General features: G+C 42.3%; 1 long non-coding RNA gene and 1 pseudogene across 1 annotated transcript; both read right to left on the bottom strand.

The window, feature by feature from the left end:
• Positions 1-33,217: 33,217 nt before the first annotated feature.
• On the bottom strand, positions 33,218-69,813 carry LOC132405880 (uncharacterized). The gene is made up of 4 exons (XR_009515990.1): positions 69,017-69,813; positions 42,227-42,295; positions 41,120-41,356; positions 33,218-33,839 (listed from the first exon to the last, which is right to left on the bottom strand). It is a non-coding gene; the product is annotated as an uncharacterized LOC132405880 (long non-coding RNA).
• On the bottom strand, positions 47,880-48,818 carry LOC132405879 (sin3 histone deacetylase corepressor complex component SDS3-like; annotated as a pseudogene).
• Positions 69,814-72,089: the final 2,276 nt, after the last annotated feature.

Below are 72,089 nucleotides of genomic sequence, written 5' to 3'. Positions count from 1 at the left end.
TTAACTCAAATATTCCTTTTGAACTCCATAATGAAATATCTGATATAAATGGCCGTTTTATTATTGTTTCTGGCAAACTATATAACACTATGGTTGCACTAGCAAACCTGTATGCCCCCAACTTTGATGATGTTAATTTTTTTGGACTGTTTTTTTCCTCACTACCAGACTTAAACTCATACTCTCTTATACTGGGCGGTGACTTTAATTGTTGGTTTGATCCTAATTTGGATCGATCGTCCTCTGTTACTAGACCACCTACTAAATCTGCCTTAGCTATCCAATCGTTTCTCTCTAATTATGGTATCTCTGATATATGGCATTTCCTCCGTCCTACGGAGAGAGATTATTCCTTTTTCTCACATGTTCACCATACCTTCACTAGAATTGATTATTTCTTACTCAATAACCAACTTATTCCATTTGCCCACTCTTGTGACTATCAGAGTATACTGATCTCTGACCATGCCCCAATTACTCTCTCTCTGAATTTGCCTGGTCTCCCTCAGAGGAATAAATACTGGCGGTTTGATTCAACTTTACTATCGGATGATGATTTTTTAAAATTTATTAAGGATCAGATAACCTTTTATTTTAACACTAATACATCACCTGAAGTGCCATCCCAGATTGTCTGGGATGCCATGAAAGCATATCTGAGGGGGTAAATAATCTCTTACACAGCAAATCTCAACAGAAGATCCCATGCAGATCGATTAGACCTCATTAACCAGATTAAAGAATTGGATCAAATATATGCCCAAACTAAGAACCCTGAATTATACAAGAAGCGCGTTGAACTCCAAACTAAATTTAACCTTCTGTCCACTCAACCTGTCGAACGCCAACTTCTCGAAAGCAAGAGTCGCTTTTACATTCATGGGGATAAGTCTGGTAAATTCCTAGCCAATCAGCTGAGGCGTTCCAAAGCCAAACAACATGTTACAAAGATCCGGAAGGAGAACGGAGACTTAATATCGGATCATTTAGAAATTAATGACGCATTTAAAAATTTTTATTCTTGACTTTATTCCTCTGAATCTCTGAATGACAATATCTCTGTTGATCAATTTTTACAGAATCTGAATATCCCCTCACTTTCATCTGATTTCAAAGCCAAACTCAATGCGCCTATGCCATTAGAAGAAATATCCACTGCAATTTCTGCACTGTCCTCAGGGAAATCTCCTGGACCTGATGGGTTCCCTGTAGAATTTTATAAATCATTCTCTTCTCTTCTTTCTCCTCAGTTACTTTCAGTATTATCTGACTCGTTTAATTACGGCAAATTGCCACCCTCTTTCAGTGAGGCATCTATTATTCTTCTTTTAAAAAAGGGCAAAGACCCAACAGAGTGTTCCTCGTATAGGCCGATCTCTCTGCTCAATGTTGATGTAAAGATCTTAGCTAAAGTTTTGGCTCATAGATTAGAAACTGTCATTCCCTCCATTATCTCTGATGACCAAACAGGCTTTATTAAAAACTGTCTCCCTTTTTTTAACATTCGGCGTTTATTTAATATCTTATACTCACCTCCAACTGGGATTCCTGAATGTGTTATTTCCCTCGATGCGGAGAAAGCATTTGATCGTATAGAGTGGAACTACCTTTTTGAAGTTTTAGAAAAATTTGACCTTGGCCAAAGTTTCATCTCTTGGATCCAATTGCTGTACCTGTGTCCTACTGCTTCTGTTTTAACTAATTTTCAGAAATCCCAAGTATTTAATCTCAAACGTGGCACCAGCCAGGGATGCCCCTTAAGTCCCTTTCTCTTTGATTTGGCTATGGAACCTCTGGCGATAGCATTTCGAAACTGCCCTGAATTGACTGGGATTTGGAGAAGGGGTGTTGAGCATAAAGTTTCTCTCTATGCTGATGACTTATTACTCTTTCTCTCAAATCCGTCTACATCCTTACCTCTAATGTTTTCACTTTTTGACCAGTTTAGCCAGATCTCTGGCTATAAACTTAATTTACATAAGAGTGAACTTCTCCCAATTAATAAAGAAGCCCAAGAACTAACATTTCGTGATCTCCCTTTTAAGGTAGTCCATAATCAATTTACTTATCTTGGAATTACAGTCACAAGGAAGTTTAAAGATCTCTTTCGTGAAAACTTTGCCAATCTTTCATATGCTATAAAACAGAGTCTGGTACAATGGTCACCTCTATCTATGTCTTTGGTAGGTCGTATTAATGTTATTAAAATGTATGTTCTCCCCAAATTTTTATACCTGTTTCAATCTATCCCAATTTTTATTCCTAAATCTTTTTTTGATTCCTTAGACTCTATTATTTTGTCATATCTGTGGCAGAATAAGCGCTCTAGAATTAATAAAATCCATCTCCAAAAATCTAAGAAAGAGGGTGGCATGGCTTTACCTAACTTTCGTTTATATTATTGGGCAGCTAATATACATTGTGCTACCTTTTGGTCTTTCTTCCATGGCCAACCCGAGTGCCCTAACTGGGTGGCGATAGAGCTGAGCTCCACTAAAGAATTATCTATCTCTGCACTTCTTGGCTCTGCACTCCCTAGTAGTCTGCCCAGATCAATAGCTAATCCTCTTGTTAGACACACCTTGCATATATAGGCTCAGATCAGGAAATGCTATGGTTTCCAGGGGTTTTCCGTTTCCAGCCCTGTTGCTCATAATCACCTTTTTTTACCTACTACATACAATTCAGCATTCCAGGTTTGGTATAGGAAGGGCATTAGACATTTTGAAGATCTTTTCATTGATAATCGCCGCTTCTTTTCAGCAGCTTTCTGTTAAGTTCAATCTGCCCAATGCTCATTTTTTCAGATATCTCCAAATCCGACACTTTATTGCTCCTTTAATTCCTTACTTTCCTGAAATGCCTGCGAAAAATGCTATGGACCTATTTCATTTCCATGAATCCACTAGGTAAAGGCTTAATATCAATCATCCGAGATAAAATAGCAGCCTTACGACAGGCCCCCATGGATAAAATCAAAATGGCCTGGGAGCAGGATTTAAATATCTCCTTATCTGAGGAGAGCTGGGATTCAGTTCTCAAATTGGTTAACTCAACCTCTCTTTGTGCTCGCCACTGCCTTTTACAGTTTAAGATTGTTCATAGAGCCCATATGTCTAAATCTAAACTATCTCGGTTCTACCCTAGCGTTAGTCTGCTCTGTGATAAATGCAAGAGGGGCGTGGCCTCTCTCATCCATATGTACTGGTTCTGTCCTAGCTTGGAGAAATTCTGGAAAGATGTCTTCACTACATTATCGTGTATTCTGAATCAACACCTAGAACCAAACCCCTTAATTGCTCTGTTTGGTTTTTGGGGCGAGACAGATTTATGTCTGGGTCCGACCAAGTGCTGAATATTATCCTTTGCCTCTCTCCTGGCTAGACGCTTGATCCTCCTCAGATGGAGAGATGTTGCCCCGCCCACTCATGCTCAATGGCTTAACAACGTCATGGCCTGCTTGGACCTCGAAAAAATTCATTATTCAGTTCTCAACTCGGATCTAGAGTTCCATAAGGTCTGGGGACCTCTTATCGAGTACTTTCATAATCTTCCTCTTGACTAGGGTTTTTTTCTTTTCGGTCCCTTGCTTTCAGCTCCTTTTTTTTCTGGTAGAAGGCATTATAATCCTCTGTTGCTGAGTGTATTCACAGTCTGGAAGTTTGGCTGACCTGACTTATACTCTCTATATTGTGTTGTGGTTGGTCTGGAGTTGCTGTTGTTTTTTCTTGTGTTGTGGGGCTTGGGGAGGACACTAAGCTTACTTGTCTTTAATTTAGGTGCTTTTTTTTGTTAAATTCTCTTCCTTTGTAGCATATTGTTATTGTATGCTTAATTTTGCACTGTTTTAACGTTCCTCATTGGGATTTGGGGTTTTTAATTTGTAAAATGTTTTGAAAAACTAATTTAAAAAAAGTTACTTTGAACTTTAGATTAATAAAGTCTCAGTTTATTCAGTGAATTGTATCATTAGTCATTGTTCTTAGCTATAAAATCTAGGAAAACAAGATAAGCTCGTCATTAAATACAGAATATTCACTAAGGTCCAATAAAGGAGGATGTTCTCTCATCACATCCTGTTGACCCAAGTCACCGCTGAGGAGATTTTCCAGTTCCTTCATAAGGTAACATGTTCAGTGCTGAGTGCTCCAGACACTTTGGAGCTAAGACAGCACACACCAGGCACAGTGGATCTGATAATGTGTCAGATCAGAGCAGTATCAGTAAACAGATTGTGCCAGAACTACAACTTACCTACTCACTGACCGTTATGCCACTGGCATTAAGGGCAGCAATGAAGGTCCTCCATCACTGTCTGTACAGAAGGATTCGTCATTTCTGTTTCCATAACAACTGTTTTTTGACCAGTCAGGGCTGTTAGCTGGTTGCCTCTCTGACTGGAGGCCTGGGCCCAGTGCTGTGCCCCTGGGATCAATGCTTCTGTTAGTTATCTGTATTAATACTGGGGTGGCCCGTAGCATAGTGGTTAGCACAAAGCTTTACATGTACAGGTGACCCAGGTTCAATTCCCGCCACTGTCTGTAAGGAGTTTGTATGTTCTCCCCATGTGTTTCGTTCGGGTGCTCCGGTTTCCTCCCACAGTCCAAAGACATACTGCTTGGTAGGTTAGTTGGTCATTGTAAATTGTCTTGTGATAAGGTGAGGATTGAATTGGGCGATTGCTGGGCGGTGTGGCTTGAAGGGCCAAGAGGGTCTATTCTGCACTGTGTCTCAATAAATAAGTTACTTAATGATGTGGATGATAATGTGATAAACTAAATCAGCAAATTTGTAGATGTCACCAAGATGGGGGTGTAGTGGATAGCGAGGAAAACTATTAAAGCTTGCAGCGGGATCTGAACCAGCTAGAAAGATGGGCTGAAAAACAACAGATGGAATTTAATGCAGACAAGTGTGAAGAGTTGTACTTTGGGAGGACCAGGGTAGGACTTATCCAGTGAATGGTAGAACAAAGGGATCTGGGAATATAGATCCATAACAGCTTCAAAGTGGTTTCACAAGCTGACAGGAGGATGGCAGTAACCACACGTTACAACAGTGATGTGCAGAAGAGCATCTTGAAGGTACAACACATCAAACCTTGAAGTGGGTGGGCTGCAGCAGCAGAAAACTACAGATATACACTCAGCAGCTACTTTAGGAGGTTCAGGAGGTGTTTCTGCTTTGTAGTTAAGTGGCTCACTGAGTGTAGGTTGAGATTGGAGAGTGTGGATTGCAAGTGGTAAAAATCTGGCAGGTGGAATGTAAGCATGAACACATGAAATTGTCCATTTTAACTGGAACAATTTAAAAAATCTAAACAACAGAGATTGCAGAACTCTGAGGTATAGAGACACCTGAATATCTAGAGCATGATCCACAAAAGGCTAGTTTGTAGGTAAAGCGAATAGCTAATAGACTGTTACAATCTACAATATTACAATTGCAGTAATTGCTAAGTACAATTATACAATAGCAAGGAAAGTGAATGCAATGCTCCTGTTTATTAGTGCGGAGAATTTAATGCATAAGTGGGAGGTAGCTCTTTAGTTACAATGGTGAGATCACATCTAGAGTCCTTTGTAAAGTACTGGTCTCCTTATCTGAGGACGTAACTATCCAAAGTACGAAGTACATTTGTTATCAGAGTATGTAAGCTACATACAACCTTGAGATCCACCTCTTTACAGGCAGCCACAAAACAAAAATTTAAAGTACATTTATTAACAAAGTATGTATAAATTATACAATGTTGGGATTTGTCTGCTTACGAGCAGCCACAAAGCAACACACACACACACACATGCACACATATATACACACATTATATACGCTTGTGTATACACTTGCTGTAATTCACTATTTCTTTCTCTCTATTATCATGTATTTACTGCTGCAGCAAAGTCAACAAATTTCACCACATTTGCCAGTGATATTAAACCTGATTCTCATTCTGAGGTTTCTTCTTCAAGATTCAAGATTTAAGGTTGCTCATTGTCTTTCTTTGGTAGGCAAGTGTAAAGGAGTGTGAAATGTTAGTTATGCTAGATCTGATGCAGCATAAAAGAACACAATAAGTATAAAGAATGCAATAAAAAACATATCATATAAATACATAAGATTGGCTTAAATACAGACTGATTGTATGTATATTAGGTGACACTAGTTAAATCAAGTCACTTTTTATTGTCATTTCGAACATAACTGCTGGTGCAGTACACTGTAAAAACAAGACAACTTTTTCCAGGACTGTGGTGCTACATGAAACAATACAATAAGTACACTGAACTATGTAAAAAACAACACAGAGAAAACTACACTAGACGACCGACCTACCCATAAAGTGCACAAAACAGTGAAGGCATTACAATAACTAATAAACAAAACAATAGGCACAGTAGGTTGGTGTCAGTCCAGACTCTGGGTATTGAGGAGTCTGATGGCTTGGGGGAAGAAACTGTTACATAGTCTGGTCGTGAGAGCCCGAATGCTTCGGAGCCTTTTCCCAGACAGCAGGAGGGAGAAGAGTTTGTATGAGGGGTGCGTGGGGTCCTTCATAATGCTGTTCGCTTTGCGGATGCAGCGTGTAGTGTAAATGTCTGTAATGGCGGGAAGAGAGACCCTGATGATCTTCTCAGCTGACCTCACTATCCGCTGCAGGGTCTTGCGATCTGAGACGGAGCAATTTCCGAACCAGGCAGTGATGCAGCTGCTCAGGATGCTCTCAATACAACCCCTGTAGAATGTGATGAGGATGGGGGGTGGAGGAGGAGATGGACTTTCCTCAGCCTTCGCAGAAAGTAGAGATGCTTTGCTATAGAGCTGGTGTTGCAGGACCAGGTGAGATTCTCCGCCAGGTGAACACCAAGAAATTTGGTGCTCTTAACGATCTGTACTGAGGAGCCGTCGATGTTCAGCAGGGAGTGGTCGCTCCGTACCCCCCTGAAGTCAACAACCATCTCTTTTGTTTTGTTCACATTCAGAGGACAGGTTGTTGGCTCTCCACCAGTCTAGCCACAGTCCTGAACTAGGGCCATTATTTCCCAATAACATATAACAATCACAGCACGGAAACAGGCCATCTCGGCCCTCCTAGTCCGTGCCAAACTCTTAATCTCACCTAGTCCCACTTACCCGCACTCAGTCCATAACCCTCCACTCCTTTCCTGTCCATATACCTATCCAATTTTACCTTAAATGACACAACTGAACTGGCCTCTACTACTTCTACAGGAAGCTCATTTCACACAGCTATCACTCTCTGAGTAAAGAAATACCCCCTCGTGTTTCCCTTAAACTTCTGCCCCCTAACTCTCAAATCATGTCCTCTCGTTTGAATCTCCCCTACTCTCAATGGAAACAGCCTATTCACGTCAACTCTATCTATCCCTCTCAAAATTTTAAATACCTCGATCAAATCCCCCCTCAACCTTCTACGCTCCAATGAATAGAGACCTAACTTGTTCAACCTTTCTCTGTAATTTAAGTGCTGAAACCCAGGTAACATACTAGTAAATTGTCTCTGCACTCTCTCTAATTTATTGATATCTTTCCTATAATTCGGTGACCAGAACTGCACACAATATTCCAAATTTGGCCTTACCAATGCCTTTTAACATTACATAATTTTAACATTACATCCCAACTTCTGTACTCAGTGCTTTGATTTATAAAGGCCAGCGTTCCAAAAGCCTTCTTCACCACCCTATCTACATGAGACTCCACCTTCAGGGAACTATGCACTGTTATTCCTAGATCTCTCTGTTCCTCTGCATTCCTCAATGCCCTACCATTTACCCTGTATGTTCTATTTGGATTATTCCTGCCAAAATGTAGAACCTCACACTTCTCAGCATTAACACAGAAGTGAGGCAGAATATTTTTTTCCAAAGGAATCCAGGTGTGTTTGAAGTGCCCTCCGGAGAAATTGGCAGAAGCAGACACTTTCGATATTTTTAAGGCGGAAATGAACAGGCTCTTGATAAGCAAGTGAGTGAAAGGTCACTGTGGCTAGACTGGAATACAGAGTTAAGATCACAATCAGATCAGTCATAGCCTTACTCAATGTCAGAGTATCAAAAGATGATGATTGCCTGGAACCTAACTCTAATTTGTATCTGAATTTCTTGGAATTTTTCATCATCAGTCTGAATGTCACCTAGTAGTTACTAATGGGAGGATGAAATGTCCACCAAGTCACGATAGGGAGACAAGGAACATGTTAGAGGATCGGTTCTAGGACCAACATACAGTGCCTCTAAAAAGTATTCACCACTCTCCCCCCTTGGAAGTTTTGTTGTTTTACAACTTTGAATCACAGTGAATTTAATTTGGCTTTTTTGATGCTGATCAACAGAAAAAGACTCTTTTGTGTCAAAGTGAAAATAAATCTCTAAAAAGTGATCAAATTAATTACAAGTTTGAAACGCAAAATAATTGATTGCATAAGTATTCACCCCCTTCAAGTCAGGATTTAGTAGATGCACCTTTGGCTGCAATTACAACCTTGAGTCTGTGTGGATAGGTCTCTATCAGCTTTGCACATCTGGACACTGCAACTTTTCAGAACTGCTCAAGCTCTGTCAGATTGCATGAGGATTGTGAGTAAACAGCCCTTTTCAAGTCCAGCCACAAATTCTCCTTGGATTGAGGACTGGACTCTGACTTGGCCAATCCAGGATATTAACTTTGGTGTTTTTAAGCCATCCCTGTGTAGCTTTGGCTTTATGCTTGGGGCCATTGTCTTGCTGGAAAACTAATCTTCTCCCAAATCGCAGTTCTCTTGCAGGATTTCCCTGTGTTTTGCTGCACTCGTTTTACCCTGTTACCCTCTATCCTCTGTAGATTTACTGAGGCTCCAATGCAAAAGGATCACGAGAGGTTGTAGAATGTTGCAGACTCAACCCGCTCCATCACAAACACAACTCCCCTTACCATCGAGGGCATTATCAAGAAGCGGTGCCTCAAAAAGGCTGCTTCCATCAATAAGGCCACCCACCATCTGGGTCATGCCCTCTTCTCGTTACTACCTTCAGAAGCCTGAAGACCAACCCTCAGTGATCTAGGAACAGCTTCTTCCCCTCCACCAACAGATTCACAATGGTCCACGAACCCACGAGCACTATCTTGTTATACATTATTTTGTCATTTAATGTAACTTTATGTCTTTGCACTGTCCAGCTGCCACACTACAACCGATTTCATGTCAGTGATAATAAGCCTGATTCTGTAACTGAGAAATAAAATAACTGCAAGGAGAAAGCAAGAACTTGAGAGCAAAATGACAACAGAAACAATCGTTTCAGATTGAAGGCCTTGAAAGTGAATGAAGCTGAAGTTGTTTAAGGTGAGAATGCTTATGGCGAACAATTATGCTTGTGGAGAGAAACTGGTTGACCCTTTGCTCCAGGAAGAGGTAGACGGCCCTGAACTTCGGACAGAAGTGAACTGCTCCAGGTTAGGCCAAGGAATAACTAGCTGAATAATCTCCAGCTTGCTCAGATACTTTTCATTCACACAGGCCCGGTGAGGAAGATCCATCAGACTGGCTAGTGTTAAGCCCTGTTATAAGGCAACAGTAGAGGGAGCTACAGCCTTGAGGTGTCCTGGATGGAAGTTTTAATCTGTCCTGTGTTGTTTTTGTGGCAGAACATGTTGAAACTTGGTGGTCTACCAGCACATGGAGATGTCCGTGGGAGAATGCTGCTGACTGCACATTCTCGGCTGCAGAAGTACGTGCTGAGGGACACACTGAAACTTGGTGCAGCCACCGTTTGTGCCCGGTGGGGAAGGACCACAGTCTAGGGTTCTTCTCCCGTGGGAGTTGAAGGGTAGGGGGTGGGGTGTATACCCCTCAACAACAGTACGTAAATATGGTGTAACGGAGTGCCACGTTGGTGGCAAAAAGTGTGGAAATGTAAAGACCATAATGGAAACATTTGTGAAGGCTTGAGAGTCATTGAATGGTTTATTGTATATAATTTTATTTTTGAATAAGGCATATTCCGTTCTAAAAAAAATTAGGTTAATGGACGTGCAAATTAAATTCTGAACACTGGTCTGGGGGCACGAATTTGAGTCTCGATGTTGAAATGAGAGAATCTAATTTCACACAATGATCTCACTTTAAGGACTCTTTATCTCATTATCTCATGTTCTGCTTATTTACTCCTATTTATTTATATTTGCATGTGCACAGTTTGTTGTCTTCAGCGCTCTGGATGATCTTTCATTGACCCCGTTATAATTACTGTGCTATAGATTTACTGAGTATTGTATACCCACAGGAAAATGAATCTCCGGTTGCATATAGTGGCTATGTACTTTGATGATAAAAGTTATTTGAACTTTGAAATCTGGAAGCTAGTTTTTTAATATAAGAAGCTCGTCATAGTAACAGTAACTATGAAACTATTGGTTTGTTGTAAAGACCCTTCCTGGTCACAAATGCCTGCCAAATAAGACAGTTAGATATGGCATGTACTCTTGGGCAGGGAAAGCAGTATGACTCAACACACAGTGTAATAATGTAGTCAATTAGAGGTAGACAATATATACATGTCCTGTAAATGAATAACAATAAAGTGGAGAGAACGCTTTACTCTTTCTTTAACCATGGTGTGCCTGTCTTGGGAGTGTTCAATGGGAAAGACTGAAGCCAGAGGGTGGTGATGTTTAGCCAGAGGGTAGTGAACCTGTGGAACTCATTGGCACAGATGACTGCAGAGGCCAACTCACTGGGTATATTTAAAGCAGAAGTTGATAGGTTCTTGATTAGTAAGGGTGTTAAAGATTACATGGAGAGGCAGGAGAATGGGGTTGAGAGGAATAATAAATTAGCCATGATGGAATGGCAGAGCAGGCCCGATGGGGTGAATGGCCTAATTCTGCTCCAAGGTCCTATGGTCTGTAGGGAGTTTTTATCTGACCCTGCACTGTATCTGTTTAGTGGGTTAATGAAGAGGGATTGTTACCCTGCATTTGACACCTAAAGTGTTTGTCTTCAGTATGTCTTCTGGGAAAGTGTAGAGGGGACTGTACAATTAACCCACACTGTATCATCCCTGGCAGTGTCTGAATGGAAATGGAGTTTAACCCAGTAGTCAACTCTGCCCAGGCTGCATTTCTCAGGCTGTAAAGAGAAAGCAATTGTGCATTTGGATCCTTGATCTCCTCACTTTCAAACCCTAGTCATTTCGGTTTGGCAACAACACCTCCTCCATGATATCCATCAGCACAGGAGAACCACAAGGCTGTGTGCTTAGCCCCCTGCTCTACTCGCTTTATACTTATGACTGTGAGGCTAAGCCTGGCTCCAATGCCACAATAACAATCTCTCATTCAATGTCAGCAAGATGAAAGAGCTGATTATTGACTTCAGGAGAAGAAAATCAGAGGTCCGTGACCCAGTCTTCATTGGAGGATCAGAGTTGGAGAGGGTCAGCAACTTTAAATTCCTTGGTGTTATCATTTCATAGGACATGTCCTGGGCTCAGCATGTAAGTGCAATTACAAAGAAAGCACAGCAGCACCTTTCCTTCCTTAGAAATTTGCAAAGATTTGGCATGACATCTAAGCTTTGACAAACTTCTATAGATGTGTGGTGGACAGTATATTGACTGGACGCATCACAAACTGGTGTGGAAGCACCAACACCCCAGAATGGAAAACCCTACAAAAAGTAGTGGATATGGTCCAGTCCATCACCCAGTAAAGTCCCCCCACCATTGAGCACATCCACATGGAGCATTGTTGCAGGACAGCAGCATCCATCATCAGGGAACCTACCTCCCAGGGCATGCTCTCTTCTCACTGTTGCCATCAGGAAGTAGGCATAGGAGCCTCAGGACTCACACCACCTGGTTCAGGAACAGTTACTACCACTCAACCACCAGACTCTTGAACCAAAGGAGACAACTTCACTTGTCCCATCACATAACTGTTCCCATAACCTACAGACTCACTTTCAAGATCTCTTCATCTCTTCTTCTCAATATTTATGTATGTATTTATTTATTTATTTATTTATACTTACTTTTTGTACTTTCACATTTTGCACACCAGTTGTCCACCCTGTTCGTGCAGTCTTTCATTGACTCTATTATGGCAAATTGGCTGTATTGAGTCTGCCTGTAAAAAAATGAATGTCAGGATTGTATATGGTGACATATTTGTACTTTAGTAATAAATTTACTTTGAATTTTGAACTTTGAAAGTTTTCCACTTATCATGAGAGTGTTTAATGGCACAATTAAGCAAAAGCTATACCCAGTATCTAACTCTCTTGACCCTACCTGTGTGCAGTTTATGAGACAGTTGTGTAGGGAGCTTTACTCTATATCCAGGTTCTGGTCATGTGGACTTGGGATCCTTTGATGGGGTGTATCAGAGTGAGCTTTACTCTGTATATGAACCTGTGCCCCATGAAGAAAGCTAGATGTGGATCTTGAAAGAGCAGAGAACACCAATGCAGAATGTGGTGAGCCTTTCAGCCATTCCAGTCTGGGCAGAATTATTTCACTGTTCTGGATTCTAAGCCATACACCGCAGCCTGGTGCATTGCGATCTCCAAGAGCACCCTGGAAGACATGCGCCTTCGGGGAGCCTCCCCGTAGAATACCTGGTTCCTCACCAATGTCACCAACTGAAGCGTCGTTGGAGACTGAAACATCAGGTCAACAGGCTGCGTGTGCTGATGACAGAAGAAGGCCCCAGTACTCAAGCGACTTCTGCTCCCCACTCTCTTTCTCTCTTTTTTGATGGATGGTGAGAGCCCATCAGTCCCTGAATGGTGGGGCTTGGAGAACCAACACAGACTGTAACATCAGAACAGAGAGTTGCAGGAGAGTGACCTCTCTTTCCCGAGAGAGAGAGAGAGAGAGAGAGAGAGAGAGAGAGAGAGGGGAGAGAGGGAGAGGGGAGGGAGGGAGGGAGAGAGAGAGAGAGAGAGAGAGAGAGAGAGAGAGGGGGGGGGGGAGAGAGAGAGAGAGAGAGAGGGAGAGAGAGAGAGAGAGAAAGAGGGAGAGAGAGAGAGAGCCTATCTGAGATACTGAATTGCTGGGTTATGGACCGTAGTTTTTGATAGACTCTAGACCAAGGTCTCTTTGAGGGCTTTTGCTATTGCTTGGGGTGGGGGGTGGGGGGGGGGCAGTGCTCTTGCTGGTGCAAGTGTGGGGGGGCGGGGAGGATTGTTGCTTCTGCTGCTGTTTGTGCATTGGATCCACACCAAGGTGAAATTGTACCAGAACTGTGTTCTGTCCACACTCTTGTATGGTCAGAATGCTGGCACGTGACAATGGACAACCTTGCCAAGCTGTCGTCATTCCACACCATGAGCCTCCAGACGTTCCTCTGTATTTTTTTGCCAAGAAGGATCTCCATCCATGCCTTACTGATCCAGTGTCACCAAGAGAGCACGGCCACAATCATCATGAGTAAATGTTGGGAGATATGCTGGGCACGTGATGAGAAGAGAGGCCAACTCCTTCATCAAGACAGCACTTCATGCATTCCTAGAGGGCAGAGGAAATGCAGAAGACCAAAGACAACTTGGCGCAGTACCATAGAGGCAGAGGTGAGGATCCTGAACCACACCTGGGGCACGATACAGAAGATGGCGAAGGACAAACAGAGATAGAGGACCTTCATTTCTGCCCTAAACGCCAGCGAAGTAAAAGGCTGTAACTAAATAGTACATGGGAGGAGAAGGGGAGCGTTGGGGTTCTGAAGTTACTATCATTCACTCTTTGGGGTTTTTGCTTCATGGATGTGTCTGTGAAGAGTAAGAATTTCAGGTTGTACACTGTATATATTCTCTGATGTTAAATTGAAGAGAGGTATCATTCCTGTCACAGAGAGAGGGGAGGTCAAAAGCTTGTTGTTTTGATTTTACAGTCTGCAGTGTCGCAGCGTACACTGCTGTCTCGGTGTCACTTCAGTCGAAGACACCGACAAAGAATCGAATTACAACGCAGGGCTGCTCGGCGACCTCCAAGACCGGGAACCCACTGCCATGAAGAACTGCAGTTTGTGTGCAGCTATAGATCATGCACTCCAAGAGGACCCCAGCCACCTTGAAATGGAAAGAAGAGAAGAAAGAAAATGTAAACCGTTTCACAGATGAATTCAAAGAAGTCTCCCTCTGGCTCCATCTTTAGCTCCTCTATGTCTAAGATCTCTGGTTCTTCTCTGGAAATGGCGCAAACTGATTAGCAGGGATTTTCAGAAAGCAAATAACTGACGTGAATGTTACGTGATGCCTGTGACTGCATCGTGAGTTCGAAGGTTTCCAGTTTGATGTGGATAAGTTGTTACTTGTCTGTTTAGGTTGTCGTCACGGCTGCTATTCCAGTTATTGTTTACTTAGCGTAAGTATGACCGCAACAGCATTAAGTTAAAAAGCTTTGAATTAAATATTGTAGACTCCATGAATAAAAACAGAGTCTGCACCATTTTACTGGAGACAAGATCCAGCTGGTGATTTTGGCAGTGTGCTGTTCAAGTAATGCGAATGGAACACGCAACAAGTCATGTAAAACCATCCTTTCAAAATGTTTCCCATTCTTTTAACCCTTTCAGGATCTTGCTTCTCCCCAGAGAAAAGTCCTCTCGTGACTTTGGGTCCAGACAATTGTGGTACAGGAAGAGGGCAGAATAGTGCCGCCCTAGTGGTCAGTGCTAAGACCAGCATGGCAGACACTCAGACATCAGGAATAAAAGGGTATCTGTTCACTTTTTATTACCATATTTGTCTCCTTTTTGAAAAGAGTTATAGGTAGCGTCCGTTTCATGAGCATAAATGTGTGGCTAACACTGTCCTGTGATCCACTGGAGAACCAAGGTGGTCAGAAGTGATAATGAACACTAGGTTAAGGCCTTCAGGGAGCTGGGCAGTAGCAGTGGGCAGAAGATTTCCAGTTCCCATGCATGACCTGATGACTTCATAAAAAGTTCCAGCTCTTTTGATCTGTTGGGATGCTGGCTCAAATCCACCCATGGATACAGGAAGGTGAAGTCACCAGTGTGAAATTGATTCTCGGCCTCGTGTGTTCATGTCAGGAATGAGAACACAGATGGATAGGGTGTTGGGAGCCAGATCGAGAGGTGATCTGATTTTTTTTTTCAGAATCCAGAACACACTGCCAGAGGGATTAGTAGAGGGAGCCACTCTCATAATGTTCAACAAGTTTTGAGATGAAGGTGAATGATCAAGGCACAGGCAGCTCGGGGCCAAGTGCTAGAAGACGGCATTATTCTAAACAATTATTCAGTGACCAGCACAGATACCCTGCACTGTAGGGTCTGTTAACTCTATCATGAACTATGTGACTATTTTCAGCACTTTATTTTATTGGGTTGCCTTGTGATTGTTGCAGACCTGCAAAAGCCAAAGACAAAGCAGAAACTTGGACAGTTCATGAAAGCCAGTACAGATTCTTAATCTTACAGATCATTAAAGCAAAGGCTACCAGCAGCAGCTACAAGGCAACAACAGAGACAGGCCGAGACAGCCACCCAAGAGGATCTAACAATCCAGGAGAGTATAAAGAGTGTGACGGCAACAGTGATAAGAATTCACATCAAACACACATACTTTAACTCCCACTTTCGCAGAAACTCCCAGGTCGTATCCCTCCACACAGTGGGAACAGTTATCTACAGCCTGCATCATGCTGCCGTGCTCAAGGAGACAGGAGGACCACATTCTCATATGATCATGTTGCACAGTCAATTACCCATAATAAATAAGGAAATTAAATCCTGCAGGTATGGACTTTGCCAGTTTGCAAAGAGTCTGGTGCATCAAAAGAAAGAGGCATAAAGCCTGTACTTCACCAGCACCTGCGGGCCATGATTTCTGTTTAAACAAACAAAACTTGAAAAGCCACAAAGTGCTTCTGACCATTGATTATCAGTAGCTGCAAACTTAGCTGAATTGAGAGAGGTTTCTTCATATTCCTCATTAGCAGAGATAGTACCCCCATCTACAGTCGAACCAGAGGAACTTATGTTTTACTTTAAAGTGATTGGATAATCGTCAGTTTTAGACATAGTACAGCTCAGGAATAGATCCTTGGCCCATTATGCCCACAACAGGACACCCAAATTCCCTTCCGTCCTGGCCTACAGGAACTCAGAGCAAGAGAGCATGCAGAAGGCCAGTTCCTTTGAAACTAGGGCCTTGACAAGACTAGAAAGTTGCTCCTAGTAAGGTTTCGCCAGAACTCAGATCCCAGCCACATTTAGAGCCCCGCACTATGCAGACTGCTATCCAAAATACTGAAAAAAATATTGTTATGCTTTCAATTGGACTTGGCCAAGGTTTTACTGTAAGTTTTGCAGAACTTCACGTGCAGTTTTTGTCATCCTAAGTTGTTTGAGTCTGAGGGGTAAGCGCACACTTATCTCCACTTGAACCGTCTGCACTAAACATGAAATAGTGAAATTTTGCATTTCTGATCAGCTGCTGTCAGCAGAAATCAAACTCCTTCCTGATCAGATTAATGCTATTTAGTGTGTCTGTGGCCAGAACAGTGAGCAACCACATCCAGAGGTAATGAACTTGATCTATCACAGCACTGTGTACAGGCTTTCTAGGCTTCTGGGCTTGCATGCCTCTTTATTAGCCACCTTCTGTGAGGATGTAACTTTTGAAGAGGACATTTGGGTGGTTTTGCTTCATTGACCTTGGCAAAGAGTAAGAGTTGGGATGTCATGAACGGCTCTATAAAGGTGGGCTACACCTGGAGTGTTGTGTGCAGTTCGAGTTGCCTCATAGAGAAAGGAGGTTATTGTGCTAACTAATAAAGGCCAGTTTACCATACGCCATTTTGAAGAGATTTTTGCCCAGGTTACCAGGCAGGTAGGTGTGGTGAACTACATATACCTGTCTGGACACGCCCCCTGCTGACTACTCCTGTGGCTCCTCCCACAGACCCCTGTATAAAGGCGATTGAGACCGGAGCCCGGCCTCTCAGTCTCCAGGATGTAGTATGGTGGTCACTCACTGCCTGTTCCTTCTTCCAGTCAATAAAAGCCGATATCTCGCCTTCACGTCTCAGAGTGAGTTATTGATGGTGCATCAGTAGGAAAGGTCAAGGCCTGGAGAGGAAGGAATCTGATAGGAGAGGAGAGTGGATCATGGGAGAAAGAGAAGGAGGAGGAGACCCAAGGTGAGAAGGGGTAAAATGTCAGAGTGTGGAATAAGAGAAGAGGGGAGGGGGAGGGAATTTTTTTATATCAGAAGGAGAAATTGATATTCATGCCATCAGGCTGGAGTCTACCCAGATGGAATATAAGGTGTTTCTCCTGCACCTTGAGGGTGGCCACATCATGACAAAGATGAGGCCGTGGAACAAAAGGGCGGCCTGGTAGCATAATACTGGCGACCCGACTTCAATTCCTGCCACTGACTGTAAGGAGTTCGGATATTGAACATGTGGGTTTCCTCCCACAATCCAAAGACATAGTAGTTAGTAGGTTAATTGGACTTTGTAAATTGTCCCCTGGTTAGGTTAGGGGACGGGTTTGCTGGTCAGTGTGGCACGAAGGGCCAGAAGAATCAATTCCACACTGTATCTCAATGAATAAAAATAAATTTAGCACTGTTTGTCACATGATCGCTTGTCACTTGTCACATAGTCACTTTGTCAGATAAACATCGAAACATTGAGTAAGATGCATCATTTGGGTCCGTGGCCCACGCAGCCCAAGAAAGTGCTGGGGGAAGTTACGGTGCCAACATGGAACACCCACAAACTACCAACCCCTACGTCTTTGGTATGTGGGAGGAAACCAGAGCAGCTGGAGGAAACCCACGCGGTCATGGAGCGAGCGCACAAGCTCCTTGCGGGCAGTGGCAGGAATGGAAGCATACTGCCGGCGTTACAACAGCAGTGCGCAAACCGCTGCGCTACTGCGTCACCCTAAACATGGAAATTCTGAAGAGGACACATGGGTTGCCTGTGCTGCCATCTTCAATGATTTTTGGACTTGTATACCAAGGTTTTTCTGTTCCTCAGAGCTTCTGAGAATCTTACCATTTATGGTGTATATTCTAGCCTCCTCGGTGCTTCCAAATTGCATCATCTAACATTTAAATCTCACCTTATCAGAGCGCTCATCTGCTATTTCTCAGCCTGGTTCACTGATTCACATGACACATTGGTGTCACCCTGCAAGCTAAGACCACTCTTCACACTGTCAGCAACTTCATCACACCTACCATTTTTTTCTGATCAAGCTTCCGAAATCCAAATACAAATCATTCATGTATGTTACAAACAGCCAGGGTTCAGCATTGCTGCCTGTGGGGAAATCACTGGCCACAATCACAAAGACAGTCTTTTAATATCAACCCTCTAGCTCCTGTCAGCAAATTGATTAGAACGTAGAAGAGTACAGCACAGGAAAAGGCCCTTCAGCCCACAATGTTGTGGTGAACCAGCTAAAAAGCAAATCAAGAACACCAAAACACTAGTCTCTTCTGCCTACACCATGTCCGTGTCCCTCCATCTTCCTCAAATCCATGTGCCTATCCAAACATCTCTTAAAAGCCTCTCATGTATTTACATCTACCACCATACCGGGCAGCATATTTCAGGCATCCACCACACTCAGAGTAAAAAACTAACTCCTCACATACCCCTTGAACCTACCCCCTCTCACTTTTAATGCATGCTGTCTGGTATTAAGACATATCAACCCTGGGAAACAGGTACTCCCTGTCTACTCTAACTATGCCTCTCATAATCTTATAAACCTTTTTCAGTTCTCCCCTCAGCTTCTGCTGCTCCAGAGAAAACAACACAAGTTTGTCCAGCCTCTCATGATAGCACATACCCTCTGAACCAGGGCAGCATTCTGCACCCTCTCCAAAGAATCCAACATCTTTCCTATAGTGGGATGACCAGAACTGTATGCAAACCTGTATTCCAAATGTGTATTCCAACCAGTTTCATAAAGTTGCAAATAACCTCTTGATTTTTGAATTCAATGCCTCGACTAATAAAAGTTGGCATTCTATAAGCCTTCTTAACCACCCCAGCGAACTACGTAGCCACTTTCAAGGGGCTATGAACCTGGATCCCAGGCTCCCTCTGCTCAGCAACACTGTTAGAGATCTTGCCCATAATAGTGTACCGTCTTCTTGTATTTGCCCTATCAAAGTTCAACACCTCTCATTTATCTGGACTAAACTCTATCTGCCATTTCTCTGCCCATATCTGCAACTGACCTATATCATGCTGTATTCTTGGCCAGCCTTCCACAATATCCACAATTCTACCAATCTTGGTATCATCCTCAAATTTACTAACCTACTCTGGAGAGGAGAGTGGACAATAGGAGAAAAGGAAGGTGGAGGGGACCCAGGGGGATGTAATAGGCAGGTGAGAAGAAGTAATAGGTCAGAGTGCAGAATGGGGGGCAGGGGAGAGTTTTTATTCACTGGAAGGAGAAATCGATATTCATACCATCAGGTTGGAGGCCAGCCAGACAGAATATAAGGTGTTGCTCCTCCACCCTAAGGGTAGCCTCTTCTTGGCACAAAAGGAAGCCGTGCATCGTCACATCGGAAGAGGAATGGGAATCAGAATTAAAAGGTTTGTGCAGAAAGACCCGCTTGTGGTGGATGGTGCTGAGGTGCTCGACAAAGCGGTCCCCCAAAATGAGGAGGAGACCATTTTGTCTCACAAAATGTAGTGGAGACTGCGTCAGGAGCACTAGACACAGTAGACAACCCCAGAAGACCGCAGTGCTTTAACCTAAAGATAAAAAACAAACTGTTGGAAGAGTTCAGCAGCTCAGGCAGCGGCTATAGAGGCAAAGGGTCAGCACCCTTTATCAGGACAGAGAGGGTGGAGGGTAGACAGTGAGTGTAGAGGTGAGAGGGAGAGGGTGAAGTGTAGGCTGGCAGGCGATAGGCAGAAATGGGTAAGGAGGGAGATAATGTGTGGATGGAGCGTGGTGTGACACAGGGACGGTGGAGTTGGGAGAGTATGGATGATAGAGACAAGGAAGAATAGAGGGGACAAGAGCAGGTGGAGCTGGGTGTGAGGGTCGGAGGTAAAGCCAGAGGCTGTAAGGGGATATGGACAAATGTTTATAAATCATATAACCATATAACAATCATAGCACGGAAACAGGCCATCTCGGCCCTCCTAGTCCGTGCCGAACTCTTAATCTCACCTAGTCCCACCTACCCGCACTCAGCCCATAACCCTCCACTCCTTTCCTGTCCATATACCTATCCAATTTTACCTTAAATGACACAACTGAACTGGCCTCTACTACTTCTACAGGAAGCTCATTCCACACAGCTATCACTCTCTGAGCAAAGAAATAACCCCTCGTGTTTCCCTTAAACTTTTGCCCCCAACTCTCAAATCATGTCCTCTCGTTTGAATCTCCCCTACTCTCAATGGAAACAGCCTATTCACGTCAACTCTATCTATCCCTCTTTTTAATTTAATTTTAAATACCTCGATCAAATCCCCCCCTCAACCTTCTACGCTCCAATGAATATAGACCTAACTTGTTCAACCTTTCTCTGTAACTTAAGTGCTGAAACCAAGTAAAATCCTAGTAAATCGTCTCTGCACTCTCTCTAATTTATTGATATCTTTCCTATAATTTGGTGACCAGATTTGGTGACCAAATTTGGCCTTACCAATGCCTTGTACAATTTTAACATCACATCCCAACTTCTATACTCAATGCTCTGATTTATAAAGGCCAGCATTCCAAAAGCCTTCTTCACCACCCTATCTACATGAGTCTCCACCTTCAGGGAACTATGCACTGTTATTCCTAGATCTCTCTGTTCCACTGTTCCACATTCCTCAATGCCCTACCATTTACCCTGTATGTTCTATTTGGATTATTCCTGCCAAAATGTAGAACCTCACACTTCTCAGCATTAAACTCCATCTGTTAACGTTCAGCCCATTCTTCTAACTGGCATAAATCTCCCTGCAAGCTTTGAAAATCCACCTCATTATCCACAACACCTCCTACCTTAGTATCATTGACATACTTACTAATCCAATTTACCACCCCATCATCCAGATCATTTATGTATATTACAAACAACATTGGGCCCAAAACAGATCCCTGAGGCACCCCGCTAGTCACCGGCCTCCATCCTGATAAACAATTATCCACCACTACTCTCTGGCATCTCCCATCTAGCCACTGTTGAATCCATTTTATTACTCCAGCATTAATACCTAACGACTGAACTTTCTTAACTAACCTTCCATGTGGAACTTTGTCAAAGGCCTTGCTGAAGTCCATATAGACTACATCCACTGCCTTACCCTCGTCAACATTCCTCGTAACTTCTTCAAAAAATTCAATAAGATGCACAGTAGAGAGTAGAAATTCAATAGATGCACAGTAGAGAGTATCCAAACTGGTTACATCATAGCCTGGTATGGAAACACCCAGTGACCTGGGCTCCACAGCCCTCTGCGAAAAGTAGTTCCACTCATATACTACCCTCTGTCTGAAGAAATACCTCCTCATCTCATCCACTCCTGCAGATTTAGCTACCTTTAAGCCTGCTAAGAAATAAAGAACTGACCCCCTTCTCTATTTCACCTTCCCCTTCACCAAGTTCTCCATTTTCAAAGTCCATTTCCTTTGTGAATGCTGATGAAAATCGTTTATTTACAATCTCACTTATACCTTTTGTCTCTGTATACAGATTGGCCCTCTTGTCTCTAATAGACCTTAATTGTACTCTTTTGTTTTGTCCTTAATACACTGATTTAACACCTTTGACCTCTCCATCATCAGACTACTGAATGGTGCATGAACCCTTGAACACACCTCAGTAGTTTGCTCTCTTTTTGTGTATATATATATATATATATATATATATTCCAGTTATTTGGGACACTGGAACCAGTACACTTTGGCCCAATTAAGCAGCTGCCCCAATTAGCCATAATTTCATGGAAATAGTTAAAAGGTATAAAAAAGCCAAACTACATAGAAACATAGAAAACCCACAGCACAATACAGGCCCTTCGGCCCACAAAGGTGTGTCGAACATGTCCTTACCTTAGAACTACCTAGGCTTACCTATAGCCCTCTATTTTTCTAAGCTCCGTGTATCCATCCAGGAGTCTCTTAAAAGACCCTATCGTATCCACCTCCACCACTGCTTCCGGCAGCCGATTCCATGCACTCATCACTCTCCGCATAAAAAACTTACCCCAATATCTCCTCTGTAACTATTTTCAAGCACCATTAAACTATTCCCTCTTGTGCTAGCCATTTCAGCCCTGGGGAAAAGCCTCTGACTATTCACACAATCCACACTACCATTTAACTGAATAACAAATTATGTATTTAAGTGAAATGCAGAACAAACTAGAGCGTTCTCAATACTACTACAGTTGTATAAAACTACGTATTAGTTCATAATAGTTATTAATGGAGGAATTAATCCAGAGTACACTGCCATGTTCTTTTGATTGACTGTAAATGGACAACATCAGTGCAGACACCTACTGTAGATAATGCACTGCCTTCATACATCTTTTTAACAATTGTGTCCTTTAAACCTGAATTTTCATTGTAACTTTCAAGATAATTGTCGATACCTTCAAATTTTTCGTACTGTAGTTCTTAATTTGATTTCATTTTCACTCCCCATTGTTTCTGGCATCGCCAAGCCTGAATGCTTGAAACCATAGTGAGCAAAACAGTTCTGAATTGACTTTCTGTTTATTTCTTGTTACCTATCAGTGACAAAAAAAATCACTGCTTTTTGAACACAAACACAACTGATGCTATTTAAAAACAATTTGCTCAAAGCAGTGTTGTGTTTGTAACGGTCACGCAAGTGCTCATGACTGATGCTAGTTAGAAACCATTTGGCAACAGTCTCTTTTCCCAATTAAGTGGCACGGTGTCCCAAATAAATGACAGGAATCTCGGCTATATTCTTGAACAGTTACTTCTCATAGCTTAGAGTAATGTTTTTATGTGCTGCTGGCACAAGAGAACAAATTTCACAACATATGTCAGTGATAATAGACCCAATTCTGATTCTGATTCTGAAATTACTGTAATCCTGTCTGCAGTGAAGTTTCACTACCTCTCTTTCCTTACTAATTCTTTTTTAAGGGTCAACCCTTAATTTGTCAAGGATCTCGGCCCGAAATGTTGACTGTTTACTCTTTTCCATAGATTCAAAGTATTCAAAGTACATTTATTAACAAAAAATGTATAAATTATATAACTTTGAGATTTGTTTGCTTACAGGCAGTCACAAAGCAAGGAACCCGAAAGAACCCAATTTTAAAAAATAAAGACCTACCCCCAATGTGCACAGAGAAAGCAGAAAAAAACAAATCATTCAAACAATTGAAGCAAGCAACCACAACAGTATTCCGAACCAAATTGAGTCCTGAGATCAAATTCCCCAGAGCAAACTGAGTAGGCCCAAAGCTTCCGTCATATTAGCGGGGCAAATCGCTGCCTGACCTGTTGAGTTCCTCCAGCATTTTGTGTGTGTTGCTTTGGACCACAGAATTTCTCATGTTTCTATATTCTTGATCAGTCTCTCTTATCTTTAGTTCCCTTTACCTGCTATGCACTTCTTTTCTCTTTATCCAACCCTCAAATTCCCTCGATATCTGAGATACCCTGTACTTGTTCCCCTTGGCTCTCTCCCTCACAGGAACACATTGGCCTCAATTTCTCACTTTTCCTCTTTTGAAAGCTGTCAGTTTACCTTTGCCAGGTCCTGTGCCGTAGTAACGAAATTGTTGTGTCTGGAACCTTGTCAGATCAAAAGCGCCCGAGGGTATCAGATATCCTGGACGGTGGGGCTACCTGGATTTTGCTTTCTTTTGCAGGACCTCAGCATTTTTTGGCCCCTACCCTGCAATAATAAACATGACTTAGTAACCAGATGGTAAATAATGGCAGCAGCAAACAACACAACTTCACTGCCAGAGAGGCTGCAAGAAATAGCTATACTGAGAAAAAAGTCAAACCCCTGGCAGCACTCCAACTCCATCATACTCCACCAGGCCCAGAGCAAATCTTCTGCTCATTTTCAGTATCGGTGTAGAATTGGGTGTGTAACCAGGAGCACCCTTCATGTACGGTGCAGATATCTGCCCAGACATCTCTGGAAAAAGCAAGTGTGTGCTTGCATCTGTCAGATTATGAGTGTTTGCATGGATATCTACAAGTTTTGACTTTTTGCCCAAGTTTGTTTAAGATACTGAGACCGTGCACTGGAACCCATGGGTATTGTTTGTGTGGGGCACTTGGACTATGCTAAGGATCTATGAGGTACTAAACTGAGCCTGAGTACCAGTTGGATACTGTGTACTCTCCTGGCCATCAGAGTGGTATTAAGTTCGCACCCGAGCATCTGAGGGCTACTGAATGTATGCCCAGGTGTCTATAGAATGCCACCTGTTTACCCAGGTATTCACACTCTGTGGCAGTTTATTAGGTATCTCCTGTACCCAGTGAAGTGGACACTGTGTGTATGTTCATGGTCTTCTGCTACTGTAGCCCATCCACTTCAAGGTTCGACGTGTTGTGCATTCAGAGATACTTTTCTACACACCACTGTTGTAATGTGTGGTTATTTGAGTTACTGTCAACTTCCTGTCAGCTTGAATCAGTCTCCTCTGATCTGTCTCGTTAACAAGGTATTTTCACCCACAGAATTTGTTTCAGTATTTTTGCACCATTCTCTGTAAACAGCAGAAACTGCTGTGTGTGAAAATCCCAGGAGATCAGCAGTTTCTGAGATACTCAAGCCACCCTATCTGGCACCAACCATCATTCCATGGTCAAAGTTACTTAGATCACATTTCTTCTCCATTCTGACGTTTGGTCTGAACAACAACTGAACCTCTTGACCATATCAGCATGCTTTTATGCATTGCTGCCACATGATTGGCTGATTAGATATTTGCAATCACAAACAGGTGTCCGGAAGTACCTGATAAAGTGGATGCTGGTGGTTTTCCCAGGTATTTGTGTGATACCAGGTTTGTGCCTGTGTGTGTATGATGGGCACACTACGTGTGTCCAGTTGTCTGTGTGTTGTGACTATACACAGGGAACGTAGTCCAAATGATGACTGTTACACAACAGTTTTCAGCTCTGGAAAGCCAGCAACGAAATGTTTTCTCAGATTTCTCTCACCCTATTAATAGCATCGACTTCCCGTCTCAGTATAAGCTCTGCTGATAATCCAATGCCTCTTTGTTGTTTGGGGATATTTTGAGTGACCTTCCAGTTGAATAAAACCCTTTTAAAAACTCTCACAGTGCCGGCTCCACAGATAGGCATTGTTTACTAATTGTACTTGTCACTATTGTGTGGCCATTTCTGTTTCTGGTTCATTGTATGTTAAATGTGCCCTTTTCTTCCCACAGGTCCTTCTGTTCTGTCCTTGTCTGTGCCTACGTCCACTCCCATCAATAAGAATAAATGGCAGAAGCCCTTGAATCATTCCCATCTGGGAAGCTGCCTCCCTCTTTGTCTTCTTCCCACTGGTATATGCTCTATTTCTTCCACGTTAAACATAAGTACTTATTATCTAGTAGTTTCTCTTGGTATTCCAGTCTCATCAGTCCCAGCAGACCCACCTCCTCCATTCTTATCCTTTCTACCACAAGAATCCTGATTCTCAAATTTGTTAAATCTATGCTCATTTCCTGGAAATGAATGTATGAATGAAATTTTATTTTTCGGTCAGCACAAACATAGCAAAAAGCATCATTCTCAATGATGACTTCAACGATGGTTGCACCCAGTCTCAGCTTCCTGTTCTAACCCTTGCCTTAATTTTAAACCATTTCAATCCCTTGTCTCCTAGTCTCCTTTCTGCTGCTCCCTTCCATTACTCTGGTCCATAAGACCACAATACCACAAGGCAGAGCAGCCGCCAGGCCCATACTCGCTGGAGTTTAAAATAATTCAGGGGGGATCTCATTGAAACCTATCAAATATTGAAAGGTCTAGATAGAGTGGATGTAATGTTCCAATAGGGAGAAAATCTGGAACCACAGGACATCACCTCAGAATGAAAGATGTCCCTTTAGAACAGAGGTGAGGAGGGAATTTGTTAGCCAGGGAGTGGTGAATCTCTGGAATTCATTGCCACAGGCTGCTGTGGATGCCAAATCGCTGGGTATATTTAAAGTGGAGGTTGATACAGTAGGCTTGTGGTTAGGAAAGGTGACAAAGGTTACAGGGAAAAGGCAGGAGAGTGGGGCTGAGAGGGAAAATAAATCGGCCGTGATCAAATGGCAGAGCAGACTGGATTGGCTGAACGGCCGACTATTGGCTCTGTGCTTAATTGGATGCATTCCTTCTCTGCCCCACTCTTTATCCGGTTCAGCCCCTTCCCAAAACCTCCATGGCTGTTCCATATTTAAACCTCTCTCTAAATACCATGTTAAACTATGCCTTCAGATATTTGTTTGATTTCTATTTTTGCGGCTGGTTATCTGCTTATGTATACTCCATATACAGAATACATAAATAAACAATCTGTCCTCATTCTCCCATTTCTCCATGTCAGTAATATCTGTCTTCCTGTTACCCAAGAAATCAAACAAACAGCTGAGTGTTACAGGTTGGGTAAATGAAAGCAGGTTTTTTCCACTGAGGTTGGGTAAAACCTCAGAGGTCATGGGTTAAGGGTGAAAGGTGAAAAGTTTAAGCAGAACATGAGGGGAAACATCTTGACTCAGGGGGTTATGAGCTCGATTTTAATTTTTAAGGAAGTTTGGATAGGTACATGCATGGAAGGGTTATGGAGGCCTATGGTCCTGGTGCACGTCCATGGGAGTAGGCAGTTTAAATGACTTGGTATGAACTAGATGGGCCGATGGGCCTGTTTCCCTTCTGTACTTTTCTATGACTAAATCAGTGTGGCCACAGAGGCTGAAGATAAGATCTGGAATGTACAGGAAGATACTATTGACTAATATTATTGACTGATCCAGCCATCAATACGATTATGTGGTATTCGAAAATCTTCAGAACGTCTCTCTCCTTCACCTACTACCTTGACCAAGACTCTTGGCAGTGTGGCGGATCAGAGGGATCTTAGGATCCGAGTCCATAGGACGCTCAAAGCTGCTACGCAGGTTGAATCTGTGGTTAAGAAGGCATACAGTGCATTGCCCTTTATCAGTCGTGGGACTGAGTTTAAGAGCCGAGAGGTAATGTTGCAGCTATATAGGACCCTGTTCAGACCCCGCTTGGAGTACTGTGCTCAGTTCTGGTCGCCTCACTACAGGAAGGATGTGAAAGCCATAGAAAGGGTACAGGGGAGATTTACAAGGATGTTGCCTGGATTGCGGAGCATGCCTTATGAGAATAGATTGAGTAAACTTGGCCTTTTCTCCTTGGAGTGACAGAGGATGAGAGGTGATCTGACAGAGGTGTATAAGATGATGAGAGGCATTCATTGATTGTGTGGATAGTCAGAGGCTTTTTCCCAGGGTTGAAGTGGCTAGCACGAGAGGACATAGTTTTAAGGTGCTTGGAAATAGGTACAGAGGAGAAGTCAGGGGTAAGTTTTTTACACAGAAAGTGGTGAGTGCGGGGAATGGGCTGCCGGCAGCGGTGGTGGAGGCAGAAATGATAGGGTCTTTTAAGAGACTCCTGGATGTGTACATGGAGCTTAGAAAAATAGAGGGCTATGGGTAAGCATAGGTAATTTCTAAGATAAGGACACCTTCAGCACAGCTTTGTGGGCCGAAGGTTTTGTGCTGTAGGTTTTCTATGTTTCTATGTTTTACCTCCACAAGCTTGCTCCTTTCGAGTTTTAAATCCTGCCTGTCTACTTGCTTATGATATAGAAGGAAGCCATCAGTTACATGCTGGCTCTTAAAATTACCACTTCCCCACTGAGTTCCCCATAACTTATTTCATCTACACCTCCATGAACTTCCTTAACTTTTTTTTTAATCACCTTTGTACACTAAGGGCTCTTTAGAGTATCCAGCTAACTTACCAGTGAGCACGTTTTTGCAACAAGCATGGAAACCAGTGCAAGGAAGTGAAACCTGGTCACAAAGAGAACATGCAAACTGTACGCACACAACTCCAGAGATCATGTCTGAACTGTACCTGTTGTGCCGCCGAATCAACTCTGCCCTTGTCTTTATTGCCAAACACCGTAGAGGAGGTTAGACTCAAAAGCTGAGCAGCAGAGGCAGTTTATCAGTAAACAATATCTTAATAATAAACTACAAAATAACAAGCCAGGAGGGGCCACAAGACAAGAGAAAACAGAGAGTTAGCACGACAGGGCAACAAGGCAACTGAAGTTGAGGAACAACTGATTGAAGCTGGCTGGTTTGCTGGGCAAACAAAGGGCTGCGGATGAGAACTGGGTTTAACTAGGCTGCAGGTGCTGTTGGAAATGAATGGTGGGTGGAGACAGGGAAGTGCCTGCCTGCGCAGTCCTGACGTTTTCTTGCCTTAGCTCGGGCTTGCCATGGTCAAACTCCTCCGTGACACTCTTCCAATTCCTACATCCCAGCACTCTGCTCTGCCCAGTCTTTACAAATCCCATTCTATTCATTCCTGCCTTCCTTACATATCCATCTACATTTAATTCTGACATCTGGTGCTCTCCATGTGGGGTTTGCAAGTTCCTTCCAGGACTGGATGGGTTTGCCTTGGATGCTTCAGTTTCCTACCGCATCCCAGAGATGCATGTTAACTGATTATTGTACATTTTTCTGGTGCAGGTTGATTTGGGATGTCTGGGGTGTCCAGGGACAGGTAGCACCTCTGGTTGAGGTGTTTGTCATGTCCATTTTTGGGCACTTCACTCACCTTTGGTCCTCTCAGATCTCACCTGTGGCTCCAAGTAGCTATTTGCAAATGACAGCAACCACACCCTGGTGCACTGTTCATCGCTCTGACAGGCAGGCTAAACCTGGTGAGGGTAGCTGTTGGGCTTCATACTCTGGTGAGATAGGAACGCGCCTGTCCTAGCATACACAGTCAGTTCTGGCAGTCTGGGCAGATGAGGTCAACAGTGAGATCCAACGGCCAGGAAGACAGTCCTGCAGTGCTTTATAGAGAGCATGGGACATGAAAAGGCACAAAAGAGGTCATGGTCATCCGCTACAACCAAAGAGATAACTACTCACACCACTGTATCTAGCCATCCATGGTTGAGTGAGTGGAACTGCTCCACTGCCATGGCTTTCCCCTTAACAACTTTCCCACACAGGTTCCTTTCAACCGGCATTGTTGGATATGACAGACAACTAATCGATCAAGTTGGCAACAGGAAAATCAGGGTGAAGATGATGATTATCTGAGAGAAGATTCTACCGGATGATGTCTGAGCTCTGTGAGCCAACATAGACTGATAGTCTAAGCAGTCTTGGCGAATGGTCTTGGACCAAAACATTGACTCTATATTCCTCTCCATAGATGCTGCCTGTCCTGCTAAGTTCCTCCAGCATTTTGCGTGTGTTACTCTGGACTTCCAGCATCTGCAGACTCTCTTGTGTCCATGCTGTGAAAAAAGGTGAGAAATCTGGGAAATCTGATTTGGTGTTCGGCAGCGACCCTTCTTTCCTCATGCCCTGATTTCATCAGTATCAGGAGAGAGAGCTCCCAATGATATGACTGGACAGACTAGAACTGATAGCATCCATCTTAAAAAAGAACCTCCTGGAAACTTTGTTATCCTCGCCCTGCCTTCTGTCTCGAGTCTATCACTTGGCGACTGCCTACGCCTTGTTAAGGATGCAATCAAATGTAAATTGACTCTATTATTGGCCGAGTTACAGAGTGGGAGAGCCAGCAGAGGTGATAACACAGATTACTAAGGGAGGTGAAAGTGGCTGGAGAATGGTTGACATTAATGGCCTCAGCTCAATACTAAAGAGCCCATGACATCAGAACTGTCAAGATAAGCCCTCAGAGTCAAGAGTATTTCACATGGGTCTGATTAAAGTACTTACAGATGTTGAATGTTCCCTATTCAGCAAGTCAAATAACGCATAATTCAGCTACTGAGAACAAAAGAGCTAGGAAGTGATGAGGGCGAGTCTTCGTAATGCTCGAGAATTAGACACGGCGTAGGTTGAATCTATAAGTGGGGGACTGCGAAAAAGTGGGAGTCAAATGTTAAATATAAAACGTTTCAAACTGAATAGGCAGGCAACTACTCATACCCTTGGTTCCTGTCTGCTTAGCTTGTTAAATTTACAAACTTTGAGAGCTAATGAGATCAGACTTTAGAGACAGATGTTGACCATTGACCCAGGTCCTGCTGCTGAATGCTGTTGAACATTCAGAACCAAAGTTTAATATCACTGAGATATGTTGGGAAACTTTTTAACTTAATGGCAGCAGTACATACAATACATGATAAATAAACATAGAGGAAAAAAACTAAGTTACATTATATATATGTCGATTAAATAGTTAAGTTAAAATAAGTAGTGCAAAAATAACAGAAATAAAAAGTAGCGAGGTGGTGTTCATGGGTTCAATGTCCATTCAGAAATTGATGGCAGAGGGGAAGAAGCTGTTCCTGAATCGTTGAGTGTGTGCCTTTAGGCTTCTGTACCTCCTTCCCGATGGTAACAATGAGAACAGGGCATGCCCATCATATCTGTGCTGGTTCTCTACCAGAACGACTCCCCAGTTTCACCCATTATCCCTTTGCCCATGCAGATTTTTCCGCCATCACATTATTTCCTCTGCTCATTCTTGAAGGCCACAATAAAACCTGCCTCCACTACGTTAGCAGATGGTGCACTCACTACTCAAATCTCAAAGTTCAAAGTAAATTTATAATCAAAGTCTATATATGTCACCTTGCACCATCTTGAGATTCATTTTCCTGTGGGCATTCACAGAAGAACAAAGAAATGCAGTACAGTAAGTGAAAAACTACATACAAAGACTGACAGACAACCAATGTGCACAAGAAGACAAACTGTGAAAATACATACATACATAAATAAGGAAGCAAACAAGTTAATAAATGATACTGAGGACATTAAGTGTAGAGCAACGTGCTCAAAATGCTGGAGGAACTCAACAGGTCAGGCAGCATCTACGGAAAAGAATAAACAGACAACGCTTCGGGCCAAGACCTGCTGAGTTCCTCTAGCATGTTGAATGTGTTGCCTTGGATTTCCATGCATTTTCAGAATTTCTCATGTTTATAAGTTGTAGGTACCTTGAAAGTGAGTCTATAGGTTTGGAATCAGTCCAGTTATCCACCCAGGTTCCGGAGCCTGACGGCTGAAGGGTAATAACTGTTTCTAAACCAGGTGGTGTGGGGCCTAGCACTCCTGTACCTTTTCCCCACACTTCTCAAAATAAAGTTTTTCCTCATGTCATTTGTCATCCTTTCCCCTTTTATTTTACTGTGACTTATGACCCATAAACCCTCCACCAATGGGAACAACCTCTCACTCTCCACTCTGTCCAGACACCTCATTATTTTATATGCTTTTATCAAATCATTCCTTGGCCTTCTCTTCACAAAAGTAACTAGTCCTAACCTCTCTAATCTAGCCTATAACTTTGTCCCTACCCCAGGAATCAGCCTTGTATCCAAAGCACTTGCAATCATCACAGTACTTTGATTCAGTGAAATCTCTCTGAGGGTGTCAAAATCTCTGAGGATCTATCCTGGACCCAACATATTAATGCAGCTCTAAAAAAGGCACAATAGTGACTATATTTCATTAGAAGTTTGAGGAGCTCTGATGTGTCACCTAAAACACTCACAAATTTCTACAGATATACCGTGGAGGGCATTCTGACTGACTAGTACGGAGAGGGGCTACTCCACAGTGTCAATATAAGCTATAGAAAATTGTAAACTTCATCATCTCCATCATGGGCACTAGTCTCTGTAATATCCAGAACATCTGCAAGGAATGATGCCTCATAAAGGCGGCTTCCATCAATAAGGACCCCCACCACCCAGGACATGCCCTCTTCTCATTGCTACTATCAGGGAGGAGGTACAGAAGCCTGAAGGCACACACTCAGTGATTCAGGAACAGATTATCTCCTCTGCCATCCGATTTCTGAATGGACATTGAATCCATGAACACAGCCTCATTCACTACTTTTTTTAATTTCTGTTTTTGCATAATTTATTTAATTCAACTAGTTTATGTATATATACACACTTGCTGTAATTCACAGTTTTTTTTCCTCTGTTATTCAGTATTGCATTGTACTGCTGCTGCAAAGACAACAAATTTCATGACATGTCCTGATTCAGACTGCAGTGGTGATGGTAATAGCTCATCCAAATGTAAAATGGTCTAAATCCAAGACTGTAGGCCTGACGGATAATCTTTCACCATAGAGCCAGCTTGGAACCGAGGTCTTCTAAGATAAATTTCTGTGCTCTGGCAGGCGGTGTAAATATTTCCATGTCATCTTTGAGAATTTCAAATCCAACCTTATTTATGGAAATGAAAGCCTCCTCACGCTTTTATCTTTGCCCTGATTCATTCTTGTTTGGTTATGACTGAGTCAAGGGCACAACTTAAATTTGCAAATTGTAACTCACAGCCACAAGCAGTCAGTGAGAAAGGACTCAACACAGAACACCAGGCCCATTTGAAGTTCCTCTTCTTAAATTAGGCCTAACAGTGGGAGCTGTGTAGGATAACTACTCCATCTGACGTAAGGATAACCAAAGCAGCTGTAGAGCCACAGAGAGGCTAAAAGTTGATAGATTCAAATAAATATGATTCCTTATAGCTATCACCTCTCATCACTTCCTTCTGGTTCCCTTTCTCCTTCGGTTTTCTCCCATGGTCCACTCTCCTCTTCTATCAGATTCCTCCTTCTTCAGCGTTTTACATCTTACACCTATCACCTCCCAGCTTCTGACTTCATTCTTCCTCCCCTTTACCTGGTCTCACCTATCACCTACCATCTTATATTCCTTCCCCTCCGCTTACCCTTCCTATTCTGGCTTCTTCCCACCCCCGCCTTTCTAATCCTGACAAAAGCCATCCATCTATGCTGAGTTCCTCCAGAGTTCTGTATGTGTTTCTCTCGGCTTCCAGAGAATCTCTTGTGTTTATGACTTTAGGTGGGTTATCATTTGCAATAATCATCCTGTTACCCCATGAAACAGTAGTGAATTTCATTAAGACAGTGCGAAATAAAGAATTAATGAAACTCCACAATGGTGTGGCTCAGACAAAGACACATTATTTAAATGTGTATCACAGGGACAGCAGAGCTCAGAAGACAGTACATCACCAGTTACTGAAGGGTAATAGTATCAACAAATCTGCCTTGCTTTGCTTTGTACCTAATGCCCATTACACTGTTGGCATCTAGGGCAGCAATGAAGGTCCTCCATCTCTGGCGGTGTTCAGGGCTTCCTTCATCGTGACAGTAGCTTCCTCTTGGTTTTCACTACTGTTAGTCGTGCAAATCCCTGATGGAGACTCAGGAATACCATCGCACTCAGATGTGGAAGGATTGTCCATTGCTGCTTCCATCATAATTTTGTTTTACCAGTCAGGTTGTTAGCCCTGAGCTGAATCCCCAAACCTGGACCACTCTTAGTCTGGCCTCTACACTTTGACCTGTTTGGCATGGGTGACCCTATCAAGAGCCAAATCATAACACCCTGACTTCAGCTAAAATCGTTCTCCAAGTCATTGAGGCATGCAGGTCTCCAAACCCAACAACATGGTTGTGGTCCTCTTGGAGGTGCTTTCCTTTGTCAGTCAGGTGACTGTTACTCTTTTCCATAGATGCTGCCCAGCCTGCTGAGTTCCTCCAGGATTTTGTGTGCACATTGTGTAAGTCAGGGTCTATGGAAAGAAATAAATAGTCAATGTTCATTCATCAGGACTCAGGATTTGTGTTTTTATTTATTGCCTTGCTTTGTAACCACAATTACTGATATCCTTTTATGTGGCTTCATAGCAATGAGACCACCGGATGAAGGAATTAGTATTGTGCCTGAGAAGGATGACAGAAGTGTTAACATCTAAAAATAAAAGCTCACCTTATAAATGTTATATCTTCTTCGATTGTACCCTGTCCTATTTTAACCAGAGAGATTCAGCTACTGATCCCTGCTCAAGCAAGCCAGTATGAATTTGCTGAGTGTGCAACACACACAAAATGCTGGTGGAACACAGCAGGCCAGGCAGCATCTATAGGGAGAAGCGCTGTCGACGTTTCGGGTCCTGATGAAGGTTCTCGGCCCGAAACGTCGACAGCGCTTCTCCCTATCGATGCTGCCGGCCTACTGTGTTCCACCAGCATTTTGTATGAATTTGCTGAGTATTTTTGCAGTCAGTAGTGAGTGATACTGCCCAATCTGATGCTCACAATGCCAGCCTATGTACACACACAGCACAGTTAAAGCACAGTAAAACTCCATGACACTGGCATTATTTTGTCCATATTTACAGCGTTGTTGAAGATAATCACAGACTTCATCTGAAATGGGAGCTCAGAAACAGCTGCTCCTCTGGTGTCTCGTCATGCTTCAATCATCTCTGACAGTGAATTCTAGGAAGCCAATTTCTTTTACCAAAAATAGTCGACTTCTGTAGATAACCACTTTAATCAGAACTTGTTCAAATTATTAACTCTTTGATGACAAGTTCCTCTTTTTCTTCAAATAAGCTATCTTTACTTTCCTGGAAGTTAAAAAAAAACCCATTAAGGGTCTCAATGGGATTTATTTTACAGAAGTTGCTGGGTCTGGAAGACCTGAGTTATATGGAAAGATTGAACAGGTTCCTGTAGGAGTTATCCTTTCTTCAGAATAAGTTCTTTGTTGGATATCTTCAGTATCATGGAAAAGCTGTTCAAACAGATTTTGTGGAATGACTGAAATAGCCAAGCTGGTGTCCAATTCCACTTTAATTAATTCACTTCTAGCGTAAACCATGTTGCTTGTCTACTGTTAGATTTTACTTTATAAATCTCAGGTCTACTTAGCCCTGGACAAGAGAAAATCTGCAGATGCTGGGTTCTCTTGTTTGTGATTCGAATATTACTCTGGATGCTGCCTGGACTGCTGAATTCCTCCAGCATGTTGTGGGTGTTAGTCCTGTGTCACTCTCATTATTATCAGATTTTTTTATCAAAAGGATTCAGATTACTGCTTTTTTTGAAACTGCAATTTAATTTTTTATCTTTTTCTCTTTCGTGTTTTTTTGCTTTTTTCTACCTGACATACTCTTTGTATGTGTCCAATTTTGTGCCTTTTCTGCAAGATTCACCTTTAAGCCTGAATTGGTCTGGTGTATGTGAGACCCTGTCACAAAGGTGACATGATTTGTTCAGCCAGGCCGGTTGCTGTTTAAACATTACAGTTTTCTTCATGCTCACCTTCATTCCTGACTGCAATTTAATTGCATCTCTGCCTGCTGTTTCCATTGACACAGTAATTTTAACTGCTCTTTTAAATGTAAATTGTACTTCTCTTAGGAGTCGTTTTTGAATGTTTGCTTGTAAGATTCCACAAACTAATCATTGGATTGAGAATGCTCAGAGAATCTCATCAATTCAGATACATACACTGACATGGAGTCCCCTTCCGTTTAATTCTGCTCCTGAAACTTAAAGTGTTCTCCAATCAACAATTATTTTGGTTCTAAATGTTCCTGCATTACTTTCATGATATCAGCAAAGCTCATTTCGGCTGGTTTAGTTGGAACAGTCAGACTCCTAACTAAACTGTATGCCTTTCCACCCAATGCACTCAGCAAAACTGGCACCCACTTCTCATTGAATATTTCATCTGCTTCAAAATACTGCTCAACTCGCTCAGATTACAAAATACCGTTGCCTCTTGTGCAATCTAATGTGTTAATCTTTCCAATGCAGCCAGGCACTTCTGCTCTTGTTTTTAAATTTATTCTTATTATCACCCAGTGCTCACTGTTTATAAACCCACGAATACATCTGTTTCCTGCCTTTTCTTTAACTCATTCATCTCTTTCTCCTTTACTGAAGAGACATGCACTGCGCTATTTATTTAACTTGAGTGTACTTCTGTGTTTCAGCAGGTAGGCAGTCATTTCAAGTTTGTTTAAAACTTCCTTGTCACCACAGTTATGATTTGTAATCCAGAAAATGAAAACTAATTGTAAGGAAAATGAAGTCACCAAGAAAGCAAGTCTAGCTTTGTTTTTACTTTGAGTGAATATATAACCAGTAATGAACTATACAAACAACAAAGCATGCTCAATCAAACAATATATCTACAATATTACTCAAATATTGGTTAGGCCTCCGTTAGTCTCGATAGACCATGGATTTGCGCCTTGGAAAGTTTCCAGGGCACAAGCCTGGGCAGGGTTTTTTTTATGGAAGACCGGCAGTTGCCCAAGCTGCAAGTCTCCCCTCTCCACGCCACCAATGTTTTCCAAGGGATGGGCATTAGGACCCATACAACTTGGCACCAGTGTTGTCGCAGAGCAATGTGTGGTTAGGTGCCCTGATCAAAGACACACACACAGCTTCAGCCAAGGCTCAAACTAGTAACTTTCAGATAACTAGACAAATGCCTTAACCACCTGGCCACGCACCAACACCAAATATTACAGAAATATTAAATACACAACACCAACCAACACACCCAGAGATGGACTGAAGATAGCATGCCGGTGTCACCACCCATTCCAGGGCCAACCTAGCACAACAACACAGAAAACAACAAACAACAAAGCAACAACAGCAAAACATGACCCATTCTTCCCCGTCCCCCAACCATCTCGCACCCATCCACACACACAGATAGTTCTCCAAGCTATGGGTTCACAGACAATGGGCCCTGACTTACCTCACAGACTTGTAGATCTCTTGCATACTGGGGCTTCAGCTTTCAGGCCTTGACTTCTGTACCTTCAACCAATCTTCAGTCGATCTGGACCTCCAATCAAATTTCAGGCTTCAGTCTCCAATGTTGACCCAGGTCTCACCAATGATAAGGACCATGGATGAGAGCCCAAGCTCCAGGCCTCGAATACCAGACTTGCCCCAAAAGCTAAGCCTTGAACGGTGGTGTCATCAATGACAGGACCCTGAATGTATTTCGCCAGTGTGCCAGCCCAAAATCCAACCACGCCCATATAACTGGCCTTTGAATGCAGAGCGGAGGCTAAGACACTGTCCTGTTCTCGAATGACCCCACATCCAGGTCCCTAAACCATAACCTGGCCCCTAACCACTTCCTCTGACCAAACAACATCTCTGTACCTGTTTATCAGGTTTAAATCTCAAAGTTCAAAGTTCAAAATGATCGTCAAGGTATAAACAACCATAAACAACCTTGAGATTCATCTTCTTGCAGGCACCCACAAAACAAAGAAAAACAATAGGATCCACAAGAAAACCACACATAAGAAAGATCGACGAGCATACATTGTGCAAAAGAGGACAAATCGCGCAAGTAGTGAAATAAACAAATAATGACGAGAACATGAGATGCATAGTCCCTGAAAGTGAGCCCACAGCTGCAGAATCAGCTCAGTGCTGAGGCCAGTGAAGCCCGTCAAGGAGCCTAATCGCTGTACGGCAGCCTAGTGGTGTGGGACCCGAGACTGCTGCAACTCAGCCCAATGTTAGGAGCGAGAAGAGAGAGAGGCAGGTCAAACGCCAGCAGACAGTACTGAATCTATAGATTTGCTGAGTATGTCCACAGGAAAACAAATCTCAGGGTTGCATGTGATGACATATATGTATTCTGAGAATAAAATTTACTTTGAACTTTTATGCTTCTTTTTTTTTAAATCTCTTGCCAAAAGAGAACGTTTCCTACAGTGGGGGAGCCTAGGACCAGAAGGCACAAGCTCAGAATAGAAGGATATCCATCTAGAACAGAGATGAGGAGGAATTTCTTCAGCCGGAGTGGTGAATCTGTGGAATTCATTGTCACAGGCAGATATGAAGGCCAAGTCACTGGGTATATTTAAAGTGGAGGTTGATAGGTTGTTGGGAATCAAAGATTAAGGGGAGAAGGAAGGTGAATGGTGTTGCATGGGATAATAAATGCTGGAATGGAGGAGCAGGCTTGATGGAGCAAATTCTGCTCCTATGTTTTATGGTGTTTTGGTCTAAAATGGACAATTTCTCATTGTCTCACATTCAACCACATTTGCTCACTCAACATATCCACAGTATCCTTTCCCAGCAGCCTTGGTCATTTTCCGACCAATCTATGTACAATCAGCGAATTGATCAAGCTTACCTTTGAACCTTTTTCTCTAAGAGAGACCTTACCACTGATCCAGTGTCGTAGCAGTCTTTATATCTTGCTAAGCAGAAAAAGGCTGATTGAAATATCAGTGGTTTTCATTGCCACAGAACATAATGCTGATAGCTGAACAATTTTCATGCAACAATTCATGGGGTTATCGCTGAATCAACATTGTGGCTGACTTCTTTGTGAGGAAGATGGATTTGCATAGCCAACTCAGACTAAGCATTAAGTCAAAGTAAAATTTATTATCAGTGCACATATATCGCCATATGCAATTCTGAGATTTATTTTCTTGTGAGCGTACTCAACAAACCTATTGAATAGTAACTAAAGCAGGATCAATGAAAGATCAACCAGAGTGCAGAAGACAACAAACTGTGCAAATAAATAACAATAAATAATGAGAACATGAGGTAACAAGATAAAGAGTCCTTAGAGTGAGATCATTGGTTGTACGAACATTTTGATGTTGGGACAAGTGAGTGTAGTTAATCCCATTGTTTAAGTGCCTGATGGTTGATGGGTAGCAACTGTTCTTGAACCTGGTGGTATGAGTCCTGAGGCTCTTGTACTTTCTACCTGATGGCAGCAGTGAGAAAAGAACAAGGCCTGGGAGATGAGGATCTCTGATGATGGATGCTGCTTTCCCGTGACAGTGTTTATTATAAATGTGCTCAATGCTTGGGAGGACTCTACCCATACTGGGCCGAATCCACTACCTTTTGTAGTATTTTCCGTTCAAAGGCAGAGGACTGCCCTATTTCCCCACACTGTCATTAAACAAGGTAGTCAACTACCAGAAGTGCCTAATATATATCTTTTTCCTTTAAAATTTTAAATGCATTTTCTTTAATACCCAATATTCAGTCTCGATACAGTGAATACATTGTCCACCCCTCTGCCTCCATGGATGCGACCTGACCTGTTGAGATCCTCGAGCAGTTTGATTTTTTTTTGGTATCAGTTTACAGTATTTGTGCTGTTTTGTGTCAACCTCCCCGAAATCTTACTCATTGTGTTTTTTCCTTCACTATAAAGTTGATCAGTCTTGCCATTAACGTGCACATCTCTGGCCATGGTCCAGAGGTGTGTGTCTCACAGGGTGTGGAGACCAGTGTGCGTGAGGTGAGGAAAGCATGTCGGAGAGTGAGCTCAGTTGTTTAGCCTGGATTTCAGAGCTGATGGGCAGACTCAAAAAATCATGAGCCATTAATTTTGTAGCTTGTCGCTCAAAGCTATAAAGAAGGCAAGACTGGGGTTATATTTCATTATGAGTTTGAGGAGATTTGGCATATAGCCAAAAACACACTCAAATTTCTGCAGAGGTAGAAATGGAGAGCATTCCAACAGGCTGTGTCACTGTCTATAAGGGAGGACAGCTACTGCACAGGATCGAAGTAAGCTGCAGAGAGTTGTAAACTCAGTCAGATCCACCGTGGGCACTGGTCTGCATAACATCCAGGACATCTTCAAGGAACAATGACTTGAAAAGGCGGCAACCATCACTAAGGGTCCCCACCACCTAGGACATGCCCTCTTCTCATTGTTATCATCAGGGAGGAGGTACAGGAGCCTGAAGGCACACACTCAGTGATTCAGGAATGGCTTCTTCCCCTCTGCCATCTGATTTCTGAATGGACATTGGACCCATGAGCACTACCTCACTACTTATTATCATTTCTATTTTTGCACTACTTATTTAGCTATTTATATATATGTGTGTATATATATATATACTGTAATTAAGTTTCTCTTTCTATTATTATGCATTGCATTGCCGCAAAGTTACCAAATTTTACAACATATGCAGCTGAAATTATACCTAATTCTGATTCTGAAAGTTATTATTCTACTTTCCATTCAATGCATACTTTACCAGAGTGCAACTTCATGCCCACTGACAATATCATTCAGTCAAAATATCAGCTCAAACACATGTTTGCATGAAGCACGGTATTTTCCCTTCAGAGGAACAGTGAAATTATACTCAGTGGCCATTTATTAGGCACATCTGCTCATTAATGCAAATATCTAATCAGCCAATCATGGGCAGCAACTCGTTGGCTGTATAAAAGCATGCCAACATGGTCAAGAGATTCAGTTATTGTTCAGACCAAGCACCAGAAAGGGGAAGGAATATGATCTGAGTGACTTTGACTGTGGAATGATTGTTGATGCAGGCAGGAAGGTTTGAGTATCTCATAAACTGCTGATTTCCTGGAATTTTCATTCATGGCAGTCTCTAGAGTTTACAGAGAGATAAACAAAAAGAAAAATACTTTGAACAGCGGTTCTGTGGGTGAAAACTCTGTTAATGAGAGAGTTCTGGGGAAAATGGCCAGACTGGTTCAAGCTAACAGGAAGGTGACTAACTCAAATAACAGCATGTTACAACAGTGGTGTGCAGAAGAGCATCTCTGAACACACAACATGTCGAACCTTGAAATGGATTGGCTACAGCAGCAGAAGACCACAAGCATACATTCAGTGGCCACCTTGTCAGGTAAGTGACCTCTGAATGTACATTAGAGTGTTTAGGGGAAAATTAATAAAATTAAATTCTAATCAAATTGCTACAATTTTACAACAGGAGCATGAACTAAGTTTCCTAATTCCCCTTTATAGTACTTGTATAGAGACATAATCAAGAAAAATCAGAAATACTATCAATATTATCAATGTATTTGTATTGTCACTATATACAACCCTGGGATTCACTTTCTTGTGGGAAATCACTAAAAATACAAGAAGCACAATGAAAGACTGCACCCAACAAGACAGACAACAAGCGGTGTGCAAAAAAAACAAAAAATGAAAATGCGAATGAAAAGAAAAAAAGTAAAATAATAAGCAATAAATATCAAGAACCTGAGATGAAGAGTCCTTGAAAGTGAGTTCATAGGTTGTGTGAACAGTTCAGTAATGGGGCAAGTGATGTTGAGTGAAGTTATCTCTTCTAGTTCAGGAGCCTGGTAGTTGGGGGGAATATCTGTTCCTGAACCTGATGGTGTGGATCCTAAGACTCCTGTATCTTCTTCCTGATGACAGCAGCATGAAGAGAGCATGATCTGGGTGGTGGTGGTTCCAATGAAGGATGCTGCTTTCCTACGATAACACAAGTTACAACTAATCATTACTCATCACGTGGTTAATTTATGCATGTTACTTGCTTGCTCATATCCTTAAAGTGTACTAATCTGTCATTAAACCACAAATCAGACATGGTAAAAGCAGTACAAATGTTTCCTGTACCTTGAAGCAGATAGTATTGGTCATCGACAGAGGTTCAATACATCCAGAAACCTCACTCAAAGTCAGCAGTAAAGTTAACATAATCATATCACGAGGAAAGTTCTAAATATCAAAACCAAACACATTCCCCCATCCGTCACAGATTCAAAGAAAGACAGCACATCACATTCTGAAATGATGAACAGATTTTAGTAAATGCTCAGCAGAGTCTGGAAAGTACTAACATAAAACTAATTATGAAAGCACATTGGTGTCGCATGAAGAAAGTTGCTGGAAAGAACTACAGGTAGGTATGAAGTAGTACTGGTAGATATGGGACACGGGAGACATCACATTGAAACTCCTTTGGAGGAAGAGGACTGCTTGACCCAATGCTACATTACATTTTATGTGCTATAGATTAAAGGACAATTCCATATTTACAACACATCCACAGTGTTTTCCTTGAATTACACACAAACTTTCCATCTCCCACTTCACACCCACGCCACAGAGACCTAACTGACTTTTAATCAGCATTGTCAGGTCTTCCCATCAACTGTGATTCATGGCTCCTAGGAAAACCATTGTTCAGAACTGCATTTTAAATTTAATCTACAGTCTATATTCAGATCTGAAGATTTCTGGCTGTAGTTGCTGAAGTTATTTGCTGTATGTGCTAACCCCAAAAAATGCTTGAACACACAAAGTCATCAAAAAGTAAAAGACATTCTTTCTACTTACGTTCTCCTTGCAGTGACTAAGTCAACAGAACAGGATTCACTTGGAAGACTTGGAAATTAGGAGACAGATCTATGGCACAGCATAAGAGGCAGATATTTCACAGTAAATCAGTTATTACATTGAAACTTCAATAGCTTGAAATAACATTTGTAATAGTAATGTCCTCATTTTCTGTGTCCCATCTCATGATGAACTTTGTTAGTGTCTTTCAAAGAGTTTATATATACTGGATGTATACCCATTCAACATTAACAACCACTTCCATTTATCTATTCCCTGCGACAGAGCAAAAAACATTTACAGCTGTTTTACAGAAGTATTACGGAGCAAAGTTTGACGTGAAACTACATAAGGAGATACTAGAGTGGATGATTAAAAGTTTGGCCAAAGCCGCAAACTTAAGGGGAAAGAGTCAGTTTGCTGGACAAATAGAAGTCTGAATGTTTCCACAGGTCCTCCAAGAGGACCACAACCTTGTTCAATGATTTGGAGGCTTGCATGCCTCAATGACCCAGAGAGCTATGTTGGCAGGAGTCAGGGGTTTATGGTTTGGTTGTTGGAGGGTCACCTGTGCCAAACAGGTCACAGGGTAGAGGCCAGACTAAGAATGGTCCACTGGTCCTCCAGGTTCAGGGGTTCAGCTCTGGGCTAACAATCCTGACTGGTCGAGCAAAGCTGTTACAGAAACAGCAATGGTGAAACCTTCTACATCTGATGGGAATAAGCAGTTGATGTTTCAGGCTGAGACACTTCATCAGGTCCTGAAGAAGGGTCTTGGCCTGAAATGTTGACTTTTTATTCTATTTCATAAATGCTGTCTGACCTGCTGAGCTCCTCCACCACAATATATGTACTACTCTAGATATCCAGCAACTGCTGTACCTCTTGCGTACTTCTACATCTGAGTGCGACAGTATTCCTGAGTCTCCACCCAGGAATTGTATGATCGAAAGCAGTAAAAACCGAGCCACTGGCACGTTGGAGGAAGCCCTGAAGGCCAGCCGAGATGGAGGACCTTCATTGCTGCTCCAAAGCCCGTGGCATAATGGGCAGTAAGTAGGTAGGTAGGTTGCCAGAGGTAAAACAACCAAATTCAGATTTGATCCAGAGGCCAAATGAGTGGAGTACAGTTATCTAAGAAGGTTGAGGCAGTAAAGAAAGAACAGGACATAAGGGCACAATTTGCCTTCTTCTTTAAAATCTACAACTGTCTGATGACATCTTGACCACTCAGTAGAAAGTTGGAAGCACTTCAGTCTTGTTTGTCTTAGAAACACAGAAAGATTTAGCATAGAATCATTCCCTTCAGCTCAGCCATGTCCACCATCTACTCCCATCCTGATTTATCTAATGTTTAGTCCTCCTCACACTGTCATTAACTCTTCCAGATTCTACCAATCACATGCACATTTACAATACCAGTCAACCTATCAATGGGCACATTTTTAGGAAGTGAGAGGAAACACAGCACTCAGAGGAAACCCACATGATCACAGGGAGAACATGCAAACTCCAAATGTGTGTATACACAGTAGTGTGCAAAGGTCTTAGGCACACGTATACAACTAGGCTGCCTACGACTTTTGGACAGTACTGTGGTAATATTATGTATTACACTGTACTGCTACCACAAATATACAAATTTCATGACATATGTGAGTTTGATAAACCTGAATATGATATGGTTCTCTATTGTGGACTGAGAGTGGGAAGGAGACAGGGAGAGAGGAATCATGGTTGGGAAAAGGGGAAGGAAGAGGAGGTGGAGCATAAAAATCCAGAGGGATATTCTGTACAGTCAATAAAGCAACTGTTTCAAATCAAATGAACTTGACTGAACTCTTAGGGCTGTGCGTGCCTGCACACGTGCCACACAACCCTCCAGCACTCCTTCTCTGCCACCTGTACCGCACCCCTCCCACAGCACTCCACCCTCGCCATTCTCAACATCATTTGCTCTCATCAGATTTACAAGCTCACTCTCCACTCCATGTTGACAAATACAGTAATGTGCAAAAGTCTGAGACACCCTTGTTATATACGTATATGTGTATATATAAATCGCCTGTGGCTTTTGCACAGTACTGCGTGTATAACAGGATCAGTTGACAGCTTGTTAGGCACTAGCCAATGTTTACTTGCAGGGATGTGACAGATGCTGAAACGTTTAAATTAACAATTGGCAGGGTAGACAAAGGGAAGTGATAACCCACAGAATTCAAGAGAAAATCGGACCCAGGAAATGAAGTGTTGGTCTTACAGAATCAAAATCAGGTTTAGTATCACTGGCATATTTTGTGAAATCGTGAATGGATGGAGGATATTTGAACTCTCCCTCTGGAGGTTGTGGACATTGTACCTGTTGAAATATTCAAGACCAAAGTCAATAGTTTTTTTGTACTGCTACTGACGTTGCACATTACAATTGGTTATATTTCTATTCTGCATAGTCCTCTCTGCACATTGGCTTTGATTCAACAGGGTTGAAGGAAACCTGCATTACATTATTCAGGCAACACACACAAAATGCTGGAGGACTCAGCAAGCCAGGCAGCATCTATAGAAAAGAGTACAGTCGACGTGTCGGACCAAGACCCTTCATCAGGATTCATATACAGTATTATTCACATAGGATATAGGTGATTAAATCCCTCTTTAACCTTTCACCTGGGATATTCATCCAAGCACATGTTGATATAAAATTCTCAGCACTCTTGAAGACTACTGAGACCTATTCTGTGTCCAGGTAACATTTGTCTCTGAAGTTTTCATTTTCTGCTTCATGCTTACTTTCTCCCATAGACTGGAACTCAAGCAGTGCATATTGCGAGGGAGGAAGGAAACCCAGCTGAAACTTTTAGTTGTCTTTGATCTAAGTATAAACTTTGCATTGACTTCTGATTCACACCTTTCTGCAGCAAAGGGGCTTCTTTGAATTGGTTACCAAATAATTTTATTTTAAGTAATATTCTCAGTTATTTCAATGAAGTTTCATGAAGTCTTGCCACATTGATAGTTGTATGTTCTTGCTATATTTCCCATGGTTCAAGTCAACAACCAGTCCCAATAAGAGCTATAATAACCTTGGTTTCATGTTATTAGATTAGATTAGATTCAACTTTATTGTCATTGTGTCGAGTACAGATACAAAGCCAATGAAACACAATTATCATCTAACCAGAAGTGCAAAGAATAGTGTTATTTACAAAATGACTGCGAATAAAAAGTAAGTGCTACAACACACAAATGTAAAAGTACTGAAACAGTACAATATGGGCACAATACTGCCTAGCGCTGTGATGTGAGGTTCAGCAGGGTCACAGCCTCAGGGAAGAAGCTCTTCTTGTGCCTGCTGGTGCAGAAGCGGAGGCTCCTGTAGCACCTACTGGATGGGAGGATAGTAAAAGGCCCATGGTTAGGGTGAGATGCTTTTTGCCCTGCCCAGGCAGTGTTTATGGCAGATGCTCTCAATAGTGAGCAATTGGTTTTATGTGCTCACCACTGTCTTTTACAGTTTAAGGTTGTACATAGGGCTCACATGTCTAAAACTAAACTGTCGTGGTTTTATCCTGACATTAGCCCTGTTTGTGACAAGTGTAAAGGGGGCGAGGCTTCTCTTATCCATATGTACTGGGCTTGTCCTAGTCTAGAGAAATTCTGAAGAGAAATTTTTTTATCTTTATCCCATATTCTTAATTCGCTCTTAGAACCTAATCCTCTGATTGCTCTTTTCGGTACCTTGGGTGAGGCAGACATGAATCCAACTAAACGTTGAACATTATCTTTTCCCTCTCTTTTGGCTAGACACTTAATTCTCCTCAGGTGAAGAGATGTTGCCCCACCCACTAATGCTCAATGGCTTAATGATATTATGTCCTGTTTGGACCTGGAAAAAATTCATTACTCACTCCTCAATTCAGACATAAAATTTCAAAAGGTGTGGGGACCTTTTCTTGAATACTTCCATAACTACTCTTTAGATTAAGTTTAATCTTTTTAATCCCTTACTTTCAGCTTTTTTTTTCTCTCTGTAAGTTTTACGGTTTCTTTTTGATGGAAATTACATTATAGTTTTGGCAGAAAGCATTATTATTCTTTTTTTAAATTTATATTTACAGATTTGTAGGATCAAATGCTCTGATTAATTTTTTTAACATATTGTAATGGTTGGCCTGGAGTTTCATAGTGGGAGGGAGCAGAGGATACTAACTTTATATGATTTTATTCTGGGTGCTGTTTCCTTATTGTTATGAATTATATAATTGTAAAGTTTATTTTGCACTGTATTTATCTTCTCTTTGTTGTTGGGGTTTTTGTTTGTAGTCGGTTTGTAGAAATGCATAAAAAAATTAATTTGAAAAATAGTGGGCAATTGGTGCCGATAATCCGCTGGGCAGTATTCACCACCCACTGGAGTGCTTTGCGGTCCGATATAGGACAATTACCATACCAAATTGAGATGCAGTTGGTGAGTATGCTCTCAATGGTGCAGTGGTAAAAGTCCTTCAGTATCCTGGGACAGAGGTGAGATTTCTTGATACTCCACAGGAAATAAAGGCACTGTTGTGCCTTTTTGATCAGGATGGAGGAGTTCAGGGACCAGATGAGATCATCGGAAATGTGGATATCAAGTAATTTGAAGCATGGTACACAGTCCATTACAGCTCCGTTGATGTAGATGGGGACGTGAGTGTGGCTCCTAGGATGCCTGAAGTCCACAATGATCTCTTTGGTCTTCTGGGTGTTAAGGGCCAGGTTGTTATCGGCACACCACACAGTCAGGTGCTGGACCTCATCCCTGTAGGCCGTCTCATGTGGGCAGTCATAATTCTTCCTCTGGTACTCCTCCCTCTCACCTTCCTTCCATGTTCTTCTGTCCTCTCCTATCAGATTCTCCCCTCTCCAGCCCTTTATCTCTTTCACCAATCAAATTCCCAGCTCTTTACTTCACCCCTCTCCCTCCCAGTTTCACCTATCGCCTGCCACTTTGTGCTTCTTCCTTCCCTCCCCCCACCTTCTTATTCTAACTTCTCCCCTTCCTTTCCAGTCTTGATGAAGGGTCTCAGCTCAAAACATTGACTATTTACTCTTTTCTCTACATGCTGTTGTGTATGTGGCCTGGTTACACAACAATGTTATTAATAAAAACACTGGAGACAGGAGCTAAGTTTCATGGTTCTTTACTGGCAGACTCCGAACTCAGCACACATGTACAGAACAATACGCGCCTAACAGAGCATGCTCAATACGTGCCTAATAGTGCATGCAATGATGTGTCCCTACAACATAAAGTAGTCCCTTATTATACCGTAGGCCATACAGAACACTCCTCCCCTTTTATTTTAATAGTGTATCTACTTTGTTTTACTGGGGCACTATGCTAAACAAATATGCTTACTCTTAACATACAAACGCCTAACATTTGTTTACTTAGTAACTTAATAATATCAAATTATAACAAGCCTTTTTTTTTACTTTTGGTCTAAGACCCATTTATAACTCAAGTCTATGGGAGGGTCTTCTCTGCCTCTTCGGGTAATGTCTGTCAACAAACTTGTTTGTTTTAATACAGATTTCAATATAAAAGTCATGAAAAGTTGACCTCTGAGCATAGGGAGTTAAGAAGATGTGCACTTCCAACTTGCTAAGAGTTCTAGGAAGCAGATCGCCTCTGTATAATGAAGACTCCTCTGTGCAGCTGTCCTAGATATATATACATCTTTGTGCTATCAGTTGTCTCCCTTACCCATATCTCATTTGATCCAGCTGAGCTAATTACACAGCCAATCTTCGTATTCTCCTTAGATTCCAAATAGATAGCCTGACTTTAATGATACCATCACTTATCATAATATAACTTTCCATCTTCTATTTATGCTTCATATCTTTTTGCTGATGATTCAGCAGGAGTGCTGGGAAGATGCTCAGGAGAAGATGGAGATGCTGGTCTTTTCGGAGATTTAGGCTTATTGAGAGTTCGTAGATCTTCCATTATCTGTTCATCTGTTAACAAGTAATTTAACTGCGCAGGTGCAGGTTTTTGTCTTTTGTCTGTAATTGGAATAGGGTCATTAGGTCTCCTCCTTAGTTTCCTAGTCATTATTGGCTTTACTTCCATAGAATTTCCTGTGAGTTCCATTGTTAGCCTATCATTCTCAATTAACTTTTTATTTTCTTCTATCTCAATCTTTTTATCTTCAAATTCTTTCACTGCTGCTTTCTTCTCTTAAATATAATTCCTTCCCACTTGTTCTGTCTCCAGTTGCAGAAAAAAGTCTGCATTTCGAATTCTGTCCTTGTATTGTTGATCTAGTTTCTTCATCCTTTTCTGATACTCCTGCAAAGTGCCTTCCTGTAAGTGCAGTAGCTGTCTCTTGAGAGATGTCAATTTCTCCTGGTACATCTGCTCTTTAAATTCCAGGTAGTCTTCATCATCCTGCTTATTGGCAATATCTGTCTCACTTGCATCCTCTGTATCTTCATCTGAGTTGCAGCCACAGATACTGCGTTCGTCCTCATCGTCGACACCGGCAAGCTCCTCCTCATCGCCATAATAGTTGACAATGGGTGAGAGGAGAGCTGTGGACATCTTCCCCACCGATATGCCCTCCTTTGTTGGCATGTCTAGTGCCTTGATGGTGTGCCAATCCATCTGATTCATTCCCGTCCCAGCAACAGTGGTCCTCCATTTCTCAATACATAGAGGTTCAGCTGCTGTGTTTCATCTCTGTAGGTCACTGTCACTTTAATTTTACCTTTGGGATGCATTTTCTGTCCTGTGTAAGTATTTAGCTGTAGTTTAGTTCATTTCAGAGGTATGTGAGAAAACACTCATTTGTAGTCATGTACAGAGATCACTGTTAAAGCTGAGCCCGTGTCCAACTCCATTTTCAGTATCACACCTGCCACTTGTGGAGCTATCCTTATTACTCTTCGATCATTTGTTTCTTTCACGCTGTGGAGTTGCCGACAAGACAATTCACTTTCGTCGGAGTCGTTTTCATCAGAACTGCCTTCTTTCATTTTGTGTACCTTGTTGTATTTTCCTTCCTGGGGTTTCTTGTTTCTCTGTATTTTGCCCTTTTTCTGCTGTTGACTAGCTTTGCATACTCTGCCAATGTGGCGCTGTTTGCCACAGTTTCTGCATTCTTTGTCTTTAAACCAATAGTCATCAAGGTCATTTGACCTGTTCCCACAATGGTAACATTTCTTTCCTCATTTCTATTCAGTGACATTTTATTTGTGGCATATTCCAGAGATTTTTGTTGTACCTTGGAAGTGCCCCATGCCGCTGTTTCCGTTGATATTGCAATGTTTAGCACTTTTTCAAATGTAAGGTCTGTTTCACACAGAAGCATCTTCTGTGTGGTTTCACAGTGCATGCCACACTCTAACCTGTCCTCAATGCATCCAATAGACCAGCTCCAAATTGACAATGTTCTGATAATTTCTGCAATTCAGCACAATATTCAGAAATGCTTTCACTTTTGCTCTGATTCCAATTGTGAAATTCAAATCTTTCAGCAACGACCAGTGGTTTGGGGTTTAAATGCTGTTGGAGAATGTCTACTATCTGCCTGAAGATTTTGTCAGCTGGTTTTTCAGGGGTTAACAAACTCCGTAGCAGGCCGTATGTTTTTGCTCCCATCATACTGAGTAAGACACTGGCTTTCTTTTCATCCTTAATACCATTAGCCTCACAATATAACTCCATTCTCTCAGTGTAAGTTGCCCAGTCTTCAATGCCACTATCAAATGCTGTAACGGTTCCAATCATCACCATCTTTATTATGTTAATTAAGCTCCGTTCTCCCCTTATTTTCCTTTCTGACTCACATGTCCTTTTTACTAGTGCCACAAGCGCACTCCATCTGTGTGTGTGTGTGGGGGGGGGGGGGCTCTTTTTTGTCTCCCTTCTGGGGCAGGCAGACTCTCAGCCCCTGGGGGCCAGCGCCAGGCTGTGGTCTCGCCCGGACGTGCTGCGGCTCCAACTGTGTCTCTTGGTCTACCTGCCGTTCCTGACCCCAGCTGTGCTCCCGCTTCCTTTCAGACTCGTGGCCTTGCTCTGCCTCCTTCCCCCCACTCCTTGGCTCATTCCTTGCACTCTTCTTCCAAGTGTCGTCATCAATTAAAGCACGGCATTCCAATATGACGTAGGTTCATTAACCTCATCGCCAATTTGTTGCGTATGTGGCCTGGTTACACAACAATGTTATTAATAAAAACACTGTAGACGGGAGCTAAGTTTCATGGTTCTTTACTGGCAGAATCCAAACTCAGCACACACGTACAGATCAATACACGCCTAATAGCGCATGCAACAATGTGTCCCTACAACATAATGTAGTCCCTTATTCTACTGTAGGCCATACAATACAGATGCTGCCTGACCTGATGAATTCCTCCAGCATTTTGTGTGTGTGTTGCTTTGTCATAACTGTCATTGTGTTGAAGATTTGTGTCTGGTGTGCTGATATCTTGTTTACCTTAATGAGTTCTGTCAGTTTGCAACATTTCTTGGATAACACTCTGTGACCTTTCAACTTTAGTGCTTCAGAGTGGCTGGCACCTTGGACACAGGGCCTCAGGATGGCTTTGGATTGCTTGGTTGGGAGCACACAGTAGCCCAGAATAAACAGAGGAAGCAATGTGCTACCTCCCAAAGTACTTACCCACCCCACCGCCCCCAATTAGGAACCTCTTGCCCATCTCAGGAAGAGCCAGTAGTTTGCACATTGGCCTCCACAGAACCCACAAAAACTGGAGTGGAAATAAGCCATCTCCATCCCCAAGGTGCTTTTTGCACTAAAATGCATGCACACCAGCCACTCTCTGTCATTAACACAAACAAAACCTCTCTCTAACATTACCTGATCCTTTGCCCTCAACACTGAGATTTAAACACTCAGTGACCACTTTATTAGGTATGTCCCATATGTCTGTGGTCTCTTGCTGCTGTAGCCCATCCACTTCAAGGTTTAACATGCTGTGCATTCAGAGATGTTCTTCTGCACACCACTGCGGTAGTGTGTGGTCATTTGAATTACTGTCACCTTCCTGTCAGCTAGAACCACTCTGGCCATTCTCTTCTGACCTCTCTCATTAACAAGATGTTTTTGCCAACAGAACTGCTGCTTACTGGATGTTTTTTTTCTGTTTTTCATATGTTTCTCTGTAAACTCCAGAGACTGTTGTACATGAAAATCCCAGGCAATCAGCAGTTTTTGAGATACTCAAACCACCCCATCTGACACCAACAATCATTCCATGGTCAAAGACGCTTATATCACATTTCTTCCCCATTCTGATGCTTGGTCTGACAGCAACTGAACCTCTTGATCATGTCTGCATGCTTTAATGCCACCTGATTGGTTGATTAGATATTTGCATCAGCAAGTAGGTGTGCCTGATAAAGTGGCCACTCAGTGTATATTTTCTCTTATGGGAAATGGCTGCTTCTCAACCAAATTGAACTCCCCCCCCCCCCACCCCACACCTTGCCTACTCCTCTGAAAGACATTCTGTTGATAGACTTTAGGCAGGAACTGTCGGCGGTCAGAGAATCACTATTGGATAACAGCATCAGATACACTCAGCTATTCTTAGCAGTGGTCTGTGATCCACTGTGTCTGCTCAAGTCAGAGATTGTCAAAAGGTTCAGATATGATTTTCCTGGCAGACACATTCAGCAGTGGGAAAGGCGTGGAACTGCTAGCAAGTAAATAATTTCTGGCCCCCATTTCTTGGTGACACTGAATGAAGGTTATTTTTAGTAGAAATGCTCAAATGGAGTGGAACCTTTTTTTTTGTGATGGTATCTGATATGTGGAGCTCTTTTATGAACAGACCACCACAGGATGACATGCACTGCGTGCTCTTACACCAACAGCACGACTCCATTTAAGGATCAGTGAACTGACAGAGCAAAGTATGTCTGAAAAACAGTTGAAAACAGCTATTAGGCTTTGAATGGTACCTCTTGCTGTCAATCAGATTGTACCAAGAGAGACACTGAATGGGTTTCCTGCCTTCTAAGAGCCCAGACGCTCTGGAGCCAGCTGCATTGCTCTCTAATTGCCCCCACCTGAGCTGCAGGTCTGACCTGCACATTAACTCCACCAACCCTATCTCCTTCAAAATCTGTTACTGGTAGTTCTGAACTCTATGATCGCCCCCCACATTGGGATCTTTTCAGAGAAAAGTCGTGGGCTTTTAATACTCATTGTGTGTAACTTTATTTCCTGGCCTCAGCTGTGAGCAGAACAACTCTGATATTAAATCATTAACCCTTGTCTTTGATTTCCATTCAATAAAATTTTTAATATCATGTACTGAAGATCTGTTCTTAAATGGGTCAAAGATGATTTTATGGACCTCGAATATCTTTCACCATTTTAGTACAATGTTTTCCTGCTATGTCAGATATATTAATCAGAATCAGAAGCAGGTTTAATATCACTGGCATATGACATGAAATTTGTTGCCTTCGCAGCAGCAAAGCCATAGACTACAGAATAATAGAGAAAATAAAACAAACTGAATTACAGGAAGTATATAGATATTAAATAGTTAAATTAAAATAAGTAGTGCAAAAAATAGAAGTAAAAAAGTAGTGAGGTGGTGTTCATGGGTTTAATGTCCATTTAGGAATCGATGGCAGAGGGGAAGAAGTTGTTCCTGAATCGTGAGTGAGTGCCTTCAGGTTTCTGTACCTCCTTCCAGAATGTAACAATGGGAAAAGGGCATGTCCTGGGTGATGGAGGTCCTTGATGATGGAAGCCACTTTTCTGAGGCACCGCTCCTTGAAGATATCTTGGATACTACTAAGGCTAGTACTCATATGGGAGCTGACTAACTTTACAACTTTCTGTAACTGCTTTCGATCTTGTGCAGTGGCACACCACACCATCCCCCCTTACCAGACGGTGATGCAGCCTGTCAGAATGCTCTTCACAGTATTAAGATTACTTCTTTCTCATATTTCCTTAAGCATAGCGGTGAGCATGATGTTATTACAGCACCAGTGACCCGGGTTCAATCCTGCCTCTGTCTCTAAGGAGTTTGTATGTTCTCCCTTGTCCACATGGGTTTCATCCATGTGCTCCAGTTCCCTCCCACATTCCAAAGATGTACAGGTTAGGGATAGTAAGCTGTGTGCGTGCTCTGTTGGTGCTGGAAGCACAGCAATACTTGCAGACTGCCCACAGAACATCTAGGGCTGTGTTGCTCGACACACTTCCCTGAATATTGCAATGCATGTGTAACAAATAGAGCTCATGTTTAGAAGTAGCTGGAGGCTGTTCAGCCCATTGGATCAAAGTCATTGAACATTGACTTCTCTAACTTCCGTTAATACCCCTCCTCCCCTTCTTACCCCATCCCTGACATATTTAGTTGTTTGCCTGTTCTCCATCTCCCTCTGGTGCTCCCCCCCTTTCTTTCTCCTGAGGCCTCCCGTCCCATGATCCTTTCCCTTCTCCAGCTCTGTATCACTTTCGCCAATCACCTTTCCAGTTCCTAGCTTCATCCCACCCCCTCCGGTCTTCTCCTATCATTTCGCATTTCCCCCTCCCCCCACTATTTTCAAATCTCTTACTATCTTTCCTTTCGGTAAGTCCTGACGAAGGGTCTCGGCCCGAAACATTGACAGCGCTTCTCCTTATAGATGCTGCCTGGCCTGCTGTGTTCCACCGGCATTTTGTGTGTGTTGTTGTTTGAATTTCCAGCATCTGCAGATTTCCTTGTGTTTGCCATTGGATCTATGTCAGTTTTCAGAGCAATCCTATGGATCACAGTTCTCCTATTTTCCCCCTCTAACCTGCCACTCATCCATCAATTCTTCCTCAATTCTCCGACCCTCCATCTTCACTCAGGGTGATATACACCAGTCAGCTAAGTTACCACCAGCATACCTTTGGGATGTGGGATGGGTCGGGAGCACCCGGCGAAACATCTTATGCTCACATGGAGAATGTGTGAACTCCATACAACCCTGGAGGGCAGAATCAATCCAGGGTCTCCAGAGCTACCGTATGAAACAGCAGCAGCACTACCCACCGTGCTGCCTGCCGTTGGATTGGCCCTTCCTGCCTGTCCATGTTTTCTTGGTTGAGTGTAACATCCTAGTTTCAAGTACCTATCACAGGCAGGGAGGAGGATCGGGAGCCTCTGCACCCGAGCAGTCTCTCTCCTCTTGATGGTGAGTCCACTGACCAGTGGAACTTGAGAACTCAGACAAGCAAGAGTGACATCGAAACAGCGGGCTGTTGGCCTCCCCACTTGCTGTGGCAGGAGAGATTATTTCTCTCTGTCCCTCGCTAAGAGCCTGTCTAAGATGTCAAAGTGTTGGGATGGTCATCAGTTTTTGAGGGACTCCAGATCTGGGGGGGGGGGGGGCTTTCTTATTACTTGCATGGTGGGTGGTTGATGTTTTTGCTGGAGCAAGTGAGGGAGGAGAGGAGGAAGGATTTGGTGCTTTTGCTGCTGCTCGTGCGTAGGAGGGGAGAGGGGGCTTTGGGGGTTCTAACGTTTTCCATCATTCATTCTTTGGTGTTGTTTATTTCTCATGGATGCCTGTGAAGAGTAAGAATTTCAGGTTGTATACTGTATGCATTCTCTGATATTAAATTGGACCATTGAACCATTGTTCTCACAAACATTGCATTGTTCCCATTGCTGACGTTCACCGTCCTTATGAGCTTAGCAGTCGCAGGAACAGTTCGTTTGTTTTGCGGCTCAGAGAAGCCGGATCATGAACTCAAGCCTACTGGGCCGGGAATATTAGCCCGGACTCTTGGCTTAAAGGAAACAATTCCAGCAAACTTTTGACCATAACATTCCCTGCCGTCCCACACCCATCCTGGATTCTGCAAAAGAAGATTTTTGAAGCTGCTCTTTATTTATGTGATTTTTAAGCTGTGTGCGATGTCCCACCCTTTGTCCTTTAGCAAAGGAGAACTGACCTCCAGTTACCCCCTCCCCCCCCACTTCCCCCACACAGCAGGGACAGACACAGGATGGTAAGCTTTACTCGGACCTGGTCTCACACAAACGGTTCATTGTTCCCCCTGGTCACATTGCTCGTCCTGTTCCTGCAGTCATTAGGAGTTGGGCAGTCATTTGAAACGGTTAAACGCAGAACAGCTGCAAGTGTTTTAGACAAAAAAATAAATTTGGGAAAAAATATGTTTCCTGTCCTCTGGTCTGGAAGTTTAACTTGGCAAGGTCCCATTTCTTTGTGCTTCACCACTCAGTACAGTGGAGGGGAATATTAATTCAGCAACACCAGCAAACCAAAAAAGTTAGTAATCTTTAACAAAAAACTGCTTGGATGTTAACTGCAAGCAGCAAACCACCCTGGAGACAAGAATCAATATTGAACCACTCCCTATTAGTTCATACTTGTCATCTTCACCTCTGCTTGTCACCTTCACCTCTGGATTGAGCAAGAGGCCAGAGGGGCTATATCAGTTGCAGTCTGAAGTGACACGGCATCTGTCTTGTGTTTGCAAAGGGAAAGTAGTCGCAGCAGAGATTCAAAATGTTAACTACCCCTCTGCCTCCAGTGATGCTGCTTGACCTCCTGAGTTCCTCCAATAGTCACTTTACTTCCTAGTCTACGGCAAGCAAGATCAATGGAAATCAAAAAAAAAATCTGCAAATGCTAGGAAATTTATAACATTTCCGCTCAGGATCTGTCGTTGGAAGCTTAGTATTATGTTTACTCAGTGGGACAGTGACAGAGCTCATGTTTACCCTTAAAAAGGAAGTGTCATGATGGTCACTCGCAAGGACTGGAACCCAGGAACGGAGGACAGCAGAGTCTGTCATGGTCAGCGCCGGCAATGAGGAGTGGAGCAATGGCAGATTCCCCATGAAGAATCGCAAACAAGAAATTAGACATAGAAGTGTATCGGAGGCATGACTGAGCAGCACCACAAAACAGATCATTCTCCACAAACACAAAGACTCTGCTAAAGTGCAAAAATAATCATAGAATGCAGGAAACCCATGCCAGTCGCAATTAACTTGACAAGATTAAACAGAAAGCACCAGGGTCTACTGGCTTTAACAAATAGTACAAACAGATACTTGAGAAACCTTGAACCTCAATGTTCTACAGCAAGGCAAAAGGCTCATGACAGAAAGTGAAGAATGGAAAATACTCAGCAGTTCAGGCAGCATTTGTGAGAAGTTATTACCCTTTGGCTATCAGCTCCTGAATCAGTGTGAATAACTTCACTCACCTCAACACTGAACTGATTCCATAACCTATTGTTTCACTTTCAAGGACTGTACTGTGATGTATGTTCACTGTCCAAGGCTGGGGTGGGGGGGGGGTTCTTTTTTATTGCCATGCTCAGCTTTCCAACAGCAGCTGAAACTTCTAGAGATCAAAATGTTGTTTTTGAGTAAAATAAACTGCCAAACAATACTCTTTGTTTAGCTTCATGTCATAAATGTGAGCCAGTCTTCAGCACCTAATGTAAATGGCATGCAACAATCAGCCTGAAGTTGAAAGAATAGCTTTGCAAATAAACACACTGTCTAAAAAGCTCTGGTTCAACTGCTCAAGAGATGCAGTGTAAGACATTGGATTGTATAATTAGGTTTGTTTCAAACCAGACAACACTGGGTAATTGTTTAGTTAAAGGAAGCTTGCAGACTAAATTGATAACATCAATTAGCACTTCTAAAAAGTTAAAATGATTAAAAATAAATGCTTAGCTAATAGTTGGTTTAAAATAATTGGTTAATAGTTGAAGGGTTATGTGCTCAAGGAGTCAGTTTCAAGGTATTAATTGTGGTAATCTGAGGACTGTCTCTATAAGCTTTTAGATAGTTTTGTGTAAAAAGGTATCTGAAAACAATATCATGTGCGTGCAAAAGGGGCAGAGAAACAGTATAAATGTAGAGGGTAGTCAGGCTTATTAGGAACAGCAAGAAGAAAGTCAGAAACACGTAGTGAACTAGAATCCATTTCTCTGTCTTTGATTTCTAGGACAGACAATTTGCTCATCAGCATCATTAATATGTCCGTCCAATTTATAGGATTTGCTCCTGTGCTTTGGTATCCTTTTGTGTTTTAGAAATTGTTCATAATTTAGAAATCTTTTTTTAAGCTAGAAAGCTTCTGTGAGTTTTAAGAATGCTGTGAGAATTTAGACGTGTATCACTAGAAATAGATTAACTGTCACAAACAAGAGAAAGTCTGCAGATGCTGCAAATCCAAAGCAACACACACAAAATGCGGGAGGAACTCAGCAGGCCAAGCAGCTTCTATGGAAAAGAGTACAGTCAATGTTTCAGGCCGAGACTCTTCAGCAGGATGAAGAGTCCTGCTGAAGGGTCTCAGCATGAAACCTCAGCTGTTTACTCTTTTCCAGAGCTGCTGTCTGGCCTGCTGAGTTCCTCCCGCATTTTGTGAACTGTGATTAAACTATTTCGTTAGCTAGAAGTATCCTCTCCTTGATAGAGGGAGGGGGACTCACTGCTCAAATAGTGGGTATAGGCAGCTAACCTCACTGTGGAGAATAAACAAGGAAGTGAACTAGTTTAGAACTCCTCGGTCAGCAAACCCAATACAATCACATGGTCTGCTCAATCCCAGGAATTAATATCTACTGTATGTGCTGTACACTATCCAGAACTTCTTCAGTCACTAAGACCAAAACTAGATGAAGTTCTCCAAATCTGATGCCCCTCCATCAAATTCTAGTGAAGCTTCATCTTTTTGCACATTAACCTCTTTGCAATAAATGACAAAGCATTGCTTGCCTTTTTAATTGCTTGTTGCACCTTCATGTTTACTTTCCTAGTTTCCTAAACCAACATATACTAATCTCTCTGGGCACCAACATTTACTGGTAGTTTACATAGGAAAATATTTATTTATTTATTGAGATACAGCGAACAATAGGCCCTTCTGGCCCTTTAAGCCATGCTGCCCAGCAATCCCCTGATTTAACCCTAGCCTAATCATGGAACAATTTACAATGAACAATATACCTATCAACTGGAAAGTCTTTGGACTGTGAGACGAAACCCACCTGGCCATGGGGAGAGTGTATAAACTCCTCACAGGCAGCTATGGGAATTGAACCCAGGTTGCCTGTATTGTAAAACATTGTGTGAACCCCTATGCTACCATGCTGCCCCAACCTACTCCCTAATCAACTAAAGAGATTCAGCATGTGCCCGTTGACCCTCGCCAATTTTTATTGAAGCACCATAGAAAGGATCCTATCCAGCTGCATTATGGCTTGGCATGGGAACCGCTCTACACTACTGTGGCCCCCCCATGTTCTTCCTACTGCATCGAAATAACTTCACATTATCTAACCATCTTGCATATATTGCTTTGTAGAATTACTGGGAGAGAAATCATGACTTCTTGCTTTGCCTCAAAGACACAAATCCTAGGTTGTACCCACATACTGCCTTGCGTATATTATTTCCACCATTGAGCACAGCCTCACGATTCAGACAGAAATTTTAGCAAATCAGCTCTGTGAATAATTTCAAAGGTCCGTAACAGACATCATGAGTTACTATGATGGAAAAAATACGAGCAGCACTGAAATTCAATGGCATGCGGACATCAATGCATCAATGTCCCAATTAGGAACATTTTGCTTAAACCTTCTGGTTTAAGAAGCCCACCAACTACTTATCAGTGGCAATCAAAACAAAGAAAACTACTAACTATTTTATTAATTGCATTCACTGCTAAGAGTGGAGAGGTGAGGCAGAGTAGAGGCATCCCTGAGACCCGATGTTTGACTGATTTAAGCACCGGGCTGAATTGGAAAAGTCAGTAATGGCCTAAATCGTGGTAGTGGGGTCCAGGCTCCAGAGTGGTCCAAGAGCAAGGAAAGTCTGGATGATTTAAGCTCTGGGCCAGATTGGAAAGGTCAGGTGTCATGACTGTAGGCGAGGGACAGGCTGGTTCTGCCTGGTTCTGCTCAGTACTCCATGACGTTTACTCAGCTCTGCACTGAACTGAAGCTGTGGCATGCACCGGTCACAGTGATGCCTGGCTTCATGTCTTTTGTACAACTCCAGTTCTGAATGCAATTTTGCATACTTTTATTGTTTGCATGATTTGTTTATTTTTCCCTCCCTGCTCATTTGACAGTCTTTTTTTAAGAACCCTTTTGGGTTTCTTTGTTTCGTAGCTGCCTGTAAGGAGACAAATCTCAAGGTTGTGTAATGTATTCGTACTTTGATAATGAATGTACTTTGAACATTGAACTTTATATATATATCACTAAACCTACCTTAGGGTGTGCTTCTTGAATTATTGGGAGTCATAAATTAAGGTCCTAGATGGCTCAATATTGCTTCAAATTCCAATTGGTAAGTTGGGGCTGACAATATAATTAGGTGATTGGATGAAGCTCACCAAGTGTCAGATGTGCAAAGTTGTATCACACAGAGAAGTGGCTGGTCCAATTTAACAATGTAACACACACAAAGCACTGGAGGAATTCAGTCAGGCAGCATCTATGGAGAGGATAGAATGTCTATGCTACCCTGAGCTGCTGAGTTCTTCCAGCGCTTTGTGTGACATGTGATGTGAGGTGTCCTCTGCAGTGAAAAAGGTACAAAGTCTCTCTATTCTTTGTCATTGCTCCTGTCATTTAATTTTGCAATTCTCTTTCTTTCAAAGTTCAAAGTAAACTTTATTATTAAAGTATGTAAATGTCACCATATACTACCATGAGATTCATTTTCTTGCAGGCATTCACAGTAGATACAAAGAAAATGCAATGGAATCAATGAAAAACTACACACCCACACAAATACCCAATGCACAAAAGAAGACAAACTCTGCAAATACAAAAAAGAACAAATAATAATAATAATAAATGAATAATAAATAATATTGAGAACATGAATTGTTGAGTCCTTGAAAGGGTGTCCATAGGTTGTAAAATCAGTTCAGAGTTGAGTTAGATGAACCACGCTGGTTTAGGAGCCTGATGGTTGAAGGGTAATAACTGTTCCTCAACCTGGTAATCATAGAGTCATAGAAAGATACAACACAGAAACAGGCTCTTTGGCCCATCTAATTCATGCTGTACCATTTAAACTGCCTACTCCCATTGATCTACACTGGGAAAACAGCCCTCCTTACCCTTACCATCCATGTACCTATCCAAACCTTGCTTAAATGTTGAAATCAAGCTCGCATGCACCACTTGTGCTGGCAGCTCGTTCAACCTTATTTACATCTTTCCGGCAGGTAGGTGACCAAAGCTGCACACAATACTCCAAACAAGAGAAAACTGCAGGTGCTGGAAGTCAAAGTAATGCACACAAAATGCTGGAGGAACTCAGCAGGCCAGGCAGCAACTACGGAAAAGAATAAACAGTGGACATTTCAGGCCGAGACCTTGCATCAGGACTGGAAAAAAGAGATGAGGTCAAAGCAAGAAGGTGCGGGGGTGGGGGGGGGGGGGGAAGAGAGGAAGAAGTAATGTATGTAGTGGTGGTGGGGAAGATTAATGAGTGGACGTGTTGATTAGCCTGACAGTCCCTTTTCTGGAGATGCCTGTCTCACATTCCTGAAGAGCACACTGACTAGATGTTCCACACCTCCTCTATAAAACAGAAAAAAGTTGACCAGATCAAACTTTCCCACTCAGTTCAGAGATTTAACAACTTGGGCTCATAGTTTCACTAAAGAGCCAGCTTCTTTTCAACCCTACTTCCTACTGAGATCATGGGACTGATGAACTTCATCTCAAGTTTCAGAGCTCCTGAACCTCATCCTGTCCAACAACTTCCTCATTATTTAAAATCTGTCTGCCCTTAAACAGCAGCCTTTAAAAGCTATCATGCATCATCAATCTCTGACTCATTCCGGTGCTCTATGCAGATTCAGGCCACTCTACATCAATTTCCTGCAAGCCATCACTGGAGTGTATCAGTACAGAACGCTTCCTGTGGAGTAGAATAAAACACAAGTGGGGAGCTAAAGAGTTACCATAGTCTTTTCCCTTGTTGGTTACTCAGCAATAGTCATTGGGTTTGTACTAATCCACCTCAGTGGACATGGCTCCACACCCACTATGTCAGCCCAATGTTCCTCCTTCTGAATATGCTAAAAGTTAAACATTTCATGCTCTCCTTGTCAAACAGATTTAATATCTGGTTTTCTGCCCCACTTGCTGAGAAATGTCTTTGCTGGAAGAAGCGTGCATTTGTTTGGAATGAGAGAAGCAGCTCCCTGTGGTGACATCGGGGAATTGTGGTATGGAAGGAGAGGACCAGTATGCTGTTTCAGGAACATCAGCCAGGAATGCACGAAATTGGACTCCACATCAATCAGAGCAAGGGTAATTCCCCAGGGGAGTATTTCAGTTGTTCCAACGTGGCCGAGTCTGGGAAACACATAGCTGCCTTGTAAGCTGGTTTCTTTGTCCTTGTCTTTATTAGCGATTCATGTTTACAGTGGTTTAAGCATTGATTCCAAATTATGGGAGCTGTTGCTAAAACACATAAAAACCAGATGGTGGTGAGTTCCTTTTTAAATCCTGTGATGTAATTTCTGACAGGACAAGCCCAGTAGGTATAGGGGCTTGGTTATTTCTGCAATGGAGATTTAATGAAACAGCCATCTGTTTATTTAAGGTGCAGTGAACAGACTTTGTTTTCAGTCCCTCTCTCCACCTTCTCTCAGCTCATCTGGCCATCCAGAAACCCCCTCCAATGTATCCTAAACACAATCCAGACTTCACATCATTGCACGAGGGACCACTTCGTCGAACACCTCTGCACCGTTTGCTGCAAGTGGGACTTCCCAGTGGTCAAACATTTTAATTCCCATTCCCATTCCTGTTTCCGACATGTCAGTCCATGGCCTCCTCTTGTGCCAAGAAGAGACCACCCTCAGGACAAAGGGGCAACAACTTATATTCCATCTGGATAACCTCCAATCTGATGGCACGAACATTGATTTCTCTTGGTAAACAAATTCCCACCCCCCCTCCCCACTTCTTCTATTTACTCTGACCTTTAATCCTCTTCTCACCTGCCTATTACCTCCCCCTGGGTACCCTCCTTCTTCCCTTTCTCCTGTGATCCCCTCTCCTCTCCTATAGGATTCCTTCTTCTCCAGGCCTTGACCTTTCCCATCCAGCTGGCTTCACCTACCACCTCCCAGTTAAGCTCCTTCCCTTCGCACCACCTTTGTTATTTTGGCACCTCTCCCCTTCTTCTCAATCCTGAAAAAGGGAATTGGATGGCAGAGGGGAAGAAGCTGTTCCGGAATCGCTGAGTGTATGCCTTCAGGTTTCTGTATCTCCTACCTGATGGTAACAGTGAGAAACGGGCATGCCCTGGGTGCTGGAGGTCCTTAATAATGGACGCTGCCTTTATGAGACATCACTCCTTGAAGATGTCCTGGGTACTTTGTAAGCTAGTACCCAAGATAGAGCTGACTAAATCTACAACCCACTGCAGCTTCTTTCAGTCTTAATCAGTAACCCCTCCCCCCATACCAGACAGTGATGCGGACAGACCTCCCTGCCTGAAAGGCTTTTATTCTTTCACCCACATGACTGGTCACTCATTCTTACCTCTTGGGAGTTAATGTGCTCCTTTCAAGTACACCAAACTGCAGAATCACCAAGCATTCCTAACCCCGATACTTTCAAATGACATCTATCAGAATGACCGCCAGCTGGCTTCCTTCCTCTTGGTTCCTGACCCTTCTCCAAGCTTCTGTCTCGGCCACCCAATTACCATACACTATAGTCCACCATTTTAAAGTACTGAGATGCATCTCAAAGTGCAAAGGGCAGAGCTACATTTACCAGAAGCATTGCCTCACAAAGAGAAGCCAGTTCACATTGAGATTCAGTCGTAGATATTCCTTGCACAACATTTCTGGAGACCATGCCAATATGAATTTCCTAAGAATAGTTTATGTAAGCATGTGCTTTGCCAAACCCCTAAGCTCTAGAACTCCTTTCCTAAAACCATTGTGTTCCACTCAGGTAGAAAACATGCCTCCCATCAATATCTTATTCTATGGCTCGTAGTTATATTTTACTTGAAAATAATTCGGAGAACAACTTTTATGGTGATTTCGTACATTAAAGGGACTTTATAACTTTTGCAATGTGAGCAAAATCACCAGAGAAAGAGACTGAAACTAGTGGATATAAAGTGATTTATTCAACAAAAACAAGCAGCTGGCATCATACTGAGGCCTTTTTGGAGGAAGAGGCCTGTTGGACCCAGTATTACATGACATTTTCTTTGCCAAAGATCAAAGAACAATTCTATATTTACAATGTATCTACAGTGTTTCCTTTGAATTACATATAACTTCCACACCTCACTCCAGACACCCAAGGTGAATTTTAATCGACACTGTCTGGTTTTTCAATTAACTGCTGTTCACAGCTCTTGGAACCAATTGTCCAGAGCTGCATTTTAAACTTAGTCAGGTCTAAAAACTGGTTGCTGTAGTTAGTTGCTAAAGTTAATATTTTGCGATACACCCTAAGACCAGAATATGACCTAACATAAACAAAGAACAGTGCAGCACAGTATGGGCCCTTTGGCCCACAATCTTGCACCACAATCTTGCACAATCTATATAAACCTACTCCACAATCAGTGTAAACTTCTCCTGCTTCGTATACCACAATATTCCATTTTTGTCCTACGTCCATCTCCCTATCTAGGAGTCCCTATTGATTAAAGCAGAGTAGTGGATATGGTGTATATGAGTTTTAGTAAGACATTCAATGGTAAGCTCATTCAGAAGGTCATGAGGAATGGGAACAAGGGAAACTTGGCTGTGTGGATTCAGAATTGGTTTGCCCACAAAAGGCAAAGGGTGGTAGAAGACTGGGGTGTATTCTGCATGGAGGTCAGTGACTAGTGGTGTTCTGCAGGGATCTGCACTGGGAGCCCTGCCATTGTAATTTTTATAAATGACTTAGATGAGGAGGTGGAAGGCTGGGTTGGTAAGTTTGCAGAAAGTTTGGCGCTGTTGTGGATAGTGTAGAACAATGCCATAGGTTACAATGGGACACTGATAGGATGCAGAGCTAATTTGAGAAATGGCAGATGGAATTCAAATCAGAAAAGTGTGAAGTAATACACTTTGGAAGGTCAAAATTGATGGCAGAGTACAAAGTTAATGGCAGGAATCTTAGCAGTGTGGAGGAACAGAGGGATTTTGGGGTCCAAGTCCATACATCTCCCAAAGTTACAGCACAAGTTGATAGGGTGATTAAGAAAGCATTTGGGGTGTTGACCTTCATTAGTCAGAGGGATTGGGTTCAAGAGTCGCAAAGTAATGTTGCAGCTCTATAAAACCACACGGAGTACTATGTTTATTTCTGGTTGCCTCATTATAGGAAGGATGTGTAAGTTTTAAAGAGACTATAGAAGAGATTTACCAGGGTGCAACCTAGACTAGAGAACATGTCTAATGAGGAAAGTTTAAGTGAGCTAGGACTTATCTCTTTGGACCAAAGGAGGACGAGAAGGCACTTGATAGACAGGTATAAGATGATATGAGGCATATATCAAGTAGACAGCCAGCACCTTTTTCCCAGGACAGAAATGGTTAATAATGACAGAGCATATTTTTAATGTGATTGGAGGAAAGTATAGGGGAGATGTCAGAGGAAGGTTTTTTTTTAACACAGAGAGTGGTGGCTGCATAGAGCACAGTGCTGGAGGTGGTGTCAGAGACAGAAAGATTAGGAACAGTTGAGATGCTTAGATAGGCATATGGATGAAATAAAAATGGAGGGATATGTGGGAGAGACGGGTTAGATTGACCTTGGAGTAGGTTAAAATGACACAGCATCGTGGGCTGAAGCACATTCCTGTGCCGTACTGTTCTATGTTGTGTTTTTATCAGCCTTGACCACCACTGCTGCTAGTGCATCCCAAACATCTGCCACTCACTGTGAAAAATCTGACATCTCCCCTTAAAATTTCCTCCACTCACTTTAAACTGTTCCTCTGGTATTGCCCATTGTTGCCCTGGGTAAAAGGCTCTGGCTGTCCTCTCTGTCTATGCCTCTCATAATTTTATACACCTCCATAGAGTCACCTCTCATCCTCCTTCATTTCAAAAAGAAAAGCCTCAGCTCGCTCAACCTTTCCACATAAGGCAAGTTTTCCTAGTGAATCTCTTCTGCACTCTCTCTAAGGTTTTCACATCTGTCCTGTAACGAGACAACCACAATGGAACAAAATACTCCAAACAGGGGTTGAACCAATTTTATACATCTGCAACTTTGCCTTGCAGCTTTTGAACTCACTTCCTGAGACTTCACATCTTCTAAACCACCCTATCGACTTGTTCAGCAACTTTGAGGGATCTACAGATGTGGCCTCTAAGACACCTCTGCTCCTCCACGTTGCTAAAAATTCTTCCACTCTGCCTTCAAGTTCAATTTTATAAATGAATGTCATTGCTTGTTGTACGTTTCAGTTTCTTACTTCGTTCAATAATGCATTGCACATCAAGGCATCTACTTTTGTCTGCAGTTGCCCCTCAAAGATGATTTTTCATTATGAAGCACTTTGGGTAACTAGAAGATCCCTTCTGCAAGTAAAGTCATTTCTGTTAACAGTAGTGTAGTGTGCATGTAAGGATGCTCTTAACCAACTATTTACCGTGCTGGGTATGAATGACTTAGTCTCTTAATTATGGTTACAGGAGTGATGCCTCTCACTTACTCGTTGGTGAGTGAGGGAGAGCCTGTGTGATGTCAAACTGTTGGGATGAACAGTAGTTTTTTTTTAATGGACTCTAGATCATTGTCTCTTTGGGAACTTTGCTATTGCTTGCAATGGGTGGCTGACACTTTCTGCTGAAACAAGTGGGGGGAAGGGTTGATGCTTTTGTTGTTGTCTGTGTATGGGAGAGGAGAGTGGAGGGCTTTGGGGTTCTAACATTTTTCTACCATTCATTCTTTGGGTTTCTTTCTTCTGTTTTGTGGACGTCTGTGAAGAGTAAGAATTTCAGGTAGTATACTATATACATTCTCTGATATTAAATGGAACAAGTGAAGGATAAAGATTAGCTTTATTTGTCACATATACATAAAATGCATCTGTGATCTGTATTTGTCTAAGCACTTCTGTCTAATTGTGCCTATTTCAGTAACCGAGATTAAAGTTATCATATCAACAAGGATGATACTGAGCAGACCACAGGTTTCGCACATCTCCAGTGCGAACATAGCTCACTAAACCTTATTGTACATCTTTGGAATGTGGGAGGAAACTGGAGCACCTGGAGGAAACCATGCGGTCACGTGCTCCTTGCAGACAGCAGCAGGAATCGAACCTCAATCTTATAGCGAGCACTGCAAAGCGATTGTGTTAACCACTATGCCCCTGTGATGCCCTTATGAATAATAAACCCCTATTGAACCCATGAGCCATAAGGGATTGTACACGTGATTGGGACACAAATTCTATACATTTGAAACATCAAGCTCCTAGATTCAGCCCTTTTTTTAGTTATATTGAATTGTTATAGAATTACCAATGTTGGTTATACATATAAGTATATATATATATAGTTGCCATTACTGAGAAATATATGTTTGGGAAGCTGAAAGGTCTGAAGGTAATAAGTCATCTGGACTAGATGGACTACATTCAGAGTTTGGAAAGAGGTAGCTGAAGAGATTGTGGAGACATTAGTAATGATATTTCAACAACCACCAGATCCTGAAATTGTTCCAGAGGACTGGAAAATTGCAAAAGTCACTCCACTCTTTAAGAAGGGAGGGAGGCAGGAGAAAGGAAATTATAGACGAGTTAACCTGACCTCAATGGTTGGAAAGATATTGTAGTCCATTATTGAGGATGAGATTTCAGAGTACTTGGAGGCACATGATAAAATAGGCAATGTCAGCATGGTTTCCTTCAGAAGAAATCTTGACTGGTAGATCTATTGGAATTCTTTAAGGAAATAACAAGCAGGATAGGCAAACAAGAGTCAGTGGATGTTGTATACAGTACTTGGATTTCAAGAAGGCTTCTGACAAGGTGTCACACAAAAGGCTGCTTAACAAGAGCATATGGTATTACAGGAAGGATATTAGCATGGATAGAAGATTGCTGACTAGCAAGTCAAAGAGTGGGAATAAAGGGCGCTTTGTCTGGTTGGCTGCTGTTGACTAATTGTTTCCACAGGAGTTGGTGTTGGGACAGCTTCTTTTCATGTTATATGTCAATGATTTGGATAAAGGAATTGATGGTTTTGTGGCCAAGTTTGCAGACGATATGAAGATAGGTGGAGGGGCATCTAGTGTAAAGGAAGTGTGTCTACAGAAGGACTTAGATTTGGAGAAAGGACAAAGAAGTGGTAAATGGAAATATATAATCATGTACTTTGTTAGAAGGAATAAGCAGGGGAAAATTCAAAATCAGAGGTTCGAAGGCACTTAGGAGTCCTCATGCAGGTTGAGTTAGTAGTAACAAAAGCAAATGCAATGTTAGCTTTCATTTCAAGAGGATTAGAATATAAAAACAAGTATTTAGTGCTGAGGCTTTATAAGGCATTGGTCAGACCATGCTTGGAATATTGTGAGCAGTCTTCAGCCCTACTTCTACGAAAGGCTTTGGAGAGGGATCCAGAGAAGGTTCATGAGAATGATTCTGGGAATGAAAGGTTGAGCATTTGATAGGTCTGGGCCTGTACTCACTGGAGTTTAGAAGAATGAGAGGGTTTCTTATTGAAACGTATCAAATATTAAAAGGTCTAGATAGAGTGGATGAGGAGAGAATGGCTCCTCTGGTGGGGGAGTCTAGGACTAGGGATACCCACTTATAACAGAGATGAGGAAGAATTTCTTTAGCCAGAGGGTAGTGAATCTGTGGAATTTATTGCCACACTCTTTGGAGGCCAAGTCACTGAGTATATTTAAAGTGGAGTTCGACAGTTTCTTGATTAGTCAGGATGTCAAAGTTACAGGGCGAAGGCAGAAGGATGGGGTTGAGAAGGATAATAAATCAGCCATGATGTAATGGCAGAGCAGACTCAATGGGCTGAACGGCTTAATTCTGCTCCTCTGCTTTCTGGTCTAACTGTTAGAAGAGACTTTTAACCTTGGTTACTGAAATAGGCACATATAGACAGAAGCATTTAGACACACACACACACACATATCCAGCACAATAGAGCTCCATGTCTCATATTACCACTTAATGTTCATCTGCAATAATGAGGAGGGAGGCTAATAAACTCTTGAAATCATTAAAACGATGAGCATTTGCTTTGATAAACAAATTGCTAAAGAGATGCTTTCAGCGGTTTCTAGGCTTTATTACTTAGGACCACTCTGACCTGCTTCCCTGAATCCTTCGCCAGCCAGTTCCCTCCTACACAAATCATTGACACAAAACCCTAAACGTACCCCTCCACTTAAAGAGAAGCAGACACTGTTTACTTTAAGCGGGTGTTTGTCCAATCAGAAGTAAAAGAACCACGTTTACGTGGGCGACAGTTTACTGTTTACAACATCAGACTGACTTCAGCACTCGGAACAATAATGGAAGAATTGGGAAACTGCTGCAGAGGGAGAAAAGGACAGAATATAAATAAATAAAGTAGGAAAAAAATATAAAAACAAGATGGGGAATATGATATAATCACAGAAGAAAAAGCAGCTAAGACTGACCCACTGAATTTCTGGGAAGAAGGAGTTGTGATATAACAGAATGGGCCTGTGCTCACTGAAATTAAGGAGATGTGATCTTTTTGATACAGAGCTTTACAACGTGGATATTTACCTGGTAGTGAGAGGAGGTTGATCAAAAGTCTGGAGCTAGAAGAAAATTAATCGCCCTTCATGGTTCAGGAATAGTTATTACCCTTCAACCATCAGGTTCCTGAATTGACTTGGATAACATCACTTCCTTCAACACTAAATTAATTCCACAACCTATGGACCCACTTTCAAGGACGCTACAACTCACATTCTCAGTATTATTTATTTACTTGCATCTTATTACTATTAATAGCAAGAAGATTTGTGCAGTTGGCCTGTTTTTGCGTATTGGTTGTTTGTCAGGGTAGTGCATGATTAAGTGGAACCAGAAGTTTTTGCGGACCCAGGTGACTTCTTCCAGTTCATCCGTGAAACAGTTTAATTTCTTCTCTTTGTATGTCTTTTTTTTCTTTTTAAGGTGGCTGGGGTCCTGCCAGAGTCCATGATCTACAGCTGCAGTTCTCAAACTGCAGTTCTTCATGGCGGAAGGTTCTTGCTCTTGGAACTCGCCAAGCAGCCTGGTGTTTCAGTACCTGCAGCTGCAGCCTGGAAAGACATGTACCCTTGGGACGCGGTCCAGTGGATGACCCGATTTTTTGCCAAAGTCACTGACTGGAGCATCGTGGGAGATTGTAACATCGAGACTACAGGCCACGTACGGTGCTTTGGAAGAAGGACCTCAAGTCAGGGAACTCAAATTAGCGACGTGACAGATTGTAACATCGAAACAGCGAGCTGTTGGCCTCCGTCTCGTCTGTTGCAGGAGCGATATCTCTCTCTCCCTCGCTCTGGGGAATCTAATGTTTTTCTGCCATTCATTCTTTGGGGTTTTTGTTCCACTTCATGGATGTCTGTGAAGATTATGAATTTCAGGTTGTATACTGTATACATTCTCTGATATTAATTATTTTGAACTTTGAAAGAATTATTTCTCTGAGAGATTTATGAATCTTTGGAATCCTCTTCAAAGAGATGTGGATGCTAAGTTATTGCACATTGATGTCTCTGTACATCCTTCCTTGAATATAGGGACCAAAGCTACACACAGTACTCCAGATCTGGATTATCAAACCTTGTGAGACAGAGGCACTATTTTCATAATCTTGAACTCCAACTCCTTTGCATGGGTTAACTTACCAAAGGCCTTTGAATTGACCCCATAAACTCTGTTACATGTGCAAGCACTAGTAATCCCCTCCACCATCATTTACAACATATACTCAGTGGCCACATTATTAAGTACACCTGCACATTAATGCAAATATTAAATCAACCAATCATGTGACAGCAACTTGATGCATAAAAGCACGCAGACATGGTCGAGAGGTTCAGTTGCTGTTCAGACCAAACACCAGAATGGGGAAGAAATGTGATCTGAGTGACTTTGACAGTAGACTGGTTTTGAGTATTTCAGAAACTGCTGATCTCCTGGGATTTTCACATAGAACACCATCTCTAGAGTTGACAGATAATGGTACGAAAACAAAAAAAAACATCCAGTGAGCAGCAGATCTGTGATAATGTTACTGCTGTATAGGAACCTGGTCAGACCCCACTTGGAGTACTGTGCTCAGTTCTGGTCACCTCACTACAGGAAGGGTGTGGAAACTCTAGAGAGGGTGCAGAGGAGATTTACAAGGATGTTGCCTGGATTGGGGAGCATGCCTTATGAGAATAGGTTGAGTGAACTTGGCCTTTTCTCCCTGGACCAGCATAGGATGAGAGATGACCTGATAGACGTGTATAAGATGATGATAGGCATTGATCATGTGGATAGTCAGAGGCTTTTTTCCAGGACTGGAATGGCTAACATGATAGGGCACAGCTTTAAGGTGCTTGGAAGTAGGTACAGAAGAGATGTCAGAGTTAAGTTCTTTTTATGCAGAGAGTGGTGAGTGTGTGGAATGGGCTGCAGGCGACGGTGGTGGAGGTGGATATGATAGGGTCTTTTAAGAGACTCCTGGGAAGGTACGCAGAGCTTAGAAAAATAGAGGGCTATGGGTAACCCTAGGTAATTTCCAAAGTACGTACACATTCGGCACAGCATTATGGGCCGAAGGGCCTGTATTGTGCTGTAGTTTTTCTATATTTCTATGTTTCTATCTATGTTCCATTCTATCTGTATCATCTTTAAACAGGCTGCATCGACTTGTCACAAAAAAGAGAAAATCTGCAGATGCAGGAAATCCCAGCAACACACCCAAAATGCTGGAGGAACTCAGCAGGCCAGGCAGCATCTATGGAAAAGAGTATCAGGATGAAGGGTCTCAGCCTGAAACGTCGACTGTTTATTCATTTCCATAGATGCTGTCTGGCCTGCTGAGTTCCTTCAGCATTTTGCAAGTGCTGCACCAACTTGTATTGACTCAAGTCCATTGAGACAAGACAGATTGCTTTGCCCGAGATGGTCAATACCCTATAGTAGAAAACCAGCCTGATCTCCCCATGTCCTACGCCATTATATGTTGGTAACAGGAAGGATAAAACAATAAAAATGTTTCTATAACTTTGCCAATATTTCACCATTCCATTAGTCAGCCTCTGATGTCATTTGTCCCTGGCTAAGCTGCGATCTCATTTTGATCCCTTGCCACATTGTTATTCCAAACTGAACAGCCATAAAAGTTTCTTCATGTGAATAGCGGGTCGGTGTGACCTCACACAAGAAATAAGGAGATCGAAAACAGCACACAGAAAATGCTGGCGGAACTCAGCATGCCAGGCAGCATCTTTCTCAATCTTTTTATTATTAATAATAATATGAACAAAATACAAATGATATATTAATAAAGAAATTACAAACATACAAATTCCCATTACAGATGAAAAAATACATAAGCAATGGTTACAGTATAAATGAGTTTACCAAAACATGAACCATACAGTATATGTATGAACATGGTAAGTCTAGTTATTTCGTAATAAATTATATAAAAAAAACAGAAAAAAGAAAAAAAAATACATAATGCAAGATTAACTACCCTACTAATCTAATAACTAATAAAGAAGAAAAAAGAGACAAAAAAAGAAAGAAAAAAAACTAGAAGAGAAAAAAAAGGGCTGTTTATAATATCTCACAAGAATAGATGATCATC

This window comes from Hypanus sabinus, chromosome 16 (assembly GCF_030144855.1).
Source record: "Hypanus sabinus isolate sHypSab1 chromosome 16, sHypSab1.hap1, whole genome shotgun sequence".
Classification (NCBI taxonomy): Eukaryota; Metazoa; Chordata; class Chondrichthyes; order Myliobatiformes; family Dasyatidae; genus Hypanus; species Hypanus sabinus.
Note: the sequence above shows the minus strand (reverse complement) of the source record. Positions and strands in the feature narration are given on the sequence as shown.